The following is a 72,089-nucleotide window of genomic DNA, read 5'->3' as shown; positions in this document are numbered from 1 at the left end:
CCACCCCTCCCATCCGATTGTACTGCCCCCTGCTGTGCTGACAGACTTTGATGCATTAATTGGCACCTAGAATCAACAGGAGGAGCCTATGTACAGCCGTATGCACCGAAACCAACCGTGGCAGAGGCGACTACTTGTAATAATATCATTGGTTCTGTTCATTGCGATGGGTTGTCAGTCGTGATATATTCGCGTCCACCATTTTCGAATGAGATCCAGGATACATTATGGTGGCGTGTGCTAGTGCATACACAGACCTGTTTTCTTTGCAGCCTGCGTCCTTACCTATCAGGGCATCCATATCTAGTGATATATCTGTAGATATGCGCGTCACATGCACAGTCGCAGAGAGCCAATTACAAGTGACACCTCACATAGACGACTCTTTTATTCCAGGGTCACTTTTCTTTCTTAGTTCCCTTGGGAACAGGAGCTGCAGCGTGATATATGAGGTTCATGGCTGCCGTATTGGAACAACATTTAGCCTCCATCTGGGATTAAGTGTTGGAAAGTGCCTATTAAGTAGCATATAGTATGTGCAAGGCGCAGCTGCTTCTACATAATTTATGGCGCCTACAAGAGGACGGTGAAAGGATTCAGAGTAAACATTTATTTTTCTCTGGTTCATGGAATAAGGATCACCATCATAACGTCGTAAACTGTTTTATTCTTGTTTGATATGTTTCATGTTGTTTTGCGCTTTATTATACTGATTTTATTATATTGGTTTTATGCTGGTGAATATTTTTTTTGAAATAGGCTAAGGGAGGTGGAAAATTTAAAAAAAAAATCATTCTCACCTGTCCCTGGTGCTCTAGTGTCTTCCGTGCACGGTCCGGTCCTGCTGCTCCAGTGTCCTCCCTGCACGGTCCGGTCCAGCTGCTCCTGTGTTCTCCCTGCACGGTCCGGTCCTGCTGCTCCCATGTCCTCCCTGCATGGTGCAGTCCTGCTGCTCCAGTGTCCTCCCTGTACGGTCCGGTTCTGCTGCTCCTGCGTCCTCCATTCATGGTCCGGTCCTGCTACTCCTGTGACCTCCCTGCACAGACCGATCCTGCTGCTCCGTGTCCTCCCTGCATGGTCCAGTCCTGCTGCTCCTGTGTCCTCCCTGCACGGTCCGGTCCTGCTGCTCCGGTGTCCTCCATTCATGGTCCAGTCCTGCTGCTCCTGTGTCCTCCCTGCACGGTCCGGTCCTGCTGCTCCGGTGTCCTCCCTGCACAGTCCGATCCTGTTGCTTCGGTGTCCTCCCTGCACTGTCCGGTCCTGCTACTCCTGTGTCCTCCCTGCACGGTCTTGTCCTGCTGCTCTGGTGTTCTCCGTGCACGGTCCGGTCCTGCTGCTCCGGTGTCCTCCCTGCACAGTCCAATCCTGCTGCTCCGGTGTCCTCCCTGCATAGTCCGGTCCTGCTTTTCCAGTGTCCTCCCTGCACGATCGGGTCCTGCTGCTCCGGTGTCCTCCCTGCACGGTCTGGTCCTGCTGCTCCTGTGTCCTCCCTGCACGGTCCGGTCCTGCTGCTCCAGTGTCCTTCCTGCACGGTCCGGTCCTGCTGCTCTGGTGTCCTCCCTGCACAGTCCGTTCCTGCTGCTCCGGTGTCCTTCATTCATGGTCCGGTCTTGCTGCTCCTGTGTTCTTCCTGCACGGTCCGGTCCTGCTGCTCCGGTGTCCTCCCTGCACAGTCCAATCCTGCTGCTTCGGTGTCCTCCCTGCACGGTCCGGTCCTGCTACTCCTGTGTCCTCCCTGCACGATCGGGTCCTGCTGCTCCAGTGTCCTCCCTGCACAGTCCAATCCTGCTGCTTCGGTGTCCTCCCTGCACGGTCCGGTCCTGCTACTCCTGTGTCCTCCCTGCACGATCAGGTCCTGCTGCTCCGGTGTCCTCCCTGCACAGTCCAATCCTGCTGCTCCGGTGTCCTCCCTGCATAGTCCGGTCCTGTTTTTCCAGTGTCCTCCCTGCACGATCGGGTCCTGCTGCTCCGGTGTCCTCCCTGCACGGTCTGGTCCTGCTGCTCCTGTGTCCTCCCTGCACGGTCCGGTCCTGCTGCTCTGGTGTCCTCCCAACACAGTCCGTTCCTGCTGCTCCGGTGTCCTCCATTCATGGTCCGGTCCTGCTGCTCCTGTGTCCTCCCTGCACGGTCCGGTCCTGCTGCTCCGGTGTCCTCCTTGCACAGTCCAATCCTGCTGCTTCGGTGTCCTCCCTGCACGGTCCGGTCCTGCTACTCCTGTGTCCTCCCTGCACGGTCTGGTCCTGCTGCTCCAGTGTCCTCCCTGCACGGTCCGATCCTGCTGCTCCGGTGTCCTCCCTGCACGGTCCGGTCCTGCTGCTCCAGTGTCCTCCCTGCACGGTCCGGTCCTACTGCCCTGTGTCCTCCCTGCACGGTCCGATCCTGCTGCTCCGGTGTCCTCCCTGCACGGTCCGGTCCTGCTGCTCCAGTGTCCTCCCTGCACGGTCCGGTCCTACTGCTCCTGTGTCCTCCCTGCACGGACCGATCCTGCTGCTCCGGTGTCCTCCCTGCACGGTACGGTCCTGCTGCTCCGGTGTCCTCCCTACACGGTCCGGTCCTGCTGCTCCTGTGTCCTCCCTGCACGGTCCGATCCTACTGCTCCTGTGTCCTCCCTGCACGGACTGATCCTGCTGCTCCGTGTCCTCCCTGCATGGTCTGGTCCTGCTGCTCCTGTGTCCTCCCTGCACGGTCCGATCTTGCTGCTCCGGTGTCCTCCCTGCACAGTCCGATCCTGTTGCTTCGGTGTCCTCCCTGCACTGTCCGGTCTTGCTACTCCTGTGTCCTCCCTGCACGGTCTTGTCCTGCTGCTCTGGTGTTCTCCGTGCACGGTCCGGTCCTGCTGCTTCGGTGTCCTCCCTGCACAGTCCGATCCTGCTGCTCCGGTGTCCTCCCTGCATAGTCCGGTCCTGCTTTTCCAGTGTCCTCCCTGCACGATCGGTTCCTGCTGCTCCGGTGTCCTCCCTGCACGGTCTGGTCCTGCTGCTCCTGTGTCCTCCCTGCACGGTCCGGTCCTGCTGCTCCAGTGTCCTTCCTGCACGGTCCGGTCCTGCTGCTCTGGTGTCCTCCCTGCACAGTCCGTTCCTGCTGCTCCGGTGTCCTTCATTCATGGTCTGGTCTTGCTGCTCCTGTGTCCTCCCTGCACGGTCCGGTCCTGCTGCTCCGGTGTCCTCCCTGCACAGTCCAATCCTGCTGCTTCGGTGTCCTCCCTGCACGGTCCGGTCCTGCTACTCCTGTGTCCTCCCTGCACGGTCCGGTCCTGCTGCTCCGGTGTCCTCCCTGCACAGTCCGATCCTGCTGCTCCGGTGTCCTCCCTGCATAGTCCGGTCCTGCTTTTCCAGTGTCCTCCCTGCACGATCGGTTCCTGCTGCTCCGGTGTCCTCCCTGCACGGTCTGGTCCTGCTGCTCCTGTGTCCTCCCTGCACGGTCTGGTCCTGCTGCTCCAGTGTCCTTCCTGCACGGTCCGGTCCTGCTGCTCTGGTGTCCTCCCTGCACAGTCCGTTCCTGCTGCTCCGGTGTCCTTCATTCATGGTCCGGTCTTGCTGCTCCTGTGTTCTCCCTGCACGGTCCGGTCCTGCTGCTCCGGTGTCCTCCCTGCACAGTCCAATCCTGCTGCTTCGGTGTCCTCCCTGCACGGTCCGGTCCTGCTACTCCTGTGTCCTCCCTGCACGATCGGGTCCTGCTGCTCCGGTGTCCTCCCTGCACAGTCCAATCCTGCTGCTTCGGTGTCCTCCCTGCACGGTCCGGTCCTGCTACTCCTGTGTCCTCCCTGCACGATCGGGTCCTGCTGCTCCGGTGTCCTCCCTGCACAGTCCAATCCTGCTGCTCCGGTGTCCTCCCTGCATAGTCCGGTCCTGCTTTTCCAGTGTCCTCCCTGCACGATCGGGTCCTGCTGCTCCGGTGTCCTCCCTGCACGGTCTGGTCCTGCTGCTCCTGTGTCCTCCCTGCACGGTCCGGTCCTGCTGCTCTGGTGTCCTCCCAACACAGTCCGTTCCTGCTGCTCCGGTGTCCTCCATTCATGGTCCGGTCCTGCTGCTCCTGTGTCCTCCCTGCACGGTCTGGTCCTCCTGCTCCGGTGTCCTCCTTGCACAGTCCAATCCTGCTGCTTCGGTGTCCTCCCTGCACGGTCCGGTCCTGCTACTCCTGTGTCCTCCCTGCACGGTCTGGTCCTGCTGCTCCAGTGTCCTCCCTGCACGGTCCGATCCTGCTGCTCTGGTGTCCTCCCTGCACGGTCCGGTCCTGCTGCTCCAGTGTCCTCCCTGCACAGTCCGGTCCTACTGCCCTGTGTTCTCCTTGCACGGTCTGGTCCTGCTGCTCCTGTGTCCTCCCTGCACGGTCCGATCCTGCTGCTCCGGTGTCCTCCCTGCACGGTCCGGTCCTGCTGCTCCAGTGTCCTTCCTGCACGGTCCGGTCCTGCTGCTCTGGTGTCCTCCCTGCACAGTCCGTTCCTGCTGCTCCGGTGTCCTTCATTCATGGTCCGGTCTTGCTGCTCCTGTGTTCTCCCTGCACGGTCCGGTCCTGCTGCTCCGGTGTCCTCCCTGCACAGTCCAATCCTGCTGCTTCGGTGTCCTCCCTGCACGGTCCGGTCCTGCTACTCCTGTGTCCTCCCTGCACGATCGGGTCCTGCTGCTCCGGTGTCCTCCCTGCACAGTCCAATCCTGCTGCTTCGGTGTCCTCCCTGCACGGTCCGGTCCTGCTACTCCTGTGTCCTCCCTGCACGATCGGGTCCTGCTGCTCCGGTGTCCTCCCTGCACAGTCCAATCCTGCTGCTCCGGTGTCCTCCCTGCATAGTCCGGTCCTGCTTTTCCAGTGTCCTCCCTGCACGATCGGGTCCTGCTGCTCCGGTGTCCTCCCTGCACGGTCTGGTCCTGCTGCTCCTGTGTCCTCCCTGCACGGTCCGGTCCTGCTGCTCTGGTGTCCTCCCAACACAGTCCGTTCCTGCTGCTCCGGTGTCCTCCATTCATGGTCCGGTCCTGCTGCTCCTGTGTCCTCCCTGCACGGTCTGGTCCTCCTGCTCCGGTGTCCTCCTTGCACAGTCCAATCCTGCTGCTTCGGTGTCCTCCCTGCACGGTCCGGTCCTGCTACTCCTGTGTCCTCCCTGCACGGTCTGGTCCTGCTGCTCCAGTGTCCTCCCTGCACGGTCCGATCCTGCTGCTCTGGTGTCCTCCCTGCACGGTCCGGTCCTGCTGCTCCAGTGTCCTCCCTGCACAGTCCGGTCCTACTGCCCTGTGTTCTCCTTGCACGGTCCGATCCTGCTGCTCCGGTGTCCTCCCTGCACGGTCCGGTCCTGCTGCTCCAGTGTCCTCCCTGCACGGTCCAGTCCTACTGCTCCTGTGTCCTCCCTGCACGGACTGATCCTGCTGCTCCGTATCCTCCCTGCATGGTCTGGTCCTGCTGCTCCTGTGTCCTCCCTGCACGGTCCGATCCTGCTGCTCCGGTGTCCTCCCTGCACGGTCCGGTCCTGCTGCTCCTGTGTCCTCCCTGCACGGTCCGGTCCTGCTGCTCTGGTGTCCTCCCTGCATGGTCTGGTCGTGCTGCTCCGGGGTCCTCCCTGCACAGTCCCGTCCTGCTGCTCTGGCGTCTTCCCTAAGTGAAACTGCTCACCGGCTGTGACGTCACGGATCCCTTCCACTGAAGCCACTGATATGCCTCAAGGGTCACGTGACTGCTGAGGCCAGTTAGCGGCCTCAGGAAGAAACTCGGGGTGTCACAGCACTCTCATGCGGATACCGCTGTAAGACAGCAATGGATTGGCGGGAGGCACTGGAGCCCTGGGGAAAGGTGAGTATGACCTTTTCACCTCTTCCAGCCTGTTTAAAATATACATTTTTTACCTGGACAACCTCTTCAATTAAGCCCTTCCTGTCCTGCTGTGTAAATGGGAAAGGCTCCCGTTCTGGGGCTTCTAGACGATAGGGGGAGTTTAGCCATTGCTATTTACCCCAGCCTTTAGCCAGAGGCTGGAATAATGGATCATACCAACTTTTTTTTTGAGTGTTATGCAAAAAAAAGTAAAGACTGATGTTAAAGGGATTCTACCATATAAATAGCTGTAAGAAAGGCTATTCTTCTCCTACCTTTAGATGTCTTCTTCGCCCCGCCGTTCAGTTAAAATTCCGGTTTCCATCGGTATGCAAATGAGTTATCTTGCAGCACTAGGTAGTGGGCCCCAGCGCTCAAACAGCACTGGGGGTGTCCCCAATGGTACAAGAGAACTCTCCAGCGCTGCCTCCATCTTCTTCTGGAACGTCCTCTTCATGCGTCTTCTTCCGATGCAGGCGGTGAAACTTGTAAGCCTCGGTCCTCGGGCAGAGTGATGAACAGAGTCCAATCCATCTCTGTGCAAAAACTGTTCAAGATATGTTGCCATACAACCTAATATACCTAATATCAGGACAATGATGTTCTCTGTATTCCAATGCATGTATAAATATGACGGCATACAAGGTAGTCCTTAGTAATCTGGATATAGTAATGCACAATCCTTGGAAGCTGAACTGTATGTCTTCTGAGAATGTGAAAGCATGTTAGAATTCTGAGGTCAACCCTTTGGAATTATGAGCTGTATAGAGAATTGTTTCGCTGTGGTGTTATACATGTGTATAGTACAGTATACCCTATTACATAATAAGTCACCCTGAATCATAGGAGCCGAGTACAGGAGCGTGTCTGTGGTTACTGCGCACATTCTGAATCATGAGTTGTGGTCAGATGCCTTTCACCACAAACCGTACAGGACAAAAACATCTGTGAGATATTGTATCAGCCTATAGCAGGAAGCGTCAAAGCGTCCTTCACTTTTATTAAGCTTACCGTTATATGGAGATTGTGATGGACATGAACAGTGACATTAGCTTATAACATCCATTTATGATATATGAAAAACTCATGGGGGGAATTCATCATTCCCTCTACAGATGAGATGCACATTTGGCTCAAGGTCCTTTGGTGTTCCCCGTGATCCGTAATTCGCCCTACACATTGTACAAATGTGATTGGAGTGGGTTTGGTATGACTTTTGCCCTGCAGAGGAGGAATCCTGGAAGTGATGATACGGCCCCTACAGAGCCCTGATCTCAACATCATCCAGTCTGTCTGGGATTACATGAAGAGACAGACGGATTGGAGCAAGCCTACATCCACAGAAGATCTGTGCTTAGTTCTCCAGGATAGCGGGAACAACCTCCTTGATGAATTCCTTCAAAAACTTAGTCTTAGACTAAACTGCATAGGGTCCACCAGGGGAACTTGTTCTGGTGCCCCACTCGACAGCTTTCTGATAATATCTTTAACAGAAATCTTGCGTATTTTGCCTGTATCATCATCCCCTATAATACTGTGCAGGCCCTAATAGCTCCATTGGCCAGTTCACACAGGATTTTACTGAGGCAGCAGTGACGCAGACATAGTACACAGAACTGGCGTCATAAAATTTGGAGCTCCATACTGGCAATATTTGTGGCCCCCCTCTTCCCCAATGGATCTTTCAGTTTCCTGTCCAGTATATAAAATGTTCCTAAGTGTTCCCCCATAGTGTAATGTTCCCCAGAGCTCCCCTACATTATAATGCTCCACACAGTATACAGTCATGGCCAAAAATTTTGAGAATGATACAAATATTATATTTTCACATGATCTGCTGCCCTCTGGTTTTTATGTGTGTTTGTTCTGTTATGTGTGTTTTTTTCTGGAGAAAAGTGGCTTCTTTGCTGCCCTCCTTGAGACCAGGCCTTGCTCCAAGAGTCTCTGCCTCACAGTGCGTGCAGATGCACTCACACCTGCCTGCTGCCATTCATGAGCAAGCTCTGCACTGCTGGTAGCCCGATCCCGCAGCTGAAACACTTTTAAGAGACAGTCCTGGCGCTTGCTGGTCTTTCTTGGGTGCACTGGAGCCTTTTTGCCACCAATGGAACCTCTCTCCTTGAAGTTCTTGATGATGTGATAGATTGTTGACTGAGGTGCAATCTTTCTAGCTGCGATACTCTTCCCTGTTAGGCCATTTTTGTGCAGTGCAATGATGACTGCACGTGTTTCTTTAGAGATAACCATGGTTAACAGAAGAGAAACAATGATGCCAAGCACCAGCCTCCTTTTAAAGTGTCCAGTGGTGTCATTCTTACTTAATCATGACAGATTGATCTCCAGCCCTGTCCTCATCAACACCCACACCTGTGTTAATGGAGCAATCACAGAAACGATGTTAGCTGGTCCTTTTAAGGCAGGGCTGCAATGATGTTCAAATGTGTTTTGGGGGATAAAGTTCATTTTCTAGGCAAATATTGACTTTGCAAGTAATTGCTGTTAAGCTGATCACTCTTTATAACATTCTGGAGTTTATGCAAATTGCCATTAGGAAAACTGAAGCAGTAGACTTTGTAAAAATTTATATTTGTATCATTCTCAAAACTTTTGGCCATGACTGTATAATGCGGCCCAGAGCATACACACAGTATAATCATCCAGAGTGGCTCCACACAGTATAAAATATTGCCAAGAGCCCACCCTCCAGTATATTGCTCCACAGTGGCCCCACACAGTATAAAATGCTACTAAGAGCCGCCCCATAGTATAATGCTGTCCAGAGTATACACACAGTATGTATAATTATCCACAGTGGCTCACACAGTATAAAAAATTACCAAGAGCTCCACAGTGTCCCCACACACCATAAAATGCTCCCAAGAGCTCTCCCACACAATATAATTCTCCACAGTACCCTGATGTGTCACAGTCCCCCCCTCCCCCGCACAGAAGAATGCTCCACAATGGCCCCACACAGTATAATATGCTCCACAATGACCCCACGCAGTATATGCTCCACAATGGCCCCACACAGTATATTATGCTTCACAATGGCCACACACAGTATATTATGCTCCACAATGGCCACACACAGTATAATATGCTCCACAATGGCCCCACACAGTATATTATGCTCCACAATGGTCACACACAGTATAATATGCTCCACAATGGCCACACACAGTATAATATGCTCCACAATGGTCCCAAACAGTATAATATGCTCCACAATGGCCCCACACAGTATATTATGCTCCACAATGGCCACACACAGTATAATATGCTCCACAATGGTCCCACACAGTATAATATGCTCCACAATGGCCCCACACAGTATAATATTGCTCCACAATGACTCCACACAGTATAATGTGCTCCACAATGGCCCCACACAGTATAATATGCTCCACAATGGCCCCACACAGTATATTATGCTTCACAATGGCCACACACAGTATAATATGCTCCACAATGGCCCCAGACAGTATACTATGCTCCACAATGGCCCCACACAGTATAATATTGCTCCACAATGACCCCACACAGTATAATGTGCTCCACAATGGCCCCACACAGTATAATTTGCTCCACAATGGTCACACAGTATAATATGCTCCACAATGGCCCCACACAGTATATTATGCTTCACAATGGCCACACACAGTATAATATGCTCCACAATGGCCCCACACAGTATACTATGCTCCACAATGGCCCCACACAGTATATTATGCTCCACAATGGCCCCACACAGTATAATATGCTCCACAATGGCCCCACACAGTATAATATGCTCCACAATGGTCCCACACAGTATAATATGCTCCACAATGGGCCTACACAGTATAATATGCTCCACAATGACCCCACACAGTATAATATGCTCCACAATGGCCCCACACAGTATACTATGCTCCACAACGGTCCCACACAGCATAATATGCTCCACAATGGTCCCACACAGTATAATATGCTCCACAATTACCCCACACAGTATAATATGCTTCACAATTACCCCACACAGTATAATATGCTCCATATTGGCCCCACACTTTATAATATGCTCCACAATTACCCCACACAGTATAATATGCTCCACAATGATCCCACACAGTATAATGTGCTCCACAATTGTCTCACACAGTATAATATGCTCCACAATGGCCCCCCACACTATAAAGCTCATATAGTCCCCACACATCAACTGCATAATATGCACTAGAAGCTCAAGCTGCTTCAGGTGAACCCCACAAAAAAATTTTTTGTACTCCTCAGATCCCAGATTATAATAAGAGGAGGCAGAGGGAAGGTGAGTAAAAATAATAAACAGCCATAGTCACCTTGTCTCATCTCTCATGACGTAATGTGGCTGGGCCCACCGGAGGACGGTCTGACACTGTGCAGGTGTACCTAGGAGAACTGATGGAAGGCAAAGGGCAAAGGTCACACCAAATATTGATGGGATTAGATTTCTCTTTTCTTCATTCACTTCATTTTGTTAATTGGCAAAAATAAAATATTAACCCTTCTATGTCTGAAAGCATTAGTGAATGGTACCTCTGCACCCTCTATAGCTACGCCCCTGACTCTCGGAGCTGTCCTGATGCGTACGGTAAATGTGCACTGCGAATACAGCGTTAAAATGGATTTTCTGTTTGACCACTAGAGGGCGGCTTCTCATTGCATTTGGTTCACTGCTGTAATACACATGTGCAAAGTTAAACCTACAATATTGCAGATACATTACAGTCACTAGAGTCCCTTTTCTGTTTTTGCATTGTGTCACATGTATTATAATAAAGAATGAGGCAATGATAGTATGTACTCCCTGTACTCCCTGTCTGTACACATTATTATTTGTGTTATAGCGGCCCTGCGTGGTAACTCCAGCCTTCTTCTATACACTTCTATGGCATGAAGCTGTAATAAAATCCCTATAACAGTCACTATAAAACAGACAGCGTGTAATGTAAACCCTGAAGCGGTCACCGTGCTTGCATGTGCGCCATAGTCCCATCAAACTCCCTGCTGGTGTCTTATTGATGATACTCTATATTTACTAACTTACTGAATGTCCGATGTCCCCTCCAAAGGACACTCCAAACTGGTAAAAGCAGTCTGACACCAGAGCACAGCATATGAACCAACCCCGGCCTCTAGGTTAGGGTCATCTGAATCAAACAACAGTTTCCTCTTGTAAATCGCTGCCCCGGTCGCTGTTTCTGTCAGTATGAAAATTACTCCCTCATTGCTCCAACATATCTCCCAACCATCCTGGATTCAGTGGGACAGTCCCGGATTCCGGGTCCTGTCCTGCAGACCACTCCTGCTGCACCACTCCGCCATTAAACCGGGGGGACAGATGAAGATGGACATTAAACTGGGGGCAGATGAAGGGGGACATTAAACTGTGGGGGTTACTGGAATTGGTCTTATACTGGGGACAACTGGAAGAGGACATTGAACCGTGCGGGCGGCTGAAGGGGGACATTAATGTCTCCCTCTAGTTGATCCTAGTTTAACATCCCCCTCCAGCTACCCCCACGTTTTAATGTCCCCCTCTAGTTTCCCCCAGTTAGAACTGTGGGGGCAATATTATAATTTGGTGGCTTATAATATTAGGGTGACTATAGGCTATAGACTCCCTTTAAGGGTGCAGATGGCAGGGTTAATGATGTGGATTGCCAAACTTGGGACCAAGTAATAGTTATACAGCAATGACAACCTGAGGTTCACCAGCAGAGCGGGCTGACCGCGCACTCACAGAAGAAGGTCATGGCGTCCACTGTATGAAGGAGGAGGAAAGGAAGATGAAAAGACACACTGCAGCCTGCTGGCGTCTCAACACGTAACAATGCTGGACAGCTGGAATTGCAGCCATTCATCTACCCTGCAGAAGATAGGAAGGTTTCATCAGTAAGTCTGAGGTAAGACTGAGTTATTGGACACCATGGTGGGGCTTCAGCTGTCTGTGGTTGCCACACTGGCTGGTCATACCAAAATAGTTAGTGTAGACTTAGACTATACTGTCTAAAAATCTGCCAAATTTATCCCAGTTGGCTCAGTCTGCAGGATAAATTTGTCTGAGGCTCCACATTATGGAAACGCAGCGTTATTTTGTTGCAGATTTTGCTGCGGTTTTGTACACCAAAATCAGGACATAGTGATTACAGATGAGCGAGTAGTATTTGATCGAATACCTCGCCACCATAGGAATGCGTGTAAGCGGCCGAGCACCATGCGGTTAAGCGCATCGAATAATCGATGCGCTCAACCCCTTGGTGTTTGGCCGCTTGAACTGTGGGAAGAACCGCGACGTGTCGCTACAGCGGCTTTTCCTGCAGCTCTTTTTTGCTGCGGTCCGCTACATGTGACCTTCACCTATTGGCATTTCTTTGCCACATGGCCATTTCCCTCTTCCTGCCCCCTGTTCGCCATTTATTACAAAGGGAAAGCAATGCAGAGAGCAGGGTGGTCTGGATGGAGAGATCCTTGGCCAAAAAATTTTACTGTAACTCAAACCAGAAAGCTGGTGTGACTTATACTTGAAATGTATGCCAATAACAGATGTAGATTTCACATAAAATTCCAGCACATTGGTGCAGTGCCACCCTTGTAGGGCACGGAAGAGGAGACTCCTCTTATTTTTGCAACTCTAAATTTCTAATGAACTTTTTGAGAAAATGCACATGAAACATTTCATCACGCTGAGGCTTGGAAGGAGCAGGGCTGCAGCATTCTGGGAAGGAACATAGCATGCACTCATTTTTATCACATTTCCCAATACGTTGCGGCAAAAGGAATTGACAATTTGGAAAAGCCATTTATTTAACCCCACAAAGATATCATCAAACCATCCCAGCCTTATTCACTTTATATTGCTTTTCATAGGCGCTGCCAAAAGATCTTGTCTACTGGGTCGGAAATGGAAAAACTGCTTCGCGCGTACATATCCCACATACTGTAACCCCATGCCAGATAGCCAGGAATGTCCCACCGTACTGTTAGAGCAGGAACAAGGCTGATTTATTCAGGAATTTCACCAGTTGTCCAATGATTATTTTTACTGGAAGTGGTTTGGCCTCTGCATACATTCATCTGTGTGTAGGAGAAAGCCAAAAAGTCTCTGTACATGAGAATAACATACAAAGCACTGCTAGAAAACAATAGCGCTATACTGAAGAGGCTTGTAGTAAGCAAGAATGTTAGCGGGAAAGCGTAAGGGCGCGGTCCAAGAATTACACCATTCTCTATTGATATGACTGTTATTTGGGGAGGTAATAGTGTCATGTCACATTGCTAATATATAGAGAGAAACTCATAGATGTAGATGGTTATTTTCCCAGGACCGGATTACTAAACGATGGAGTTGAATGAAAAAGTTAACTTTGGACTGCAGAACCACGCAGCTTTTTTGTTGCAGATCTTGCTGGGAGTGGTTTAAAGGGGCTGCCCAGGCAAAAAATGGACAACTTTTTTAAAGCTAAAATAAACTGAGGGCAGTGAAATAAATAAAAAAAATTGCATACTTATCTGTCCCCGTTGCTCTGGCGCCTCCTGGTTGATCTACTCTGATGGCATCTTCTGACTTTGTGCTGAAGCCGCTGATTGGCCTCAGCAAAGGACTTGAATGTCACTTCCTGTGACATCACAGGTCCTCTTCCTGAGGTCTGCTTAGGCTACTGATTGGTATCAATGGTCATGTGACTGCAGAGGCCAATCAGCGGAAGAGACCCAAGAGAGCAGATTAACTGGGAGGCGGGGGATGATTGTGTATGATTGTGTATGATGAGTATACAGATATAGCCGATTTAAACTTTAGTAGGGTTGTCCATTTTTGCCTGGACTGCGAGGATGAAAGACGACCATTTATACCCACTCCTTTCATTGGGGAGGGAAGGAACCCAGGCGATAAATGAAATAAAGACACAAGACAACACTTTAACCTCTGTTGGGCTGGAGGTCGGCCACAGCATTTATTTCTGATTAACCTTTAACCTTTAATTTGCATAACCATAACCAATAATAACAAAACATAGGATGGAAGGATGGACGCCTGGCCCACTTTACTTCCGGGAGGCCACTCCCACTTCCCGTCTGCCCCGCACGCCAGCTGTGACTTTGCAGAAGAATCCTAGGATTAACTAGAAGAAAAATCTAAAGAAAAATTAAAATCGAACAGCAAACGGGAAAACAAAAACAACCATTCACCTTTTTTTATTTTTTTTTTTATTTTTAAACAACCATAAAAGGAACAGTGGAGAAAAAAATAAAAACAGTAGGGCCACACAGTGGCTCAGTGGTTAGCACTACAGCCTTGCAGCTCTGGAGTCCTGGTGTTCAAATCCCGCCAAGGGCAGAAAACCATCTGCAAGGAGTTTGTATGTTCTCCCCGTGTTTGCATGGATTTCCATCCCATATTCCAAAGACATACTGATAGGGAAAAAAATGTACATTGTGAGCTCTATGTGGGGGCTCACAATCTACATAAAAAAAAAATAAATAAAAACAACAACCCAAAACGGAAAGGAAGATGGCCACGCTGCCCGGGAATAAAAGGAGGACGGGCCATACCAAGTTTGTCCATGCCTCCAAAACTCCAGGGGGGACAACGGAAGAAACCAAACAGGCTGACACACGGGTGAACGTGAAGAGGAAGACGCACGAGACAACTGACACAGGTAAGGGGTTAGTGACAGACAAACCGGACAGGGAAAGCAAGTAAAACAAACAAGGGAAGGGAGATGACAAGAAATAGAAAGTGGAATGAACTCACCGTCGCAGTCCCTGGCATCCTCCTGCAGTGGGTCCGGTGCCAACATGACAACTCCTTTAAGCAGAAGGTAGAAGTATAAGAGCTATCTATGTATTTGCCATTCCTTTTGAAGTCACTCCTGACTTGGGCTCAAAAAATGCAGCAAAATCTGCAACTCCTCCTGTGTTCCGTGAACCATAATTTGCATGAGAAGAATCCAGTTTTTTTTGTGAAAACGCGGCAACATAGTTGAAATAGAAGATATGCCTATAATAGCCTTTCTAAAGGTTACATGAATATAGATTTAGTTAAAATTAAAAAATCCACACTGCTGATTGACAGTCTTCTCCCTGTTTCTGTGCATAGAGAGAAAGCTGACAACCAGCTAGGAAATGTTCATGTGACACGTCTCACGAGTAGTTCCCTATAAATAGCTAAACACGATTCATTTCCTTAGATTATTTCCCTTGGAAATTTACAGGGATGATTATTTTCTAACAAAAAGTGTTCTGAGATATTTGGTGTAGGAAATATGAGATATTGGGAAAGGGGCCATCAATGTGATTTGGACAAAGTGTGTTTTTTCCATATCACATTGCAGAGGATATAAGTCAGTGACTAGTAATGGCTGGGAATGTTTTATCAGATGTCACTTTTTAGGGTGTGTAAAAGTTAGTACATAGAGAATGGGACGTCCAGGAACAAAAAGTAATTGGCATGGGGCAACACGGTGGCTCAGTGGTTGGCACTGCAGCGCTGGAATCCTGGGTTCGAATCCCGCCAGGAACAACATCTGCAAGGAGTTTGTATGTTCTCCCCGTGTTTGCGTGGATTTCCTCCCATTCTACAAAGACATACTGATAGGGAAAAAATGTACATTGTGAGCTCTATATGGGGCTCATACTCTACATTAAAATAAATAAATTTTAAAAAAAGTCATTGGCATTAGCTATGAAGTAAATACCCGAGAAGTGCCCTGACTAGTGTCTATCAGATTATGAAAAACCTTCAGGTGAATATAAGAAACTTTGTAATATATCTTATCAAGGAGCTCTGTTTCCTTCACCGCTTACTAAGCTGTTCTCCCTTTCCTTTATCTTCAGTCTGACTGCTTTGTGTACATTATATCCATCTTCATATCCAGCCTCACACGTATAACTCTATGGAGAAGGGAGGGGTGGAGGAAGATTCTCCTGCTGGCTGGTTAATTGATTTAGTGTGTCACTCTTTGTACTAGTAATCTCTTATCTACAACCTAGCAAAAAGCAAGGAACAGCAGAGTGTAACAGCAGCACTTCTTTATTTGAGTGTCTTTTCAACTTCCCACCTTCTTATTAAACTAATATAGAGAAAGTATCCATAACAGTGCCCTCCAAGTCCCACACACTACAGTACCCCCCAGGTCCCACACTGTATAGTCTCCCCAGATCCCACACAATACAGTGTCCTCCAAGTCCCACACACTACATTACCCCCCAGGTCCCACAATGCATAGTCCCCCCAGGTCCCACACAATACAGTGTCCTCCAATTCCCACACACTACAGTACCCCCCAGGTCCCACACTGTATAGTCTCCCCAAATCCCACACAATACAGTGTCCTCCAAGTCCCACACACTACAGTACCCCCCAGGTCCCACAATGCATAGTCCCCTCAGGTCACACACACTATAGCAGCAAGAACAATCCTCAGTACTTGCCTCTCCCTGGACTCCCCACTTCTTCTCTGGTCCTGGTACCTATGCGACATCAGAGCAATGCTAACACGGAAGGGGCTGAGTCCAAGGAACTGTAAGTATTGCACATTGTACTCGCCGTTCATTCATGGGCCCTGCTGCATCCATTGAGCACTTTCATCACTACTTTTGGAGGGGCTCTTTGGCTCCCTGGTGACCACTCTACTGTATCATCATTCAAGAGCAGTGCTGGCCAGGGGCAGCAAGGGAATGGTTCTAACTGTGAAGCCGCCCTTTTGTGTAAGTCCCTGGTACCGTATGTCACAGTATCTTTTCTATGTGGCACAAGGACTTTTGGGGCCACTTCAGGTACCTGGACCCAGTAGCGACTGTTACCTCTGCACCTCTATAGCCACCCCTGGCTTTCTCTCATGTAGACATTATTCTCAGATCTGCCTGACCACAGGTGAAAGATCACAAGTTGTCTCCTGGTTCGATACCTTTGGATGTGGGTCAGTTATTGCTTTCGTCTTGGCATTCTCTCTGGGAACGTCTGGACTTCTGTTAGGGTAAAGAAGTGACCAATTCTTAAACTCCAATCATAACCTTAAGCCAAATCTGGTAGTAACCCGGGGGTCCACCACCTGCTATGTCTAAGTCAGTATGATTTATTAAGTAGCCGTCCCGTCTAGCACTTTTACAATGGGGTTGTCCTAGCGGGTCCTAGGGGATTATTGATACAACTCTGAAGGAAAAGTAGAAGAAGTCACATCTCCAGACAATACCCCAGACTTGGCGACTTACAGAAATACTTAGGAAAACATTTAGGATTATTTAGGTTTCACCTTTTACATCGAGAACCTACCAATAGTGTTCAAAGCTAGACATCCCCAATATCAAACATCCAACAATCGTACCCTCCTCTGTAAGTCACATTAGGTGAAGGACGTCGCCTTGTTCATTTATGATCTTCATAGACCTTGATTTTGAGTTACAAACATAATAATAATTCCATATTTTCAGTAGTTAATGAAAGCCATTTAGGAAAATAGTTGTCACTGTGACTATTGTGCTGGATTGGAGTAGTTAGTCCCAAGGTAATTGTTTCATGATGTTCTGATGTCTGTTTTTACTTATTGTGATGTCTTAAAATATCTGAGGAAAAACAAGTAATAATGGCCACAGAGCAAATGTCCATCATGCACGGCAGCTCGGGTTATCTCATCGAATATGACCAAGTCAACTTACCCTTTGGATTATCTTATTCGATAGCTTACAGTATACAGTAGGTAGGTGGCACATGGGAGCCAAGCAGTTGTCATCAGTCACCTTCTACTTCATTATAATTTGAGGAGGTTCAGTGCTAGTCATCTTGTACAAGCTCTAGAACATGCCCATAACTAGGGAATATCAGACGCCAGACCCCAGGGCATAAATGGAGGGCCAGTGGAGGTGCGGAGACATAATAATCACTAATACCCACTTTCCCTCACCGTTCTTGAGCTCCCTCACAGTCCGCTTTAGTCATCTTCAATCCTCCTGGGTGATATTACAGGCCCAGAGACCACCGAAGGCCAGGAATCTGGAAGAGACTGGAAGACCACCAAAGAAGACCATAAGGGAGCCTAGGAGAGGTGAGGGAAGAGGAGTATCAGTGTTTTGTATCATACCGCAGCTCCCCTGGGCCTCCGCTTATTTTATTCTTGAGTCTGAATAAACCTCAGAGTATAATTCTGATTTGTGAGTGGCAAACCTCCAAAACTTTGGTGGATCCCATAATTTTGGGAAAATGACGGTATTACCATTATTACTGTTTACAAACTAGTTTGCTCGTCTCTGCACAGAATGCAGAATTGGCCCAGAGGTTTATGGGGTACAGCAAGATTGGATAATAACAGCCTGTCCTGAGAATAGGTCATCGGTGGGGGTCCGATCAGCTCAACTTACAGAGCCGGAACCGTACAACTCTGAACACTACAGTATGTAGTTGCTGTCCTGCACTATTGCATCTTAGCCTGCATTCAGTGGTGTAACTAGGAATGGCGGGGCCCCATGGTGTACTTTTGACATGGGGTCCCCTCCGACTGATGCCGAAGACCCTGACTGACCTCCCCCCCACATTCCTGCGCACACCATTATGCCGCATAGTGGCCCCTGCACACAGTATTATGTCCCATAGTGGCCCCTACACACAGTATTATGCCCCATAGGGGCCTCTGCACACAGTATTATGCCCCATAGTGGCCCCTGCACACAGTATTATGCCCCATAGTAGCCCCTGCACATAGTATTATACCCCATAGTGGCCCCTGCACACAATATTATGCCCCATAGTGGCCCCTGCACACAGTATTATGCCCCATAGTGGCCCCTACACACAGTATTATGCCCCATAGTGGCCCCTGCACATAGTATTATACCCAATAGTGGCCCCTGCACACAGTATTATGCCCCATAGTGGCCCCTGCACACAGTATTATGCCCCATAGTGGCCCCTACACACAGTATTATCCCCCATAGTGGCCCCTGCACATAGTATTATACTCCATAGTGGCCCCTGCACACAGTATTATGCCCCATAGTGGCCCCTACACACAGTATTATGCCCCATAGTGGCCCCTGCACATAGTATTATACCCCATAGTGGCCCCTGCACACAGTATTATGCCCCATAGTGGCCCCTGCACACAGTATTATGCCCCATAGTGACCCCTACACACAGTATTATCCCCCATAGTGGCCCCTGCACATAGTATTATACTCCATAGTGGCCCCTGCACACAGTATTATGCCCCATAGTGGCCCCTACACACAGCATTATGCCTCACTGTGGACACCCATGACCAAATATTATACTCTGGGGTCTTTTCAGACCCCAGAGTATAATAATCGGAGACTGAGGGGGAATACAAACATAAAAAACACTGTTACTTACTCTCTTGGTGGTGTCAGCCATCTTCAATGACGTCCAGGACGTCACATGACCCGGGACGCAGGCCCTGGTCATGTGACGTCAGGGATGTCACACAAGTAGGTCCGAAGCCTATCTGGAGCCCGGAGAGGTAAGTAACACTGTTTTTTTATGTTCCTTACCTCTCCTAGGCCTCTGATCATTATACTTGGGGGTCTGAAAAGACCCCCGAATATAATAATAGTGTTTGTGGGGCCTGCGGCGTCACTTACCAATCCTGGCCCCTGCCAGGAGCGGTAAGTAAATAGGACCCGTTCCCGGCTGTAGTGACTCCAGCCGGTGATGGCCTATTAAAAAACAAACAAAAAAACGCAGCAGTAGCGACTGTTGCTGGGCCCCTAATGTCCCAGGCCCTGTGCAGCAGCTACCACTGCTACTCCGGTAGTTACGCCCCTACCTGCATTCACTTGCAGTCCTTTCAGCTTAGCACATTGGCATTGGACCTGTCTATGAGCACCACTGATATGACATAGGGCAGAACAGTATCTGACATGGAGACTCTTGTAAATTATTATATATATATATATATATATATATATATATATATATATATACACACACAGCACTTATTAAATGCACAACATAAAGTAAAAAATGAAAGCATTTATCAAAGTTTATTTCCAGATCAAGCACATGTCCATACTACGGTCTCTACTGTCATTTCACAAATGCAGTCGTTGATATATTTTATGATAAAATTGTATTTCTGGTTGTTTTTTTTCCTAAAGTCTGTTATATAATGATATAATAAAATGCTTATTAACAAAAAAGATCTGAGACATGTGGGTGTCCAAATGTAAGTCCAATATATAACCCAGCAGGAATACATTGTAATACTACAAAAATGTCACCAAACCAGCGGCGCATACAAATACTTATAGCTATATAACATACGGTAACCCAGAATTGTACCCGGTGGAGGAAAGAACATGGACAACCACCTACATAGCTGGTTCTGTTCTCTTATAGTAAAAATGGGATTCTCCACCTAAATCCATCACAACTATATTTACCTTTAGAAAAGAAGGCACTAAATGGTAAGTCGACTGTCTAAAAGGAACGGCAGATGGGATGTTCCTGACATTTGACTCATCCTGCCATCCCATATCATGAGAAATACAGATATTTGGCCCGACATTTTGGTCCAGGGTAATATGTTATGTATTCAGCATCTCCATGGTTGACTCCATAAGTGAAGGGAACGGAGTTTTGAGGAGTCATATACTTCGTTTTTATATATCTTTGGCATAAGACATAGTGACTGTGGGTGAAGGACTTCTGGTCCTATAGAAACATTAAAAGAGTGGAGGCCCATAAACTCAGATCCTACAGACTGAAGGGAATTATTTTTAGAAGATCCACCCGTCTTGGCATTACTTGGAGATTTCCATCACTTTAATGGTGTTTTATAAAAAAAAATATGTTTATCCAACATGGCTGCAGGGTTGGACTGGCCCACCAGAGGATCTGCCGATGGGCCCAGGGTACTATGATCTAATTCCTAGGGTTTGTTTGAGGTGGGCCACCAAAATAATCTTAACTGGTGGGTCCAGGTAACCTCAGCCCGACACTGCATGGTTGGTCTTAGGGATGTACAACCTGAGGCCTAAGCTTTCCGAGATGAGAAGGCACATTTAGGTCTACAGGACGGGCTGGTCAGACTGATGTATTTGGAATTGGACAATAAAAACCATCTGACACTCTCCAATGTCTTTGACCTCCCTTAATCTGGAGTGTCTAAGGGCTCTAGATATGATGATGGGGTTTATGGTGCTTTTTACCCCTCAATAGGGTAATATGGCATTGTCTATAATATCTTCTATGTTTAGAAAGTAAATGAACTGCACAGAGAGCTAAAGAACCATTTCTAGTCTATCGATGGCCTGAGCTTCAATTTTGGCTAGACCAGCTAGACCATCAAAACTCAGACTATTGGTTTCTAGGTACTACATAGAATAGACAGTCACCTACAACAATCCTATTACTATAACCACTTAACTTCAACTTTCTAATACTCATTCAAGGGAACCTGTCAGCAAGTTGGGGGACACTAAAGGACATGCTGGTGGCTTAGTGTCCCCAAACCTGCTGACGGCTTCCATTTGAAGCCATGTTGATATAGGCTTTGTGTGTTCTCTTATCCAGTTTACTTGATACATATGTAGAAGAGAGATGGAAACCAAGTCGCATATAATCGGGACATTGATATCATGACCCCACAGTGGTGGTCTCCTACTTTAACCAGGTTATGTTCCTTAACTTTATGATATGGCTCCATCGACATCACCTACTATTATTCCTACAAATCATATTCATCTCTCCCCGGTTCATGTTTCCAAAGTGGATAGGAGATAATATTACAAATGGACCACAATCTGGAAATCATAGTACAGAATGGAGAATCCCATACTATTGTGAATATGGTTCCTTACTGGAGAATTTTCAATAGATTCAGTGTTAAACCCTAGCGTACAGAATAAGTCCAAATCCCACAAATTTTGGTTTCATGAAATCCCAATAGACAGGTGAGAATGTAACGTCCTGTACACACACTTCTACACAGACAGTTTTACAAGAAGCTACTATAGCAAGCCATTACTACAATATCATTTCGGTAATATGCTGACTGTACACTTGGTCATTTGCTTGAAATCCGTCTTTTGGAAGTTACCACAGATAGAAAAAATGGCGCAGGACAATGAATACATCCCATCATCCCATCAGAAACGTCTTTTGTCAATGTCTTTATGAAAATTCTGCCACTGCTTGGAACAGTGACCTGAAGATACAGTAGCACGCGAAGAAGACGCAGGGGAAGTAACAGCTTGGGTGAAGACACATGGGGAAGCTTTAAGGCCCTCTATACGAGAAGGTGGAGCTTCTGGGCCAGCCAGTAGCATCGGCAATGTCCTATTTACAATATTCTTTGCGAAGTTCTGTTGGAAAAAAAAAAAAAATATATTATTGCATATTTATATTGATATAGAATTATTATTCTGGAAACAATTCCTGCATAGTATTCTGGACATTTCACTCCATTGCTGTTACTTTAGAGAAATCTTAAATATGCTGTTACTGTGAAAACTCTTTCCAAGGCTATTACACTGAGCTGTAAGCCCCGCCCCTCTGACAGTCTAGTGGCGCATACCAGCAAAGCTGACAATGTGCTGAATTCAGTGCATATATAATACCGCTGGTGTCAGAGGAGGTGAAAGGGCTAAGCCGCAATACCAGACACAGCCAATGGACAAGAGTGGCGATGTTTTTAGAAACGGAGAACTTTTTCCAGTGTCATACACTCCCTTTAAAGGGATTCTACCATTAAAATCACATTTTTTCTCGTTCACATGTAGGAATAGCCTTAAGAAAGGCTATTCTTCTCCAACCGTTAGATGTCGTCTCTGCGCCGCCATTTGGTAGAAATCCCAGTTTTCATCTGTATGCAAATAAATCCCGTTTTTCACCGGTATGCAAATGAGTTGTCTCGCAGCACTGGGGGCGGTCCCCAGCGCTCAAACAGCACTGGGGGCGTCCCCAATGCTGTGAGAGAACTCACCAGTGCCACCTCCATTCTTCTTCAGGAACAGCCTCTCTGTGCGTCTTCTTCTGGAGCTGGGTTCAAACTTCTAGGCCTCGGGCAGAGCAGGCTGCGCATGCCTGCGGCCACAAGAAAAATGGCTGCTTACACAGTAAGGGCCCCTTCACATGGAGTTTACGCTCTGTGTATTCTGTGTATGCTGCGCACATTTTGTTCATTTTACACGTGTAAAAATACACTAAAATGTAGTTAGCCATTGATTTCAATGGCTTTTCCGTATAATGCGCATCTCATTGCGCGTGTCTTCCTGCGCGTGCGTCTACGCGTGCACAAAAAGACGCGCGTTATACGAAAATGCCATTGAACTCAACGGCTAACTACATTTTACACATGTAAAATGGACAGAATACACAGCGTGTACACAGAATACACGGAGCGTAAACTCCGCGTGAAGGGGCCCTAAGTAAGCGGTCATTTTCTTGTAGCCTGTGGGCATGTGCAGTCGGCTCTGCACAAGGCCCGAGGCCTAGAAGTTTGAACCCAGCTCCGGAAGAAGATGCACAGAGAGGCCAGGCCGTTCCTGAAGAAGATGGAGGCGGCACTGGTGACTTCTCTCACAGCATTGGGGACGCCCCCAGTACTGTTTGAGCGTGGGGACCGCCCCAGTGCTGCGAGAGAACATACAGTTGAAAACCGGGATTTCTACGGAACAGCAGTGCGGAGAAGACATCTAAAGGTAGGAGAAGAATAGCCTTTCCTAAGGCTATTCCTCTGTGTGAATGAGAAAAAAATGTTATTTTAATGGTAGAATCTCTTTAAGCAAAATATAACCTTTATAAAACTTGTAAAATCACAAATTAAGGTCCAAAATCTTGTTTACAGCTGTCGTGAGATACTAAACCCTTGTTTTTCCTGCATTGTATTGTCATTAACCAAGATTGGACTCTCTTTGAAAACACCACAGACTAGAGATGAGCGAACACTAAAATGTTCGAGGTTCGAAATTCGATTCGAACAGCCGCTCACTGTTCGAGTGTTCGAATGGGTTTCGAACCCCATTATAGTCTATGGGGAACATAAACTCGTTAAGGGGGAAACCCAAATTCGTGTCTGGAGGGTCACCAAGTCCACTATGACACCCCAGGAAATGATACCAACACCCTGGAATGACACTGGGACAGCAGGGGAAGCATGTCTGGGGGCATAAAAGTCACTTTATTTCATGGAAATCCCTGTCAGTTTGCGATTTTCGCAAGCTAACTTTTCCCCATAGAAATGCATTGGCCAGTGCTGATTGGCCAGAGTACGGAACTCGACCAATCAGCGCTGGCTCTGCTGGAGGAGGCGGAGTCTAAGATAGCTCCACACCAGTCTCCATTCAGGTCCGACCTTAGACTCCGCCTCCTCCGGCAGAGCCAGCGCTGATTGGCCGAAGGCTGGCCAATGCATTCCTATGCGAATGCAGACTTAGCAGTGCTGAGTCAGTTTTGCTCAACTACACATCTGATGCACACTCGGCACTGCTACATCAGATGTAGCAATCTGATGTAGCAGAGCCGAGGGTGCACTAGAACCCCTGTGCAAACTCAGTTCACGCTAATAGAATGCATTGGCCAGCGCTGATTGGCCAATGCATTCTATTAGCCCGATGAAGTAGAGCTGAATGTGTGTGCTAAGCACACACATTCAGCACTGCTTCATCAAGCCAATACAATGCATTAGCCAGTGCTGATTGGCCAGAGTACGGAATTCGGCCAATCAGCGCTGGCCAATGCATTCTATTAGCCCGATGAAGTAGAGCTGAATGTGTGTGCTAAGCACACACATTCAGCTCTACTTCATCGGGCTAATAGAATGCATTGGCCAGCGCTGATTGGCCAGAGTACGGAACTCGACCAATCAGCGCTGGCTCTGCTGGAGGAGGCGGAGTCTAAGGTCGGACCTGAATGGAGACTGGTGTGGAGCGATCTTAGACTCCGCCTCCTCCAGCAGAGCCAGCGCTGATTGGCCGAATTCCGTACTCTGGCCAATCAGCACTGGCTAATGCATTGTATTGGCGTGATGAAGCAGTGCTGAATGTGTGTGCTTAGCACACACATTCAGCTCTACTTCATCGGGCTAATAGAATGCATTGGCCAGCGCTGATTGGCCGAATTCCGTACTCTGGCCAATCAGTGCTGGCCAATGCATTCTATTAGCTTGATGAAGCAGAGTGTGCACAAGGGTTCAAGCGCACCCTCGGCTCTGATGTAGGAGAGCCGAGGGTGCACTTGAACCCTTGTGCACCCTCAGCTCTGCTACATCAGAGCCGAGGGTGCGCTTGAACCCTTGTGCACACTCTGCTTCATCAAGCTAATAGAATGCATTGGCCAGCGCTGATTGGCCAATGTATTCTATTAGCCTGATGAAGTAGAGCTGAATGTGTGTGCTAAGCACACACATTCAGCTCTACTTCATCGGGCTAATAGAATGCATTGGCCAGCGCTGATTGGCCAGAGTACGGAACTCGACCAATCAGCGCTGGCTCTGCTGGAGGAGGCGGAGTCTAAGATCGCTCCACACCAGTCTCCATTCAGGTCCGACCTTAGACTCCGCCTCCTCCAGCAGAGCCAGCGCTGATTGGCCGAATTCCGTACTCTGGCCAATCAGCACTGGCTAATGCATTGTATTGGCTTGATGAAGCAGTGCTGAATGTGTGTGCTTAGCACACACATTCAGCTCTACTTCATCGGGCTAATAGAATGCATTGGCCAATCAGCGCTGGCCAATGCATTCTATTAGCGTGAACTGAGTTTGCACAGGGGTTCTAGTGCACCCTCGGCTCTGCTACATCAGATTGCTACATCTGATGTAGCAGTGCCGAGTGTGCATCAGATGTGTAGTTGAGCAAAACTGACTCAGCACTGCTAAGTCTCTGCATTCGCATAGGAATGCATTGGCCAGCCTTCGGCCAATCAGCGCTGGCTCTGCCGGAGGAGGCGGAGTCTAAGGTCGGACCTGAATGGAGACTGGTGTGGAGCGATCTTAGACTCCGCCTCCTCCAGCAGAGCCAGCGCTGATTGGTCGAGTTCCGTACTCTGGCCAATCAGCGCTGGCCAATGCATTCTATTAGCCCGATGAAGTAGAGCTGAATGTGTGTGCTTAGCACACACATTCAGCTCTACTTCATCAGGCTAATAGAATACATTGGCCAATCAGCGCTGGCCAATGCATTCTATTAGCTTGATGAAGCAGAGTGTGCACAAGGGTTCAAGCGCACCCTCGGCTCTGATGTAGCAGAGCTGAGGGTGCACAAGGGTTCAAGTGCACCCTCGGCTCTCCTACATCAGAGCCGAGGGTGCGCTTGAACCCTTGTGCAGCCTCGGCTCTGCTACATCAGAGCCGAGGGTGCGCTTGAACCCTTGTGCACACTCTGCTTCATCAAGCTAATAGAATGCATTGGCCAGCACTGATTGGCCAGAGTACGGAATTCGGCCAATCAGCGCTGGCCAATGCATCCCTATGGGAAAAAGTTTATCTCACAAAAATCACAATTACACACCCGATAGAGCCCCAAAAAGTTATTTTTAATAACATTCCCCCCTAAATAAAGGTTATCCCTAGCTATCCCTGCCTGTACAGCTATCCCTGTCTCATAGTCACAAAGTTCACATTCTCATATGACCCGGATTTGAAATCCACTATTCGTCTAAAATGGAGGTCACCTGATTTCGGCAGCCAATGACTTTTTCCAATTTTTTTCAATGCCCCCAGTGTCGTAGTTCCTGTCCCACCTCCCCTGCGCTGTTATTGGTGCAAAAAAGGCGCCAGGGAAGGTGGGAGGGGAATCGAATTTTGGCGCACTTTACCACGTGGTGTTCGATTCGATTCGAACATGGCGAACACCCTGATATCCGATCGAACATGTGTTCGATAGAACACTGTTCGCTCATCTCTACCACAGACCTTTACTTTCTACTTGGATCCACATTTCGGTACTACACTCTGTAATTTGAAGTGATCCTGGCCAGATTCCTGCTCTTTGTCCAATGAGGTCTGTGAATGTCTCCAGTTACTCCGGCTTGCCTTTAATGTCTCCTGCTCTGGGGTTGCTTGGTGTCCCCTGTTATAATAACTCGAGCCACCAATTAGTGGTGGGAGAAAATGACAGTGTGACCTCACTTACCAAGGTCCAAGTCAATGTTCTTTGGCGTGAAGGTCCTCTCCATGGATGCGCGTTCCTTCAGTATGTTATTTTTGTACTCTGTAAGAAAATAATGTTCCTTTCAAATATATTTCCAACCATAAAAGTTCTTCAAACAAAATAAGATAAAAATATAGTTTATGGCGCTGGTGGAGCTGGGCTCCTGGCATCAGGGACCCTGGGAGGCTTTTACTCATTGACCCGGAGTGTGCTGAGAATAGGTAAGTATGTTTTTGTTTTTGTTTTTTTTACACCCGTCCAATTCACCCCTGAGTATTCCCTGAATCCTGGACAACCCCTTTAAGTTTTTTCATCAATTCTTCTGCCAAGTACTGTTTGCTACTAGGAGGATAGCTTGCGGTGCAGTCAGCATGAGAGGCTTGGACAGCCTGAGGGGAAGAGATCTCCATAACAAGACGTCAGCCCGTTCCAGAAACCAGGGTACCCTATGTAGAAGTAACTTGTATTTGATGCATAATATTCCATTATCCATTACCAATGCAGCATACGAATATAAGCCGAGGCTGCTAATTTTACCACAAAAAACTGGGAAAACTTATTGACTCGAGTATAAGCCGAGGGGGGGAAATGCAGCAGCTACTGGAAAATTTCACAAACTAAAATGGTCGGAGTTTTTGGGTGCAGTAGATGCTGGGGAAGGGGAGGGGGTGTTTTGGTTATCTGTCTGCCCCTTCCCTGAGCTTGAGGACTGTTTTTTCTTCCCCCACTTGGAATTCAGTCTGGCTGAATATAGGGTATTTATTTACTTTATTTTTTAATTTTTTTTAAAATGTTCTTTTTTTCTTTTTTTTTTTTGCACTATTTTATGGGAGATTCTATACATCAATATTGTGGCTAATCATAGACCCACCCTCCTAAAAAAAATATATATATATTTTTTTTTTTTTTTGCTGACTCGAGTATAAGCGGAGGGGGGCTTTTTCGGCACAAAAACTGGGCTGAAAAATTCGGCTTATACTCGAGTATATACGGTATATGGAAAACCACATGGATTGGTATGTTATGGATGACCTTACATGATATATGTTTTTAAGCCTAGGTTTGAAGGTTTTTTTTCATGTATGGCCTTAACATTTAACACCCACAAAATAAAAAAATACACATTTGGCCCCATCCATTTATTGAAAGATTTATTGAAGTGAGCTTCCAGTGATGGATAAGATATTACTGCAGATCCATGTCTTAAAGGGTGTCTGTCAAGTCATTTTGCCCTAACATATTACCCCATTTTTGGTAGGCCACACACGTCAGGCTTCTTTTTTTTTTGCCATGGTAACAGCCTGATTTTTGTTCAAAAGACTTTTATGCAATATGCAAATTAACTGACAAAAGCATGCGAAACCTGCCCAACTCCTCCCGCCAAGCCTTGACTAACAGCCCTTGCTTTTTCAGAGATTTGCAGTACCAGTTCCAAAATCTTTTGCATGTGTTCATCATTTGTACATGGGCTTATGTCAGGGGTGAACCTACCCCTTTCGCCGCCTGAGGCGAACTACAGAAAGCTGCCCCCCGGGAGGAGGGGGCGGAGCAAAGGGGGCATGGTGGAGGGAAGGGGGAGTGGTGGAGCGAAGGGGGCGGGGCTTAGCGCCGTTCGCAGGCACGGAGATGACCTGCTCTCTGCCTGAGCGTGAGGGGAGGCTGCTGGAGCAGCGCTGCTCCAGTGGCCTCCCCAAACCACTGCTCGGTGCTAAGCCAGTCCAGGACAGCTTGTCCTGGACTGGCTTAGGTAATCAAAAATGCCGCCCTCCCTGGGGTCCTGGCATAGCGCCGCCTGAAGCGCTCGCTTCAGGTCGCCTCATGGGAGGTGCGGCGCTGGCTTAGGTACTGTGCATGCGCCATAGCCATGTTCCATTCTACTGTTGCTCATGTTTTTGATGTCTGGACAAGCAAGTGCAGTCAATCAATGCTTGACGGGAGGATTTGAGCAGGATTAACATGCTAGAGACAGAGCTCTGGCCAGGAATGGGGCACCCATGTTGCACTGATTTTACTTTGGTGGGGCAAATTGAAATAACAGACTAGTGTCAAGTCAAGGGGCCATCCCAGTAAATACTAAAACTATTAGGATGATCTTTCAAGATTTTTACAGATTGCTGGTAGAGAATAGGAACATCTGCTTAAACGTCTGGAAGTCAGAGCAATATTTAAGTATTACCCAATTTTTTATTTTTTTTATTTACCGATTCGAATGTCTTCCTGTTTGTATTCGACAAGGTCAGGAGGTCTCAGGCAAATTTCCTTCATGTTCACATCTTTCCTACGAAAGCAAATTGGAAAACAATTTTGCTGAGAGTAATGAAAAAGGTAATCTTTTCAAGAAACAGCGCCACTCTTGTCTGTGGGCTGTGTCTGGTATTGCAGCTCAAACCTATTCAAATATAGGACTGAGCTGCAATACCACACTAGAAATATGTACAAGGGTGACGCTATTTCTGGGAAAACAAATCAAGTGCAATTTTTAGACTTGCACAAAAAGATTTAAAATATCTAAAATCACCAGCTTACTTCTAGAAATTCTAGAATCAAGTTAATAAACTGTGTGTGGTACTTACCCTTGGGATTTGTTCAAGTGATATGCATAACCTAGAAAGAAAAGTAAGAAAAAAATGAAAAAAGTTTTTACATTTTACATTTTCTACAGTTCCACTTCCATTATTAAAGAAAGTTTGTCACTAGGACCTGCAGATAGATAAGTTAGGGTCACCTGTTGCAAATGGTGTTTAGCCCTTGTGAATTGCTGTCCCTATTACTGACATATTGCTGTTTTTGTCAATATACAAATGGAATTGCCACCTCATAGATTGTAAGCTCTTGTGAGCAGGGCCCTCAGTCTCATTGTGTGAATTTACTATTTCTCTGTAATGTCTCATTTTGTCTGTACTTGAAGCCTACACATTGTAAAGTGATGCGGAATACAGTCCTATGAAAAAGTTTGGGCACCCCTATTAATCTTAATCATTTTTTGTTCTAAATATTTTGGTGTTTGCAACAGCCATTTCAGTTTGATATATCTAATAACTGATGGACACAGTAATATTTCAGGATTGAAATGAGGTTTATTGTACTAACAGAAAATGTGCAATATGCATTAAACCAAAATTTGACTGGTGCAAAAGTATGGGCACCCTTATCATTTTATTGATTTGAATACTCCTAACTACTTTTCACTGACTTACTGAAGCACAAAATTGGTTTTGTAACCTCAGTGAGCTTTGAATTTCATAGCCAGGTGTATCCAATCATGAGAAAAGGTATTTAAGGTGGCCAATTGCAAGTTGTTCTCCTATTTGAATCTCCTCTGAAGAGTGGCATCATGGGCTACTCAAAACAACTCTCAAATGATCTGAAAACAAAGATTGTCCAACATACTTGTTCAGGGGAAGGATACAAAAAGTTGTCTCAGAGATTTAACTTGTCAGTTTCCCTCATTCGTTTCGGATCGAACAAGTTCGGATAGAACTGGAAGTGAAATTTGTTATACAATGGGGTACCTGTAGACCCCAGAGTATAATAGGTGGAGGTCTAGTGAAGGTGTATAAGTTGTATAGGTGTATGGCTGGAGGTCCACGGAATAAGAAACATTTATACTTGTGGCATCTGACACTCTCCTGGTGACATCATGCGTATGGGCTTGTGATTGGGCCTCAGTGATCACATGGGCGCGCCAAGTAACATGACGTCATGGCGCTTGGCATGCCCATGTCACCATTGTGACCCATTAGCAGTCCTCAGTGGTGGCCCCAGGCACATGATGTCAGAGGAGGCCCAAAAAGGGTAAAGTAAGGTCAGGTGAATATTAATGTTTTCTATTATTTTTTCCCTTCCCCCGGGCCTCCACCTATTATATTTTTGGGTCTGAAGGGTCTCTAGAGTATAATAATTTACCACAATGCATATTGGGGGAGGGGGGTCATTTTAGTTCATCCGACTCAAAAATTCTTTTCATCACCGTTCCCCAATATATATATAGTCCATATCTGGACTTGCCAACATTGTAAGCGTCTTTCTCATCAGATCCAGAGGAGATATTGTACAGATATTGCACGTCTTCCCCTGACATTGCACAGTTACTTGTAACACCTGCAGACACTTGGCCCCTTGAGGCTGTTTGTCTTAGGAGCTACGTGTCACATCTCGTGAGTCACATTTACCTTTCTTGCGATGTTTGCGGGTGATGAGGATCACAGCTGTGAGCAGGAGAAGGAACAGCAGAAGGGTTGCCAGGATGTATCCGAGTTGTTGGAAGAAGTGAAGTCTGTTTTCCGGAATGATTACATTGATCACTTTATTTTCCCGGATGACGGTGGGATCTGCAAATATGAGAATTAGACCATAGACGACAGTCAGAAAGAAGGGGGATATGTCATAGCTATACTTCTGTCCACTCCATATAGACCATGAGTAGTGCTAGAGGTATTTACAGAGTTGCTGAGCAATATATGTTATGAATGTATAGGCTCCAGTCCGGTGTGCCCCGGGCACTGCCATAGTGATTGTAAAAGTTGTTATACCTGGGGCATCTACATTTACTGAAGGAGAGCATATAAGGAGTTGACTTAGGATATTATCTAGAAAAGAGTCATAATAAAACTTACCAACGAACATGGTGATGCTTTAGTCTTGTGGCCATAGCAGCCCCCATTCTCTAGCACACAGGGTACACATACCCACCCCCAACTTATTGTCCACAGAAACAATGAACCGGGCAAACTGAAATCCAACATGCCCAATCTTTCTTGCCCCCAACCTTTGGTACAAGTGGCAGCATCCTACCATTTTGTGGTGACTTGGCCAACATTCATCTAATGTCTATCTGCCCTTAGTAGTGATGTTACAAGAGTGAGGTCCTATGTAACATATGCATCATATACATTACCTATGGCAGGCGATGGATCAGCTTTAGTTTTCTTGGGTTCTTCTTCTTTAGGAGGTTCTTTTGGAGGTTCTTTGGGTGGATCATAGACAGTTAAGTGAAAAATTCTGCGTTCATGAAGACCACAGTAGTGATGATGCAGATGACAAGAATAAGTCCCTTCATCCCCTTTTGTCAAATGCGATAAAAGAAGTGAGAAGTCTCCATAGGCAAAAGAATTATCTGACACATTCATTCTATTCCTCATGAAGAGGGCACCATATGTTCTCCTCTCCCCTGAAGCATACATGTCGATCAAACGATCTGCTCTGTCATGATGGATCCCAGGGGCTTGACGGTCCCAATGTACCACTTGCTGGTCTTCTTCACGATGTCGGTCAGTCCATATGTGGTTCCAGTTCTCACAGGGCAGCACAACAGTGGACCCAACTAAGGCAATAACAACGGCCTTTTCGCCATCCCAGTACATCTTCACCTTGCGTTCTAGGAGATGAAACATAAGACATCGTAAAAGTATGAATAAGATGTCTATAGTCAATTAAGTCATAATTTCTACACTTTGCTTGCACTTGCCCATAAGGATGGACCTAGTATGTCTATGATGACTGTATTCCTAAATTATTCTACCACAAATTCAGCACCTGGGGATATGGTGAACTTGTCAAGCCATTATTAAGTTGGCCATAGATATGTCATACATGGCTCTCCAAACTCCCTTAGTTTCTTGGTTTGGCCAATTTCTTACTACACAATGGCGAAGGGAATAGCTATATCTCTTGCTGAAACATCTGCCGTTGGGGGATGGACAAGAGGCCCCAAATACATTGGATGGCTGATCCTGCAGAAATCGGGATGTGTTTGTCAACTTCTAAAAAGAACTCTAGATTCTCTGGTGGATCCGTCTAACCATGTCCTTACCTGACTTTGTGATATTCAGTTGAACCCTGACCCTCTCATCGATATGGCAGTAGTGATGATGTAGATTACATGAATACAGTCCTTGATCGCTCATGGATACGTCTTGAGGAAAGCAATAAATAAAATGAAAACATAATTGTTACGATGAGTTTACAGATATTGGTAAAGGGATATCTCAAAATGAATGGGCTACACCAAGTTATCACATGTCTTGTGCCAAGCTGTGCCCAGGTATCACTGGCAGTCCCAGAAGAGATGAATGGAGTAGAATCGCTTATCTTCAGTCATATGGGGAAAATGGGACACCATTGTCAAGATCAGAAGGTTCCCCAGAAGTTATATCTTCATGTACCAGCAAGTGATCACCTAGCCCAACCTTGGTCCAAGCTTTTTAAAATTTACGCAAATACAATATCTATTATGCCAAAAGTTACTTAATAAGAATCAAAGTCAAGGATTGCTTAGGTTTTCTTGAAGATACAGCACCATTCATGTCTAAACCTAATTCCTACAATCATTGAGTTCCTTGTTCCAATGAAACATACAGCTAAATTTCTGGACTGAGTGACATAAAACCTATTTTTGGTCATGTGTCACCTTGTTTTTGCAAGTCATCAGATGGTTTGCAATGTCTATATCAAACCAAGCCCCAAGAAGAAACCATATGAGACCGATAACCAACAACATCATCATACCAACTCCATCAATCTGGGAATGGGAGATCTAAGTGGTGAAGTGCTCAACACAGTTTCAGTTTTGCCAAAATGGTTTCAGATTTTTCATACCTTTTATCACTAAAGAAAAGTTGCCATCTTTGAAGGCAGACTTTGACACCATGATTCGGCCAATGTTGTATCCACTGTAGATGCGTTGTTCTCCCGCAGAGAACATGTCCAGAAGACGTTCTCCTCGGTACACCCCTTGGCTGTTGTAGAGGTCCCAGTGTACAACTCTCTGCCTGTCATTAAGGTTGTCCTGTGTCCACACCATGCGATAGCTCTGACAAACCAAATGAGCCTGGGATCCGAATGGAGCACTGATGTTAGAGACGGATACCACCAAACTGTCCGCATTCTGTTCACTGGTGGGCACTATGGAGACAATATGGAGAGACCAGTTCATTTTTAATGGGTTAATGAATTTTGGTTATTAAAGGAGTAACGTACAGCTCCTAGATCCCAGTACATAATGTGTACTAATGCCCCCAAAAATTCCAATTGGGTTGAAATGAGTGAAGTTGCCCTTGAATGAATTGATGGAGGTCATGAAAGGTCCTCTTTAAACAAACGAGGGGCACCAATTACAGTGTATATTGTACCCCGATGAAGGGCTGCACCTCTAAAATCAATGGTTGTTTGTTGTTGACAATGGACGTTGATGAATATATGGAATGGATGTTCTTCTTACGACTTGCAGAAAAAGGAAGCCATTGAAGTCAATGGGAAGCTTTTTTTTTTTCAGCGCTGAAATTCCACACCAAATTTCTCACCATTTTCCTCCGTGTGAATGGACCCTTAGACTCTTTAGATAAGAGAGATTGACCCCAAGTGAGAGACCCCCTTTTTCACCTTATCCACCCGCCTGTATCTAATATGCCAAACTGTTGGTAAAGGCAGAAAACCCATTTTAATTCCATTTCCTGAGTTTCCATGAAGAGGTTAATCTGTTTCTAGTTCTAGTCAATCTATAAAAATATGGAATTTGCCAATGCGCATACTTTTGCTTTCTTCAGCAAATTTTATTCCTGGAGATATAAACAGAGGATTTGGAAGAGAAAAAGCTTAATATAGAAAATCCTATGGTATGTCAAATCCAAACATTGCAGGAATATGTGCAATGAAGGTGAAACAGATGGACATCTGGGACCTTCCATGACTGCTTCCAAAACTAAGTGTAGAAGTGTCCAGTCAATCTCTGGTCAATTGGTTACGTGGCCATAAAGTATTGGGAGGAAATGCTGGTAAGGACAGTATGTATACAGGGCCGCACCTCTAATGAGGAAACATGAGGCAATTGCCTCAGGCGGCGCTATGCCGGGGGGCGGCATTTTTACTGACTTAAGCCAGTCCAGGACAAGCTGCGTGCAAACTGTCCTGGACTGGCTAAGCGTTACGGCAGCCTGGGAGGGGAAGCGAGCGGGGCGGCACTGTGGACGCAGCACTGCTTTATCTCTCACCTATTAGCACCAGCGCTGCTCCAGCGGCCGCCCCTCATCCTTAGCAGAAAGCAGAATACATGTACTGTACTGTGCACACATAATACATGTACTGTACTGTGCACACATAATACATGTACTGTACTGGACACACATAATACATGTACTGTACTGTGCACACATAATACATGTACTGTACTGTGCACACATAATACATGTACTGTACTGGACACATATAATACATGTACTGTACTGTGCACACATAATACATGTACTGTACTGGACACATATAATACATGTACTGTACTGTGCACACATAATACATGTACTGTACTGGACACATATAATACATGTACTGTACTGTGCACACATAATACATGTACTGTACTGGACACACATATTACATGTATTGTACTGGACACACATAATACATGTACTGTACTAGACACACATATTACATGTACTGTACTGGACACACATAATACATGTACTGTACTGGGCACACATAATACATGTACTGTACTGGACACACATATTACATGTACTGTACTGGGCACACATAATACATGTACTGTACTGGGCACACATAATACATGTACTGTACTGGGCACACATAATACATGTACTGTACTGGACACACATAATAAATGTATTTGAAGATGAACCAGAATTTTATGGAAGGATTTTCTTACCTGAGTACAAATAAGCGACTGGACCTGAATGGGAAGAAAACAGACAAGTGTTAGAATTTCTGTGCGGAATTACCTTATCTATATTCCTAGTACTTTAAGGAGTTGTCCATTAAATATTATATTTATTTTACAGATCAAGAGATCGAGAAATGCTTGCGATTTTCAGGCTGATCCAGTGAATCGTTCTATCATTTATGTATACGGTGTGGCGCCACCCTGTGTTTGTAGTACACAGCAATGTGTATGACCACCTAATGAGCTGAGTGCTGGTGGACACACATGCTCAGTGACGCTTAATTCAGCCAGATCTCTACTTAGTGCTGATGTAAACTCCACGTCCTCTAAACTCCATGCGAGTCCCTTGAGATTTAGGGAATATCTGCCTTTTTTTTTGGAAGTGTACTACTAAGCCTCAGTCAGACAATTTGATCTAGAAGTCTTTTCACTCCTGTTGTCTTCTGGACAGTACTTTACTACTAGTAAATATCGCTTTACTGCAGTCTGTCTTATAATTCAGCATGGCTACCTGTCCATGTACAGTGACTGTGGTACAAGGCAGGATGGCATCTGAAGGACCCCCATTGTGCAGAGAGGTCTCCGAGGTGAAACTCACATCTATCAGACATACAGTATATAGCATATCGTGTGCATATGCCATGAATATTGATCACATGGGAATACTTCTTTAGGCTGAGGCCCCACGTTGTGGAAATGCAGATTTTGCTGCGTTTCTTTTGAGACAAAGACAGGAGTAGAAGGAAGAAGTATAAGAACGTCCTATATTTTCCCCACTTTTGACTTTGGCTCAAAAAAACACAGCAAAATCTGCAACAAAATAAGCTGTGTTTCCTGAATGTGGGGCCTCAGCAGATAACACAGGATCACACCATTGATAGGAGGGGATTCAGGCAGATCAGCTCCACCTCCCTCCTCCCCCTCATTGTAGGGCCTCAGCAGATAACACAGGTCACACCATTGATAGTAGGGGATTCAGGCACATCAGCTCCATCTCCCTCCTCCCCCTCATTGCACAGTGTCTACTGCACATAAATCAGAGCATGCTCACAATGCTCACTATTAGGAGATGAATTTCCTGCTTAGTGTTCAGTTTTTGTAAATCAAATCTCAATGGTTATGTTGCCATGTATTACATCTCAAGGATAAAACAATAATGACATATGCAACAGATAACACTGGATCACTCCATATGCAGGTAGATAACAGAGGATTAAACCACTGATATTGGGGAATTCAGGCAGCTCAGCTCCACCTCCCTCCTCCCCCTCATTGTAGGGCCTCAGCAGATAACACAGGATCACACCATTGATAGTAGGGGATTCAGGCAGCTCAGCTCCATCTCCCTCCTCCCCCTCATTGTGTCTGTGACTACTGTACATGATACAGAGCATGCTCACAATGCTCACCAGTAGGAGCTGAACTTTCCGTCTTATTGTCCAGATGCTCTAAATCAAATCTCAATGGTAATGATATCATGCATCGCATCTCAAGGATAAAACAATAATGACATATGCAACAGATAACACTGGATCACTCCATATGCAGGTAGATAACACAGGATTACACCACTGATAATGGGGAATTCAGGCAGCTCAGCTCCACCTCCCTCCTCCCCCTCATTGTGGGGCCTCAGCAGATAACACAGGATCACACCATTGATAGTAGGGGATTCAGACAGATCAGCTCCATCTCCCTCCTCCCCCTCATTGCTCTGTGACTACTGTACATGATACTGAGCATGCTCACAATGCTCACCAGTAGGAGCTGAACTTTCCGCCTTATTGTCCAGATGCTCTAAATCAAATCTCAATGGTAATGATATCATGCATCGCATCTCACGGATGAAATAATAATGACATATGCAACAAAGCCAACTTGTTTGGATGTGGTTGTATTTGTGTGGAAGGCATATGGGATGTATAAGGTAAGATGATGCTTTACATTAGCTATCCTATCATTATGTTTCATTACCATATTTCTGCTTATGCTGCTATAATGAAGCTCTGGGACCACCACAACGTAATAACAGAGAACTCCGTTACAGGCACAATAATGTCCCGGGTGGCGGATGACTCCTTTAACTAAATGCAATGTTATTTCAGCAGAGGGAGAATTATTTGTACATGTGTTCCCTGGGCCTGACCGCGCATCTGTGGAATTAAATCTACACGCGCCAGGATGTTATATAACGCTACTTTATAGGCAACAACGTGTCAGGTCACTGAAGTCATACGCCATAAATCTGGATTTTGTGAAATTTTATCCACTTGTTCTATTTGCTGCTTCGTGTTCTAATAGCCCAAAAATCTTAGACAAAATACCAAAGACAATTCCAAGAAGCAAAGTCAGGCAACCTGCAAATACAGCACAGAAGTGTGGAAAATAGCGGCCATTTTAGGGGATAGAGGTGGCACTAAAAGCTTCCAGGCTCCAGATCCCAAGTCAACCTATATAACCATAGATACCTATACTCTACCTATATAATATTTAAGATATTGGTGTCTTGAATCGAAACAGACCACTACCGTGCTGGCCCACTGCGGCAGCTTCCAATACACAGAGGCTGCCTGAATAGCTGATCTGTGTGGGGTCCACCATAGATCAGATACTGATGTGCATAGGTCATTAGCATGAAACATGCATTTGGGGCTGGAAAACTTCCATAGACCTGGGCCCACGTTGCCAAAACACAGCCTATTGACTGCAGTGGAAAACTCCCATCCACACATTGCTTTTTCCCCCGTTGTCTTTTTTGCAGTGGTTTGCTACGTGGGGCCTTAGCCTTAAAGCTTTTCTTTGAATTGAAGTTTGTACCACCTCAAACCACCAGTGAGGGTCTGGCTGAAGATATTTGCCGCAGTCATCTCCCCGATCCTTCTCTATGGCAGTGAGATTCCAGCCCAACAGAGACCTTCCACCTGGAGTTCTGCAAGTACCTGCTCCATGTCCTCCAACATGGCCTGCAGGGCAGAGCAGACTCCCCCTATGGCTCACCATACAGAAGAGGGCGCCATCATTCTGGACTCACATACAGGGCAGCAGTCCTGGCTCTTACCACCACCAAGCCTGGCTGAACCACAGAGCCCTGAGAAAACCTGATACCCTCCAACCAAGCATCAGCCATCTGCCAAGCCAAAACCCCCAACATGCCCTGAACAAGGCTCAAATAAATGGAGTCATTGAGAGAGACAAAGAGCGGTACATCGAGGAATGGAGAAGCGCAATAAATAACTCCAAGAAACTCACTGTGTACCAGTCACTGCAAAGGGACTACACCATGGCCACCTACCTGGAGAGAATACCCCACCCCAAACACAGACAGACCCTGAGCCGGTACAGACTGAGCACCCACAACCTGGAGATGGAGACGGGGTGACACAGGCAGACGTACAAGCCACGGGAGAACAGACTGTGCCAGCACTGTGACCAGGGGGCCCTAGAAGACGAGACCCACTTCCTGCTACACTGCACCAAATACTCAGCTGTGAGGGCCGTCTACTACCAAAGACTCTCTGCCCACATCCCAGACTTCATATCTGCAGACGAGAAGAGGAAACTCTACATCCTACTGGGAGAAGAAGAGGCCACTGTGGAGATCGCTGCCCAATACGTGTCCAGCTGTCACCAAACAAGAGGAAGATGAGACTCCACGGACTGTTATACCTCAAACCACCCGCCCCACCGCACCTCCCCATATAGTGGTCACCAACTAAGAGAAAGATGAGACTCCATGGACTGTTATCCACCAAATCAACCCCCCCCCATACCCACCACTCCCCCCCCTCCCGACTCCAACTCCCCCCCCTTCCCCCCCACACACACACTTTACTAGCTTTGGCAATGCCAAATATCTATTCGGACGTGCCAATAAATCCTGATTCGATTTGATGTGAAAGTATTTTTTGTGTATACCTGTGTGTTTTGTTGCTTTGTGCTACTTTCATATACAGTTTTGAGAACAATCGGCAGCACCTTATTATATATAGGCAGTGCCCAACAGGGCCGTACATAATACATAGAAAAAGGCCATGTAATGTAAGACAGCCGTTACAGAAATTGGGTATTTTCACTTGCTAATTTTTAGGTACGTGAATATGAAGAATAAAAAATAAAATTCTCAGCTATAATTGCCATAATGGCCGCTTTCTTCGAGTCCAGGTGACAGGCAGTAACCCTTTCCACTACATTTTTCTCGACAACCTCCCTTATTGGACTACGTACTAACTTACGGCTGCTTTTTACTTTAAGGGTTAATAATTTCCTACCAGTCTGGCAAACTGTATCATAAATCTCAATAAACAGAGCAGGAGCGAAGGATTTATGGTAGTGGCTGCCAGACATCAAAAGAGGTCGGAGTGTTGAGAGGGGAACCTGGAGGCCCCCTCCCTCCATGGGCCTCATAGCAATTGCCATAGCAATGACGTCATTGGTGCCACCGATCTACTTCTAAGAAGCAAAAATAATGAACACACCCATGGGGTGCATCAATGGGGTAGCTCAGGATCTGTTGCTGTCCATCATTAGATGGATCCATCTTTACTGTTTAACGATAAAGAAGTATGGAGTAACCCAGTGGTTCTCAAACTGTGATACGTCTATTCCAGAGGGTATGGCGGGAGGTTTAGAGGGTATGTGATGTGGCTGGAACCATTGCTGTGGATGTAGTAGATTTAGCGAGTGCCCAGTAGAAAAATATTCCTTCAGCACAAGAGGTCTATAGTAAAACTTGACTTTTATTGGAAAAATATAAAAAATAGGTACCAGACATGTATTGCCATGAGTAAGGGACGGATGTCCCGGAACGCGTAGGCTTGTCTGTCTTCAACCATACATGCATACTTGGAATTGACCATGTAAGTTTTTCTACATTTTTTTTTTCCTATGTCTGGTACCTATTTTTTATATTTTTCCAATAAAAGTCAAGTTTTACTATAGACCTCTTGTGCTGAAGGAATATTTTTCTACTGGGGTCTTGCATTGTTCCACCCCAGCCGGGGGTGTATTTTTTCGTGCACTCTTGGTCTAGCTGATTCTCCTCAAGATTTATGGTGAGCTGTGGACTGTGTTTTTTTTTTTTTTTTTTTAATGTAGATTGTGAGCCCCACATAGAGCTCACAATGTACATTTTTCCCTATCAGTATGTCTTTTTTGAAATATGGGATGGAAATCCATGCAAACACGGGGAGAACATACAAACTCCTTGCAGATGGTTTTTTTTTTTATGTCCTTGGTGGGATTTGAACACCAGGACTCAAGCGCTGCAAGGCTGCAGTGCTAACCACTGAGCCACCGTGTGGCCCCACTGTGTTTTTTCTTGTGCATAGATTTAGCGAGTGCTCAGGTTCTGCACCCAAACCAAACGCCATCTTCAAATACTGAGACACAATGGAGGCCCAGCAAAGGCACATATTAGAAGACGTCAGATCAGGATTAAAGAGGTTGTGCCAGGACAAGGGGAAAAATACAAAATCAGAAGACTCCCACCGAAACAAGCCCCCTAACGGCCTAACCCCTTTACGTGGCCTTGTTGCCCATACCAACCAATCACGGAGAAGCTTTCATGTTTCCAATGCAGTTTAAGAAATAAAAGCTAAGCTCTGATTGGTGACGAAGGCTCCGTAGGCCTCTGCCTGGTTTCTATAGCCACAAAATCAATGAATCCTCTAAGACACTGCTGATACATAAGGCCTAAGGTTTCCTCCTTGGTTTTTATTCCTTACTGTAACATTTACAAGTTGTGCGTCCTGAAACAACAACTCCCATTATGCTCCGGCAGCCGTAGACTACTACATATGGTTTCTATATACACAGGTCAGCCATATACAGTAATAAAGCCATTAATGAGTCTTATATTCAGGTCTAAGGAAAGACAAACACCTCCTACATAGCAGGTATTGGTGCCGCCGGTAGCCTGGATAGTGTGTACATACACCAAATCACATGCAGATGCTACTAAAACTGCGACTAATAAAATCTGTTTTTCCAAACGCCTTTTGGTTTCGCAATAAACCTCGAAAAATTCCTACCCTCCCTCCTTCCTCCATCATGAAGGACTTTAGGTTATTAAACTCCAGCAGTATGGACTCCATATTTCTGGGCAATATCCTGACAAGTATATACTATATGTGTTACTGTATACCCCATAGACGACAATACTATAGAAGCAGTACATACCTCCCAGCCGCCCCTGAGTTAGTGGGGCACTCACAGATTTTGGGTGCTGTCTTGGATGGCAGAAGGTATGTCCATCAGTACAGGGCAAAGTGACTATTACTTTCTTGTGTGGGGGCCATATTATGAGGACGTTATAGTGTGGGGGCCATATTATGAGGACGTTATAGTGTGGGGGCCATATTATGAGGACATTATAGTGTGGGGGCCATATTATGAGGACGTTATAGTGTGGGGGCCATATTAAGAGGACGTTATAGTATGGGGGCCATATTATGAGGACGTTATAGTGTGGGGGCCATATTAAGAGAACATTATAATGTGGGGGCCATATTATAAGGACATTATAGTGTGGGGGACATATTAAGAGGACGTGATAGTGTCAGGGTCATATTAAGAGGACATTATAATGTGGAGGCCATATTATGAGGACGTTATAGTGTGGGGGACATATTAAGAGGACGTTATAGTGTAGGAGACATATTAAGAGGACGTTATAGTGGGGGACATATTAAGAGGACGTTATAGTGTCGGGGCCATTTTATGAGGGTGCATTATAGAGCGAAGACCATATTAAGGGTGGCATTATACTGTGGGGTTCATATTAATGGCAGCATAATATTGTGGGGGTCATAGTACAGGGGACATTATACTGTGAGGGAGCAGAGCGTTGTACTGTAGGGCCATATTAAAAGCAATGTCACTACATTGTACCTTCTGCGCCCAAGTTGTTGGCAGCAGAGACCCGAGAGAACTCTGGGAGAAGTATTTTTTTCTTGGGTGCTTTATAGTGTGGGGCAACAGGAAGGCACATTATATATACTGTGGGTGCCACATCATTTGCATCGTGTTGTGGGGGGCATTGTATTTTAGGGTCTACATTAAGGGTGACATTACATTGTGGGGGCCATATTAAGTGCTGTCTCATATTTTGGGAGCCATACTTAAGGCTAGTAGTGTGGGAGCCATAATAAGGGAGACTTTATATTGGGGAGCCATATTAAGGGAGCCATTATTTTGGGAGAATTATACTATGTGGTCACAGTGGTGGGGAATTATACAGTCGGGGAACAAGGAGCTTGATTCCATGTCTGGCTCAATAGGGGGGCATTATAATAAATGGGGACACATAGGGACATGGTTGGGAATGGGCAGAGCCAAAGTAGACATCGACAGGACTACAACTTTTAGATTTGCCACCCTGCACTGTGCATATCACATACTTGGCCCTTCTTTCAGTCCTTTGAAAACTGGGAATTCTATAAGCTCCATAGCATCTTCTCATATGTCTACAATATAAGGCTTTAGAAAACCAACTAGTTATTCTTGCCTATTAGTACATATGAACATTATAGTTAGGGAAATTTTCCTGTCGGACAATCCTCTTCATAACTTTGGTGCATCTCCCCCCGCCACTACTGTTGATTAAATTGGCCCCATCATGCATGTGATTCCAATGGGAAATATCCGACATAATAGGACATCTCTGGCAGTGGCTCATGTCTTGTGGTCTAGCAAAGCATTAGCTATGTTGGAATCCACGTCAATACCTATTTCCATCATCATGTATCAAGTCAGAATTGGCCAATCCTGCCAAATTTTTTGGCAATAAATAAGGAATTGTTTCCAATTAGAAAGTTATTTTTATCATTCTTACTAAATCAATTGAAAAACAGGACAATAAAGCGGATTGACTTACAACCATATCATAGCTGTATACAACATCTGGCGAGGGGTCTAATACTTTGCTCATATATGTCTGGGGGTCCTACAGTATCTCCTTATGCTTACAGCTTCTACAATGGTTTCTTCCGGTTTTATTTCATAATCTGGCCCCTTTGCCATGCCACATGCCATGAGAGTGGGGAGGGTGGCACAAAAGTGGAAAAATAAATTTGTGCAAAAATTGGCAATTTTTTAGGCCCTGTATGCCAGAAAACTGGTGCACACAGCATGATAGATCTCCCCAATAATTCCACATCTAGTGGGCTATATTACAGCAGTTCCATAGGCGAATTGCGTAACTCAGTGATAGACATGTTGAATTGTTGTTTTTTGTCAGATTTTTTGTCGCCCGCCCTCTTATTACATGACACTACACTGATATTTTCCTGTCATTCACATTTCCTTTATCTCTTCTTTCTACGTTCCGCCAGTTATTCTAGTCTAGACAAGTGTGGACGTGAGTGGATCCGCGCCCTGCGCTGTGATATTTCGTATTTCCACGCTATTTTACTTATTTTCTCCTCTGATAAACACAATTCTGTCTGGTCAAACACATCCATGCCCAATCCCATTATCCTAATTTCTCTCTGACAGCTATCTCTGCCATTCATGCATTCAATCCATTTACAACTTGCCAGATCTCTGCCCACGGGGAAGTGAAGACAGATCCGGCCCTTATTCTTCATCTAGAACAAATGATGCCATTTACAATGACTAGATATCATAGGAATGGACAACCCCACCCAGCAGTTCCTAGCCAGGCACCTGACATAGAATGAAACTGGATAGGACAGCTCTGTAATTCCCCTAAAGCAGATGGGAAACAATATTTTGTGGGCTTTTAAAATCGACTACAAATAAACTAAAATTTAATGGAGTCTTTGGATAATTACTAGTTATTCCTGTCATGACATAGGGGGATAAATCTTTCATTGCTGCAAAGAGGTAAGCAGCAAAGCCCTTATAGCTGCAATGAGCTCATTTGCTATCTCCGAAGTGGATGGACTGATTCACAAAGGGAAAACACTGCTTGATTCAAGAGATCCTAACCTATCTATCTGCAGGGCTGGGGTGATATGCTGTTCTGGTGACAGTAACCTATCTATCTGCAGGGCTGGGTCTTTCTCTACTGCGAGGTCTCAGTACATTTTTTGGTGGGCGCAGGCTATCCCAGTTTGACACTGAGCACGTTTCTGATTTATTAGGACTCTTCCAAAGCTAAAAAGTTATTTCATACAAAATAATATAGTAGAATATTTCTATTTGAACCCTGTTATAGACACTTAGTTGGCTCATATTAGTATTTTTTGCAATGATTTCAGCAGAACAAATTTAATAAAAAAAAAAAAAATTAAAATAGTGGAAATTTATATACTGCCTTAAGGACGTATATGTAAAAGGTGAGGAATAATAACATGATGACTAACATGCAGCATCAGCATAAAGCCACCTGTGAAGGCTCCACGACTAAGATGTCCTGACACTTGTGCAACAGTCTGCAGGTACAGACCTGGCTATTGGCCTCCAGACATATTACACCGGCACAGAGGAATATGTTATAATTACATGCAATTGACGGGTTCACAAAGCCAGACTAAGTACGGATTACTGATGTTTACTTTTGAGGCGTAATGGGGAAGAACTGGGTTATTGTCTCACAATGACAAGTGAGATTTAGTAGAAGGAAGACATTTAAATAAGGATGTAAATGCTTAGAAAACATAATGTAACAGAAAAATCTCCTAGTGATGGTTAGTGTCAGTAAGATGCCACAAAAGCTATTTAAAGGTGCTCGAGACAGAAATCCTAACTTAGATCTCACGTTAATGTTTAGACATTTAGTCTTCATGTTCTCGGTTTCCACATTATTCCATGCAAGTCAACTTAGACCCCTGAAAACGAGTGTTCATCGAAAATATCCTGTCTTCTTTCTGAATTCTAGGCTTCTCTTGTCTTAGACATCTTGAGAAGATGATTGCTTATAGAAACAGAGGTCAACTTGAGACAGAGATTTTGGACGCTTAGACACTTGTGAAGGGATCCCTCCTCTTAGCCAGGATACTGCTCTCAGTTCTACATACCAAGTAAGAAGATGGGATCTTTGATGTGCTGTTCAACGCCATGGCCTGCAGACTGGTGAACTGGGGTTAACTTACAACTGTTGTTTAAAGACGTTTGTGGGCTCCAACACTGTTTTAAAAAGAGCATTTCATGGCGTAATAATGTCCCCTATAAGCCCTCTACTTACCTACTATACAAAATTTCCAATATTACAATCCCCCGTTGGTTCTCTTCAAACTTCCAGAAGTGCCATCCAGTATTTTCTTACTATGATTCCCACGTTTTCATATGTGGCTCAAAAACCAACACAAGGAGAGGTTAAAACCTTTCCCTCCCCATTTTGTGCCCTCCCATTTCCCCTCCAATTTAATGTGACATTGCCTGCTTTAAAGCATTTTGCCAGAACACCTCCCAGCAGAGTCTTCACCAGTCTCTGCTGTAGCCAGAAGTAAGGCTAGAGTGAGGAACTGAGTGAGAGTGGCACCTCACCAGAAGTGAAGAACTTATCTCCACTCTGGCCAGAGAAAGTGGAGAAATTATCTCCAGTTTGGCCACCAGAAGTGGAGAAATTATCTCCAGACCAGTCACCAGAAGTGGAGAAATTATCTCCAGACTGGTCAACGAAGTGGAGAAATTATCTCCAGACTGGTCAACGAAGTGGAGAAATTATCTCCAGACCAGTCACAAAAAGTGGAGAAATTATCTCCAGATTGGCCACCAGAAGTGGAGAAATTATCTCCAGACTGGTCAACAAAATGGAGAAATTATCTCCAGACTGGCCACCAGGTGTGAAGACATTATTTCCAGACCAGTTACCAAAAGTAGAGAAATTATCTCCAGGATGGTTACGTGACCACCACAATGTAGAGGGGAACTACACTTCAAAGGTTATAAGTCCCAATAGCAAACATGGTTATCATGGGAAGATGTTTGTAGGGGACTAATAACATGAGGTCCCAGAAAACCCCATTAACTCCTGTCTTGGGTCACTGTAAGGCACTGAGCAGTTCCAGTTTTGTATTTGTAAAATCTAGGTCAGCAAAATGGACTTCAGTCAAGAGCAAAGTGCCCGTATGTTCCCTCCATTCTGGTGGGTGGCTTGGGTAAGTCATAGGTGTTGGTGTCTGTGTGGTTGCTCAAAAGAAGACAGGCTGGTCACAATGTCACATTGGCCATGGAAGAGTATGGTGTTGGCTGCAGCAGAACAGCCATATTGCCAATGTCCCTGTGTTAGTATCTGTCAGTGACTTTGACACTAACACCAAGATTCTGAGGCATCTATACTTTTCCTGACCATCTTCTTGCTCTCACATCCCTAAGGAGACATTGGAACATGAACCTTTGCATGTTCTTCTGAACAACTTTCCTGTGTATTTCCCAAAAAACTACGTTTTCAACAGCGCCATACAATGTCACCTTTAGCCTTGTACTTTCTTGTTAACATCTGGGCAATAATTTAAGGGATCAGCTCCATTTTACATTCCTCTTAGGTTGTTAAGAGTGTTAGTACATTTAGGAGCATCTGTCCCTGCTTTATGAGCTGGAATCTATACTGGCTTATACTAGTTGAGCCAATGATTCAGTTCCTCGAGGCCACTTATTTTTTAAGAGTCCTCTTCTGACATTTTTTGGGGGAATTGTAATTAGGTGTAAATAAGTCTAAGGTGTTATTCTGTATGTGAACACTCTAAGGGGTGTTGCTTGTGGACTTGTGTGAAGAAGAATCTGACCAACCTTGTCTTGACAGTGAAGATAAAGTCATTCTGATAGACCAGTCAGCTGTCATCTTGTAGACATTACAGCTTCTCAGTCTTAAGGGAAGCCTGTCCAGAGACCTCAGCATATTAACGCAGCCCTGAAGATAGATAGGTTAGGGTCTACCAGACCACAGCATATCAACCCAGCCCTGAAGATCGATAGGCTAGGGTCTACCAGACCATAGCATATCAACCCATATCTGCAGATAGATAGGCTAGTGTCAACAGAACCCAGCATATCAACCCAAACCTGTAGATAGATAGGTTAGGGTCATCAGTCCACAGCATATCAAGTCAGACCTGCAGATAGATAGGTTAGGGTCATCAGACCACTAGATATCTACTCAAACCTGCAGATAGCTAGGTTAGGGTCTACCAGACCACAGCATATCAACCCAGCCCTGCAGATAGATAGGCTAGTGTCAACACAACCCAGCATATCACCCCAAACCTGTAGAGAGATAGGTTAGGGTCATCAGTCCACAGTATATCAAGTCCGACCTGCAGATAGATAGGTTAGGGTCATCTGACCACAGCATATCAACCCAGCCCTGCAGATAGATAGGCTAGTGTCAACACAACCCAGCATATCACCCCAAACCTGTAGATAGATAGGTTAGGGTCATCAGTCCACAGTATATCAAGTCCGACCTGCAGATAGATAGGTTAGTGTCATCAGACCCCAGCATATCAACTCAGGTCCGTAGATAAACAAGACTAGGGTCAGCTGAATCAACCCTCCTGTTTTTTCTGATATTGATGTTTTTGTCAATTTGCAAATAAGCTTTTTGGACCAACTATGGGATTGCCACTTACCTTTTTAGAGCAATGACAACGCCCTCGTTGCTCCAAAACAACTCATTTGCATATTGACCAAACAGTGATATCTCAGCAGTAGAGGCAGCAATTCTCAAGGGGAAAAGACCCATGGATTCAGGTGAATGTAACCTATCTATCTGCGGGGCTGGGTTGATATTCTGGTGACAGCCTCCCTCCTATTTCAGAAGATTGTGCAACCCATTAGAGACCGAACTATTCCCTAATAGACTGTGCTGTTATATTGCCAGACTACAATAAAGTCGCCTGTTCTGTTTCACCCCGCTGTGTCCGCGCCATTAACTCGTGCCTCGTCTTATACAAGGACATCTATATCATTCCGCTGTACTGCATTTTGTTGCCTCCGCACTTCCATATTTTCACTCTTTTCTGCCATATGTTCCCTTGTGGTTGTAAGATTTTTCCATTGGCTCCCGAAGTCTTGTGTATGGCTCCAGAATTTAATGTGATAATATTCAGCTTCGGCGCTTTGTGGATAGAGTTTTTTTTGTGGTGTTTATAGCTGTGTACCGTAACCTATGGTTTATGTTTGCCTATAAACAAGAGTCAGACAAGCTGCATGTCCTCAATTTGGACGTCTTGCAAGATTCTGTTTACATGAACCTGAAGTGTCCTTCTACGCTTGGGTAAATGTCAGGAGCAGTGGAGCTTATTTTTCCATTAAAAAAGTTAAAAACACTTAAAAGTATAAACGCACATCTGTATTCACAAGCAGTGGCCTACATGACCCAGGATTCCTGGCCATTGGGGGGCGCTGTGTGCACTAGAGTCAGCTATTACTTGCAAAGCACTATTATACAGCAGGACTTTGTTGGGGCTTTAGGAGTTATTTGGCTCCCTAAAAACATCCCTATTGCTTAGTATTCGTAAAAGAATAGCTTGTGTTTCAGGATGGAATTTTGTAGTCGTAACATTGTACCGAGTGCACGAAGGGAACGACGCCTGCCAAATGCTCAAGGCTGCGCTAACACATCATACAACCTACAGGAAAATGATACAAGCTGGACCAAAAACGACATGTCTCTCTACAGCAGCCACAGAGAAAACGCGTCGCCAGCCAATGACGGCAATTATATTAATAGCGAGGGGCTCAGCTCCAAAACCGAGCATCAGCATACACAATCCTACAAGTATATATATAGTATATAGATGGGAGTGGGAAAGGCTACGCAATAAGAATGCTTTCAGTAATAGAAGGGTTAATTGTTCATTTTTGTCAATTAACTAAATGCGCACAAAGAAAGAAAAGACAAATCTAAACCCCATTAATATTTGGTGTGACCTTTACTTGCAGGCAGTTTTTGAAGGAACTTGGCAGGGAGGTTGTTCCCGCCATCTTGGAGAACTAAGATCTGTGGATGTAGGCTTGCTCCAATCCGTCTGTCTCCTCATGTCATCCTACACAGACTGGATGATGATGAGAACAGGGCTCTGTGGGGGCCATATCATCCCTTCCAGGACTCCTCCTCCAAAGGGCAAAGGTCACCCCAAATATTGATAGGATTTAGATTTATCTTAATTTTTGTCAATTAACAAAGAAGAAAAGACAAATGTAAATCCTATCAATATTTGGTATGACCTTTGCTCTTTGGAGGAGTCCTGGAAGTGATTATATGGCCCCCACAGAGATAGCCCTGATCTCATCATCATCCAGTCCGTCTGGGATTACAGGAAGAGACAGAAGGATTGGAGAAAGCCGACATCCACAGAAGATCTGTGCTTAGTTTTCCAAGATGGCGGCGGGAACAACCTCCCTGCCAAGATCCTTCAAAAACTGCCTGCAAGTACTGAGAAGAACTGATGAAATGCAAAGGGCGAAAACCACCAAATATTGGATTTATTGGATTATTTATTATTATTTATTGGAATATTGGAATATAAGGATTCACTTAATTTGTTGATTAACAAAAATAAACTATTAACCTTTCTATTTCTGAAAGCCTTCTTACTTTGATGTATTTTTCCCACACCTGACTAAAACATTTGCACAGTACTCTCTGTCTGTACACTAGTATATATGGTGAGCACACTTCCTACTACATGCTTGCCATAATCCTTCTGGTCAAACATGTTTATGCCCTATACAGCTATATTTGTACCTATATAGGGCTCAATCTTATAGGTCACCCCTCACCATTGCTCCTAAACAGATGCTTTTTAACAAATATTAATGTCAGCTACAGAGCCCTGATAACAGTCTCCGCCATATTACCTCCATAACAGTCTCAGCCATATTACCTCCATAACAGTCTCCGCCATATTACCTCCATAACAGTCTCCGCCATATTACCTCCATAACAGTCTCCGCCATATTACCTCCATAACAGTCTCAGCCATATTACCTCCATAACAGTCTCCGCCATATTACCTCCATAACAGTCCCCACCATATTACCTTCCATAACAGTCTCAGCCATATTACCTCCATAACAGTCTCCGCCATATTACCTCCATAACAGTCTCCGCCATATTACCTCCATAACAGTCTCCGCCATATTACCTCCATAACAGTCTCCATCATATTACCTCCATAACAGTCTCAGCCATATTACCTCCATAACAGTCTCAGCCATATTACCTCCATAACAGTCTCAGCCATATTACCTCCATAACAGTCTCAGCCATATTACCTCCATAACAGTCTCCACCATATTACCTCCATAACAGTCTCCACCATATTACCTCCATAACAGTCTCCGCCATATTACCTTCCATAACAGTCTCAGCCATATTACCTCCATAACAGTCCCCACCATATTACCTCCATAACAGTCTCAGCCATATTACCTCCATAACAGTCTCCACCATATTACCTCCATAACAGTCTCCACCATATTACCTCCATAACAGTCTCCGCCATATTACCTTCCATAACAGTCTCAGCCATATTACCTCCATAACAGTCTCCACCATATTACCTCCATAACAATCTCGGCCATATTACCTCCATAACAGTCTCAGCCATATTACCTCCATAACAGTCTCCGCCATATTACCTCCATAACAGTCCCCACCATATTACCTTCCATAACAGTCTCAGCCATATTACCTCCATAACAGTCCCCACCATATTACCTTCCATAACAGTCTCAGCCATATTACCTCCATAACAGTCTCCACCATATTACCTCCATAACAATCTCGGCCATATTACCTCCATAACAGTCTCAGCCATATTACCTCCATAACAGTCTCCGCCATATTACCTCCATAACAGTCCCCACCATATTACCTTCCATAACAGTCTCAGCCATATTACCTTCCATTACAGTCTCCGCCATATTACCTCCATAACAGTCTCCGCCATATTACCTCCATAACAGTCTCCGCCATATTACCTCCATAACAGTCTCCATCATATTACCTTCATAACAGTCTCCATCATATTACCTCCATAACAGTCTCAGCCATATTACCTCCATAACAGTCCCCACCATATTACCTTCCATAACAGTCTCAGCCATATTACCTCCATAACAGTCTCCACCATATTACCTCCATAACAATCTCGGCCATATTACCTCCATAACAGTCTCAGCCATATTACCTCCATAACAGTCTCCGCCATATTACCTCCATAACAGTCCCCACCATATTACCTTCCATAACAGTCTCAGCCATATTACCTTCCATTACAGTCTCCGCCATATTACCTCCATAACAGTCTCCGCCATATTACCTCCATAACAGTCTCCGCCATATTACCTCCATAACAGTCTCCATCATATTACCTTCATAACAGTCTCCATCATATTACCTCCATAACAGTCTCAGCCATATTACCTCCATAACAGTCTCCGCCATATTACCTCCATAACAGTCTCCGCCATATTACCTTCCATAACAGTCTCAGCCATATTACCTCCATAACAGTCTCCGCCATATTACCTCCATAACAGTCTCCATCATATTACCTCCATAACAGTCTCCATCATATTACCTCCATAACAGTCTCAGCCATATTACCTCCATAACAGTCTCCGCCATATTACCTCCATAACAGTCTCCGCCATATTACCTCCATAACAGTCTCCATCATATTACCTCCATAACAGTCTCAGCCATATTACCTCCATAACAGTCTCAGCCATATTACCTCCATAACAGTCTCAGCCATATTACCTCCATAACAGTCTCCACCATATTACCTCCATAACAGTCTCCACCATATTACCTCCATAACAGTCTCCGCCATATTACCTTCCATAACAGTCTCAGCCATATTACCTCCATAACAGTCTCAGCCATATTACCTCCATAACAGTCTCCACCATATTACCTCCATAACAATCTCGGCCATATTACCTCCATAACAGTCTCAGCCATATTACCTCCATAACAGTCTCCGCCATATTACCTCCATAACAGTCCCCACCATATTACCTTCCATAACAGTCTCAGCCATATTACCTCCATAACAGTCTCAGCCATATTACCTCCATAACAGTCTCCACCATATTACCTCCATAACAATCTCGGCCATATTACCTCCATAACAATCTCGGCCATATTACCTCCATAACAGTCTCAGCCATATTACCTCCATAACAGTCTCAGCCATATTACTTCCATAACAGTCTCAGCATATTACCTTCCATAATAGTCTCAGCCATATTACCTTCCATAACAGTCTCTGCCATATTACCTCCATAACAGTCTCAGCCATATTAGCTCCATAACAGTCTCAGCCATATTACCTCCATAACAGTCTCAGCAATATACCATTGTTATTCCAGTCATGGTTGTAAGGACTGGTGCATGTCCCTGCATGCTAGTGGTTACCTACTAGTGCATGCATGTGAGCTCACCCATTAAACCCAGCATAAGCCTGGCATAATAGTAAATCTTCCAGTAAATCTGTGATCTCCCCCCTTGTGGGGCAAGTATACTGTAGGTTCTAGTCTGCTTCATTAATGCAGAGCTGACATTATAATTCCACCATACGTGTTAAGATCGCCTGCAATGGATATAACGGTATCCCATGATATTAAGGAATTGTTACTTAAGCAGTAAATAGATTCACCAAGACCTATCCTTTAAGACCCCTCCAAGCAAATATCCTGAATATAAAATATGATGCTACCACTGTAACCTGCTGATGAACTACAACTCCCAGCATCCACTTCTGTAACCGATGGAAAGTTACAAGTTGCCTACAGCTTATACAGAAGTTCATGAGATAATCACAAGTGAGCAAACCCTCGTCATCATCCACAAAAATTTGTGTAATTTTGGAACATCTTACTGTGAAGAATAAGCAGCTGGCACAGCAGCAGCAGCTTGTGGATGAGCCCCATGTCTTCTGCGTAGCCTTGAAGTTGTCCACAATCACCTGCGCTTGTCTCTAGCCGTGTTTCGCTCTCCGATAGGAATGGCTCTCCTCACTGGATACACAACATCTGCTTAAGAAAACTGTTTTGGTATTTTGCTCCCCCCCTAATAACTCACAGCCCTTTTTTTTTGTCCCCTCTGCCCTATCCTATCCCAGCAACTCTGTGTCTTGCAGCCTCTTTGTGACTTGCACACAGACCCAGAAACAACTGTGAACTCTAAAACCTCCTCTTTTCTTTCCCTCCACCCTTCTCGGTCTTGATCTTAGCATGGAATTCATATTCTTGAAGTCTGTACAAGTCCCAGCTGTAGAAGGCAGCTCCTGACACAACTCCAGCCCTTCCACTTCTTTTTGATGTCCCATTTATCTGCTTTACTTGCATTTCATTTTATTCACACCCAGTGCTGAGCAATGATGTCGCCGCCAGACACCAGTCGTGACAGATTTGTGGCCCATCCAAGATTAGACAAGGACTAAAACGTATAAAAGAAGAGTCAGAATTTCTTTTGTAGAGGTGACTCTGAGTTATAAGAAAAAGATAGAATATTCCGTTAACCTTTGTAGCATGTGAGTAATCTCCAGATACAATGGCTGATGTTAAAGGGGTTGTCCACTTTCTTGCTCCTTTGAACTAACACGTATGTAAGACGAATATGTGATGCTAATACGGCCTTTGTTACTGTCCAGCGCCGTCTACTACATCTCCTAACCATACCCCCATTGCTGTCCAGATGGAGGTCCCATCTAGAGATTGGATTGGATCAAACCAGATTCGACACAGATTTTCTAAAAGTTTTGGGCTCGACCTGCTATTAAAGGGATCCTATCATTAAAACACAATTTTTTATGGTTGACATGTAGGAATAAGCACACTTTGGATCAAGCGTTACCTATTATATACTGTAAACAACGAAAAGGTTCACCCCCACACAGTGGGGGTGCCCCTTTTCGTTGTTGACACGTAGGAATAGCCTTAAGAAAGGCTATTCGTCTCCTACCTTTAAATGTCTTCTCCGCGCCGCCGTTCTGTAGAAATCCCTTTTTTGTTCGTATGCAAAAGTTCTTCCACAGCACTGGGGGCGGTCCCCAGCACTCAAACAGCACTGGGGGCGTCCCAATTGCTCCGGAAGAACTCTCCAGAGCCGCCTCCATCATCTGCAGGAACATCCTCTTCACGCATCTTCTTCTGGCGCAGGCGATTAAACTTGTAGGCCTCGGGCAGAGCCAATTACGCATGCCCGTGGCCACAAGAAAAATGGCTGCAGCCCCTTATAGACATGTTACTGGTAGACCTCTATGGACTTATATTAAGCCATGCTTTTCCTTTTTCTTTAGATCACACCCTCGCTATGTGCATACGTCTCATATGAGTGAGCCCTGGAATGAGGCCTGTAGTATTCCATAAGAATTCAATTATTAAAATTGCAACACATTCACATTTTTGCATGTCAATAACTTTTTATAGAAATTTTTGAAAGGATACAAAGCGTGAATAGCAACATGGATAACACATGAACAGGGCAAACAAGGCCATGAAATCCAAGTTGTGAAGGAGCGTTCCTCCCCCGCCCACAACCCCTAAAACAGTGTAAATCGCTGGAAGGATAAGAAATATTTTTTGCTAGAATGCAACTGGCATGAGACTTGGGATCTTTTCAGACACACCATAGGTGTCACCTGTAGATAAGGGCGACCAATGTTACCTTGAAGGAACAAAGCAGCATCCTTCTTCCTATTAAACTGCATCAGACTGATGGTTGATTTTATGCTGTACCCATCATTTTTGGGGGCACTTTTACGATGAAGCAAGGTGCAAGGAGTCCAACTTTGAATTCTGCCCTACGTAGTTTGAGTCCAAAAATGTTGGGGTTAGATCTGATAAGACGATCTAGGGGCTCCATAGAGGTGGAAAAGAGTGGACGCCACTGCCTAGTACCACAAACTATTTATCCAGTCCATGAGGACAACTGGGAGTGTTGACGGTGAGTCCTGGCTGGCTTAGCAGAGTTAACCCTGATACTGTGAGATATGCCATATCTGCACATATCCTTCTCTACTTGTCAATCGCAATGAAGAAGAGTGAAGTCTGGGGGTTCTAGTGAATGAACCCAAATACACAACACGAACCTGCCAGTATTGTGTGAGCAGTCTCTATTACATATAGTCATACTGCTCGGGAACCTCACAAATACAAAGCAGAGATGAAGGGGAAGGTTAGGGGTATATGTTTTACTATGGATTCATGAAAAAGTTTAAAGTTGACCAGGAATTTTTATTTCTGTGGGAGGCCGACATATGGCCCCCACATGGATCAGCTTTTGTGAACAGCACAAAGATGAAAGCAGTTGTCTACAGTCCCTGTATAGCAACCAAGCACCAGTACTGCAGCTCAGCTCCCATTGATTTCAATGGCCCCTGGTCACTATACAAGGCGCAAGGATATCTTCATCTGGCCTGGTACAATCATTATCCCAGGTGCTGGAAGTGGTCCCAAATAGCTGATCCGTGTGGGGGCCATGATCAAGTGTTTATGGTCTGTTGTAAGGATAAACCATAAATAAAAATCCAATCCATTTGGAACCTCTCAACTGGGGATTGACTGGTGAGAATTCCAATGGCAGAAGCCCCATAAAACTTTTTAGGATATTTTACTAATCCTGAGTTACAGCTTATTTTATACTCCAGAGCAGCATTCATAATTCTGCCGGTGTAGGAGAGAAAGTAAAACATACTCACCTGTCCCCAGCACGGTGTCCACCACTATAGCCTGTTCAATCACACTTCATGCCTTGGTCCTCGGAAGCCCTGGACTCCACATGACCACTGAGGACTATCAGCGGCCACAGTAGTCGCAGAAGGACCAGTGACATATTTGAGCGACATTTCATGTTTTTAATGTTACACCGGCCTCGGCCTCTCCAGAGTTTGTCCAATTCCTGGACGACTCTTTTAAGAATATTGTCCCATAGTAGTCTCTTCACACAGTATAATGTCACAGTGGCTTCCATACAGTACAACGTCTCACAGTAGCCCCTACACAAAGTATAGTATCCCATAGTGGCCCCCACAGTTTTTGTTACAAATTTTTGGGGTTCACCATTATTATATTCTGGGATCTAAAGAGAAACCAGAGTGTAATGATCAGAGGCATAAGAAGATGATTAACCCTAACAAACAATGTTACTCACCTCACCTGGGATCCAGCGTAGTTTTTCAGGCCTTTTCTGGTGTCTCAGAGATGTCATGAATGGCGTCAGAGACTACTGAGGCCTGTTATTGGGCCTCTGTGATCACATAGGTTACATCTGTGTTATTATGCATTATGATGTCCAGTCACAGGCCTCAGTAGTCTCTGATGTCAATAATGGCTGAGGAGACCTGCATTGTAGCCCACTGTTAGTTATGTTTTCTCACCTTCCCTGGGCCTTCACTCATTATACTCTGGGTTCTGAAGAGACGATACAGTATAATAATAACAGTTCGATTAAGGATGTGTTTTGCGAAACAAATCTTACGAGGTTTGTCCAAAAAGTATTCTCATTGTCCAGTGTCCTCTGGAACCTGGAAATCTGCTGCCTGAGGCAAGTTACTCATCTTGCCTCATGGCAGATTCAGCCCTGGTCTTTGCCACTGATGTGACAGGCAAGTGTAGGGACCACTAAGAGGGCAGTATACAGTGCATACTATATACTGAGAAGGCATGTGGGGGCAATATTAGAGAGGCATGATTTTGTTTGGGGTTCCAGAAATGCCAAATCTGTCTTTGAAAATAGTAGCAGCACACACGTGTAACCTCTGCTTCATGTGACTCCTCTAGGCCAGGAGATGCATGACCCTGTCCCGGCAGGAGGTCAGTGTCCCAATGATATACAAGTTAGCCCATATCTAATGAATAGGATATTACCAGAACACTCTGGGGTCCCGGTATGAAATCTCTAACAGCCCCCCACCACCCACCACGTGCCATTTATAATACAGGAATCTTTCCTGTGGCTCCGGGGCCCCCATGCTTCTGCTGCTTCTGCACCCACTATAGCTACTCCCTTGTTTTCGTCTAGAAATCAGAATCTGCATTGTGATGTGAGGATGAAATGAGGCGAATGTGTTTTGCAGCATCTCCTTAAAGTAAATCAGGTGCAGATTAGAAAACTATTTCCTGTGAAATAACATCCAGATCCAGAAATTCATGAAAAATGAGCCGAGGAGGGTTGTGCAATAGTCATTTATTACTGCAGATAAAAATGGCCACTCTGATACGGCTGCGTTCACACTAGCGCGCACACAGTGGAGAACTGATGTATTTATGTAAATTGGCCAATCCATCATCCACTGTCCAATCTAAATTTTTTCAGCAAAGCATAGCGCCACATTGTGGTACAGTTTTATTCATCTTAGTTAAAAGTTATACTCACACATATTCCATAATACATTATACGCCATATACAGATTTAGCCCAAACCCCTGCAATTGGTTACACAGAAAACAACCAAAACCAGAGAAAAGTTATTGGACAAACATTTTTCAATTATTTTTATTGGTCTTTGTTGTCTTCTGTGATAAGATATCCCGCTGCAGCAATTTAACCTATTGCAGGGGTTCGGGGTAACTCGGCCACATCTGCATATTAGTGAAGTAACCAGATTTGCTGTGTTTTTGTAGCCCTATTGGTTGTCTGCTTTATATATAGGGGTTTTCCAGGCTAAATAATTGATGACCTATGCTTAAGATAGGTAATCAGTTAAAGATCGGCGGGGAACGACACCTGGGCACCTGGCGGATCAGCTGTTTGCTCATGTGAGCACTGCAACCTCTTCATTACTTAAAGGGATCCTATCATTCAAAGGGAGGGTTGACACGGAGTTACGTGCCACGTGATGCCGCAAAATCACGGCCGCAAAATAGCGAAATCAATGGGAGCGTGAACGGCCCCCAAAAGCTCACGCGGCGTCTACATGCCACATCACGCGGCACGTAACTCCGTGTGAACCCTCCCAAACACATTTTTTTTTATGACTTAAGAAAGGCTATTCTTCTCCTACCTTTCATTGTCTTCTCCGTGCTGCTGTTCTCCCGTTTTTTGTCGGTATGCAAAGGAGTTCTCTCACAGCACTGGGGGCGGGCCCCAGCACTCAAACAGAACTAGGGGCGTCCCCAATACTTTGAGAGAACTCTCTCCAGCGCCGCCTCCATCTTCTTCAGCAACGGCCTCTTCATCTTCTTCTTCCGGCACGCGGTGAATCAAAATTCAGTTTCTTCTTACTCGACTCACGGGTTCCAACCTTGAGCCATGAGATTGGAACCAACCCCTGACCCCCAGGTCAATCTGCCCCCTCCCTCCTCTCCTGATTTCACAGGTATGGGGGCTGGCCAGGGGTGAACCTGCCCCTTTTGCCGCCCGAGGCGAACGACAGAAAGCTGCCCCCCCCGAAGGAGGGGTCAGAGGGGGCGTGGCACATCGAAGTGGGCAAGGCTTAGCGAAGGGGCGGGGCTTAGCGCCGTTCGCAGGCAGAGAGCAGGCACAGAGAGGACCTGCTCTCTGTCTGAGCGTGAGGGGAGGCCGCTGGAGCAGCGCTGCTCCAGTGGCCTCCCCAATCCACAGCTTGTCCTGGACTGGCTTAGGTAAGCAAAAATGCCGCCCTCCCTGGGGCCCTGGCATAGCGCCGCCTGAAGCGGTCGCTTCAGGTCGCCTCAAGGGAGGTGTGGTGCTGGGGCTGGCCTTGCTATAATCAGTAGCCCCCATAATACTGGTAATTACTTGTGAGGGATCAGGAGAGGAGGGAGGGGGCTGAGTGATCCATTGGTTGGTTCTGAACTCATGACTCAAGACTGGAACCAGTCCCGGACCCTCGAGATTACTATGAAGAATTGACCAGAATAAGCCAAGCAAGTTTAACTCCTTGGACAATCCCTTTAAAAACTCCCTGTCATAAGAGTTTTCCCTGTTACTTTCATACCCCTGCATCTACATACTACATACATGCACCCCCCCTACCCCCAGAGACCCTTCTCCAATGTTGCCCCAGTATGTCACCACAAACCCCAATCCTTCCGAGGACATCCATGGATCTGGGGGACTTTATATGATACTTTCCTGCTGATAAGGGAGTTTTGGACTTTCCCTTTAATTCTGTCAGAGTGTTTATTTTTATAACAAATATTCTGCTTACTTGGACGAAAAACAGGATTTTTTCCCCAACATTGAATCCATAGCGAGTATGAGCGATATAAGAACAGCTGCAGCGTATACACCATGTGACTGCGGCATCTGGTTCTGCACAGGTACATCTGCCGAGAATCTACGGGGGATCAGCGCACATTTTTCTTGGAATCAGACACATATGAGAGATAAAAGCAGCTCCAAACATGACCTCCTCTTACATGGGACCCCCGTCCTACAGCAACGTTAACTCTTTCAGTTCTTTCCTGTAGGGATTATAGAAATCGGGAGCAAAACAGATGTTATTAGTAAATATAAGCCAGACATTGGGGTGGGGGATGGTGAGGTTTCTCGGTTGTATGGAGCTAGAATGGCAGGAAGTGATGACATCGGCAAAACTTTTAGTAAATAAACATAGGAGTGGTCACATGACCGAGTGGACGCGATCTGCTCCAGTGGAAAAAAAAAATGAACATGCAAGCAGGACATTTCTCTCTGCATGTTTCAGGGGAAAACTGGGCGCACACCTGGCAGATGCCATTGCAGTCTATGGGTAACCACTTTGGAAGTGGATTGGGTTTCCGTTTTTTGGGTGCCCAAGTGGACCGGAAGAACAGAAACCTGAGCGCAAGGGTGAACCTAGAATAACCTGGCATGGACCTCTTTTTGGGGGCCTAAAGTCACACGGTCTACCCTTACAGTACATACAAATGAATGCATAGAATCCCTGTGTCCTTGTCTCCATTTTTCTGGTCTGTCATTGGACCAGAAAATCGGAAAAAATGACCATAAAGGACCCCGCTAACTATAATAGGGTCAGTTATTTTTGTCCTAACATACCCAGATGCAAAAAATTCTGCTTGCAGGACATTTTTGTTTGTGATTTATGACGGACTCTGCGCCAAAGGCTCTGAGGAGACGGGTGAGATATCTAATGTCTGGGCAACACTGGATAAAAAAGTTGAGTTTTCAGGCGTTTTCTTCTGAAATTGGACATCCAGCGCAAATGTGAATGTAGCCCCAAAGGGGCGCCCATAGCGCTATGATACATTTGGGTTATTATCCGGCTCACCACTTGTACTCACCCCAGGGTGCTCCTACTGCCATAGTAGTCATGGAGGCCTGCAGCCGCCCTCGGAGCGTGGTCTATAATCTACAATGAATTGTAAACTATGGCAGGGCAGAGAGATATTGGCTCCATACCCTCCATTCATACTTGAAGGTCACAAGCTGGTTTACGCCTCCGGCCTACAGTTAGTGAGAGCCTGCCGATGACATCAGTAGCCTGGCACAGACATCACGGTGACATCAATGCCGCCTGTACCAGGCTGCTGACAGCACAGAAGGGAGAAGTCCCAAATCATCACGGGAACTCGGCTGGGCAAAGTGGACACTTAATGGGTGGGCGCTACAAAACCATAGACATTACTTTGGTAGGAGCTCAGAGGGGAACATCACTACCCTGTAGATGGCATATTACTGGATGGGGCATAAAGGGGCACACTGTCATTGTCTGAGTGCATGAAAGGAGGCTGTGTTATTGAGCTTGGGTATAAAAGGGGCATTATTACTGAATGTGGGCACGACAAATATCATTACTATCTCAGGAGAGATGGACAGTGAGTTTATGTAGCAGTGGGTGTGCTGCAAAAGCATGGGGTCAAAGATGTATTTGTGTCAAGTCATGGACCAGAGAAGTCGTCATGGCGGTCTTGGCTGGATAAAGAAGAAAACAACATGTGAATGCCCCGTCACCAGTGAGCGGATGTAACCGTACTGTATTCACAGACAGTCTGTAGACATGGTAGCTCTACCTTTATATTATCACTAGTCTGTATTTTTTTTCTGTGGTAATATTGAGTCGCTATGTGGCGGTAATATGTGACTTTTATATGGTGTTGCTGATAGCAATTGGTCTTGCTATAGTGAGTAAGAGTATGATGGTAGTCTGCGTTTTGTACTGTAGTCTGGGGTCTTATCATTTGGGGGCCTAGTCTGGAGTCTGAATAAATTTAGGGTTCTGGGCTGGTCCATTCTTGATTATATGTTGTTGGCAAACTGCTATGTTTTTGCCCATAAAGGGTTAGTATTCTCTTTTCTGACAGGGTAAGGCTGTGTATCAGAAATCTTCTCCTGATTCACTCCAGCTCACCAGAGAGCAGGGGCAATACATTTACCAGCCATCAAAGAAAATAAGAAAGGAGATCTAAAGGTCTCCCTGGTATGTTGCGGGTCAGCTATGACCCCCCGTAAACCCTATTGGCCAGGTGAGAGCCCATTTTAAAGCTGGGGGGCAATAATGTTTCTTTGCGTGCCACTACCCACAGCTTTACTGTGATGGTACCATCCAAATACATAAGTTCTGCATGGGCTCCAGGACCTGGAGTATGGAGACTGTTTTTGGGACTTTCACCAGTTGTGTGCTGAGGACAATACATAACCAAATGTGTTACCGTACCTGCAATGTTTTATGCGTTTCAGAAAAATACTGCAAAAAGTGTCCTGTAGGGGAAGACATCAAACATGAAGAGTCCTACAAAAAAAATATAACCAGACGCAATACCCTGACATCTGTCCCCTACCTGCACCCCCGCCTACCGTACACTAGAAATGATATATACTGCTATTGTGGGTTATCAGATAGGACCTATATATCCTAATATCGTAGGTCATTGGTGGGTCAGTGGCTGATACGGAGGTGACGCAGTGCTCTTGTGTAGCCTCCAGACCACAGCAGTGCTCGATCCCGCTCTCACATGGGGCCGTGTACAGTCACCATGCGTCACTCCTGCTCCTCTGCCAGCTTCAATGAGTCAAGTGCATCTGTTACACTTCACAGCAGAGACAAGAAGGTGGTGACGGATCTATAAATTGATTTGTCTTGCAGATGCTCAGGCTTCTCAGTATGATATAAGCCTTGTAATGGCGGAGATTATATCATATACAGTATATCACATATATAGGTTTGAATACAGACATAGGGGCTGATAGCACAGTGTTATATACTGTACAATGCTGTGTGCACAGATGTACAGAGAATACTGGGCATCTGCATCTCTGAACTCTGAACCTACAGAACATTTAGAGGGATTGTCCACTATGAAATCACATTCATGGTATATAGAAAATGAACAGTGTTTGCCATTTTCATGCACTTAAAGTTATCATTTCTTTACATAGTAAGACACCACCTAGTGTTCAAAGTGTATAACAATGTGCACGTCCACCTAATGAGCCGAGTGCTGGTGTACGCACATGCTCAGTCTCTTTCCCCACTGTCAGTTCTCTCAGAGCATTGATAGAAATAGTCAGGTAAGAAGCAGTAGCATGGCAATATAGTTAAGAAGACTCCTTGTACAGAGGAAGTCAGAAGGAACTATACTGTCCACTGCCAGGAGGAAAAGGAGACTGATTCTGTCTATCACCTGTGATGTCCCAGCAGCACCCAGGGGACACAGTGAAGCAAAAAATATGGAAAATAAATAAATGAAATTGCTAAAGAACATTCCAAATTACTAAAAGGAATTTATCGCCATTTTTTTATTTCTTAAAATCTGCGAGTGAAAGCTATCACTTTTTTCTAATTTGTCTTTATTTTCGGATCGTAGACTGTAAATTCTATGTTCTGCGCATGATCATGAGGGCGGCCATATTGCCTGAGCTTCTCCTCTGCTCTATTAACAGCACTTAGTGATCTGCTTTACAGCACAGTCATGGTTATGGGCAGCAATAGACTAGAGCCGACTCATTGAAGTCTATGGGAGAGTTTTCGAGGCATGTTCTGTGCAGGGAAGGGAGCGGATACAATGAGGGGTCAGTATGGGTTTAAGGGTAGGTTCACACAACTGATATTAATATCCGTTACTCTCAACAATAGAAGTGGACACAGAGGGGCTCTAGTGAATCAGTCTCTCCATCAATGTAAATGTGCATTGCTCTCAAACTATGGCAGGTGAGAGCAACAAGTGTTCACAACCGTAGTGTGAGTGTCCCTTCATCTGTAGAGGTGTTATCTTCCAATGTGATACTTTTAGTGCTGTAAATGAGGTGACTGCTGAAATTAAAAGTGTCAGTCTATTGTTAGGCTTAGTGGCCAGAGTGAAAATTGCAGGTCTTATTTAATTATTAATTATTTATATATATCTTAGCTTCAAACATTTTTGGTGTCATACTCCCTTAAAGTCATTAACATGGTGCTTTGGTGTGACATGATTTATGGGCTAAACCTTTTAATGTACGACTACGAGCCCATAACACATAGTTCCGATATTCCCCATATACAGTGATGTTGCTTGAATTTTTACCAATAACAGTAAAAACCTTTCTAGAATAATCTGTGTCCCGTCTTCCCGGGGTGTATATGAACAAGCAGTAACTCATATCCAGTATATGCCAAGAATGTATCTGTGCCGTCTAATGATGTCCCGGAGGGCACTACCGGTGAATGAGTGGATTACACTCGGGCCAAGCTTTAAGTGCCAGTGACCAATGCTGAGCGTGGCAGCCAAGTGCAAATTGAACACTCAGAGTGATTCATTCAGACATTCATATACTTCATTCAATGCAGGAATCAGAGACGGACTGGAAAAAACCCACAAGAGCCTAAAGGGGTCCAATAAATAGGTTTACAAAGGAATATCTTTCAGGCTGCACAACATGTTGTTTTACTCTAATGCATTAAAGGGGCTTTCTGGGCAAATAAAACTGATGATCTATCCTTAGGATCGGTCATCAATATCAGATTGGTGACCCAGGACCCTGCCAATCTGTTAGCAGAATCGGAAGAAGCTAGCTCTATACTCCATGTAGTGGCCGTGCTGCGTTACTGCAGCTAGTATACATGTGATTTATAGGGTTGAGCGATCGTGTTCGGAAAAGATCGGATTCCGATCAGCAATTGAGAAAATTTCACGATCGCGATCAGAATTCCAAACACAATCTTTTTAGGTGGGATGGAGATCGGTACTATTTCCCACAATACTTGGCTTAGCCTTCACACTGAGTATACGCTCCGCTCATTCTGAGTGGAGTGTATACTCAGCGTGAAGGCTCCGCTGCGGTTCCATAGGAATGAACGGAAGCAGCCGGCACACAGCTTTAACCCCCTGCGCGCCGGCTGCCTCCATCCATTCTAATAGAGACTAAACTAACATCTCTAGTAGCTACTTACCTGCAGAGATGGCTGCTCCGCTGCCTGGTGTTCTTCTTCGCCTCGCTGCCGCTCCACGCTGCAGTCTTCTCGCCTCGCTGCCGCCGCCTCCCAGGTTAGTGTTTAAAGAGCTAGGAAGGCGGGGCTTGTGGCTTAGGAAAGTGTGGACAGGTACAGGGCGGGGAGACGTGACGTCTCCCCTCTCATTACCCGCCCACACTCTCCTAACCTGGGAGGCAGGGGGCAGCGAGGCAAAGAAGAACACCGGGCACCGGAGCAGCCATCTCTGCAGGTAAGTGGACACCAGGGGGCACTAAGTAGCCAGAGGATTAAAAAAAAATCCTCTGGCTACTTAGTGATTCACTACACAGCTTGGATTCTAACAATTAAAGCGTTCAATTGTTAGATTCCATGCTGTATAGTGAATAGGATTGCTTTTAAAATCCGATCTCCGATTAATAAAAAAATCCCATTGACTTGCATTGGGATTGGAATTGGGATCAAGATCGGGTTCGAATGAAAAATGATCGGAAATCGGATTTTAAAATCAATCCTGAAAAGTCAAGATCGGCTCAACCCCAGTGATTTAGAGCGGAGCTGCAGTAACTCAGAACGGCCACTACACAAAGAACAGAGTTATCTCCTTCCGACTATGTTCTCCGTCCCTGATGTTGGACCCCACCAATCTGATCAGAGGCGTAACCTGTGCCTCAATATAAAATCTGTGATGGGGCCCCTATTTACCGTGTGCTATCTATAATACTGGTGGTAGAGAGGCTTTTGGGCCCCCCTGAGGCTCCTGGGCCCGGTAGCAATTGCTACATCTGTAACCCTGCATCTGATATTGATGACCTATCCTAAGAATCAGTTATTAATATCATTTGCTCAAAAACCCCTTTAAGAAAAAAAAAAGTGTCTTATGGGGGTGTGGCCTGTAGTTGTGGGTGGGGTTTACATTAAACATGTTTGAGCTGCAATACCAGACACAGTCAATGGGCAGGAGTGGCGCTGATTTCGAAAATAAAACAGACCTTTTTTGTTTTCTTATCCTGGACATCCCCTTTAAGCTGTGAGTCCAGAGGAGGATGGTATAATATTCTGCTGAATGACTCCTTCGGGGGCTGCTGGAGCAGGCTGCTTCCGACTAAAGGAAAAAGTGTCCTTTTCTGAAGAATCTTGGATACTTGACATTTGGAGAGGATTTTCGTCAATGTCTCTACCATCTCCAGTAGGAGAGATCTGGGCGGCAGCCATATACAGGGTGAAAATCTCCATATACACCAGATAGAGGCGAGAGAAGTCGTTCTCAAAAGTATAGCCAAAAAAAACAGACAAGCTGACTACAAAAGGGGTAAAGTTTAGGAATGAGCGAGGGAGAGGCGTAGGAAAACACCGACAACCCGGGAAGGAAGAGCAGACCAGATAAGAGAATCCTTGGAGGGTTTAATCATACACATGACATTCTTAAAGGGGCAGCAAAAAATAAATCCTTGAATTACTTAAAGGGATTGTGCCGCTACCAACACTTATTGTGCTATCCACTGGATAGGGAATAAGCGTCAGATTGCTGAGGGTCTGACTGCTGGGACCCCTCAGTGGTCAGGAGAATGGGGGGCTGGAAACCCCCTAAATCCTCCTTATACATGAAGCACCATTGGGCATTCATGGCCAGTGCTCCATTCACCTCTGTGCCATCTCTGGTGCCCCCATAGCAGTGAATGGCGCACTGGTCGCACAAGTGTACTGGGACGTCATTCACATGGAGAATTCAGAGGGCGTTTTGGCCCCCGTTCTCCTGATCACTGGAGGTATAAGGGTCTGTACTGGTATAACCAGGTGGGAGAACCATCTGAGACCACCATCTTGTACAGTAGGATAAAACAGCATCTTCATATAAGTTCTCAAAGCAAGTGTATAGAACAGACCCCACTAAATAGTGGGCTGCAGATGGGGCTATTGGTGATAATGGGGTCGTACATCTCACCAAGAACGAGGCACAGAGAATAAGACTAGAGATGGGTGAATCCTCCCAAGGTATGTTTAGTTTTGGGTGGCTCGGGTCCCTGACTTGTTTCGTGTCAAACCACAAGTGACATTATTATAATCTTCAGACCTTCAGGATATAATAGGTGGAGGCCAGGGGGGGTGCAAAAATTAAAAAACATTTATACTCACCATTCCCGACCTCTTTTCCAGTGCTCTCCTGGTGACATTATGTGCTCGGGGTCACAGCTGAGGCCTGATATTAGCATACCTCCCAACTTTTCAAGAACTGAAAGAGGGATGAAGTGTGCGGCGCGCATAGCGTGCTGCAAATTTAGCCCCACCCACTTTTATGTTGACTCCGCCCATTCTCATTCATTTTTCATGTGCCCCCACACAGTATAATCCTCCTACAGTCACCCATAAATTATATGTCCCCTCTCTATCTCTCCCCCAGTTTCATGTCCCCCATCTCTGCCCCCAGTTTCATGCCCCCCCTCCATCTCTGCCCCCAGATTCATGTCCCCCCATCTCTGCCCCCAGAATCATGTCCCCCCATCTCTGCCTCCAGATTCATGTCCCCACATTTCTGCCCCCAGATTCATGTCCTCTCCATCTCTGCCCCCAGATTCATGTCCCCCCATCTCTGCCCCCAGAATCATGTCCCCACATTTCTGCCCCCAGATTCATGTCCTCTCCATCTCTGCCCCCAGATTCATGTCCCCCCATCTCTGCCCCCAGATTCATGTCCCCCCATCTTTGCCCCCAGATTCATGTTTCCCCCATCTCTGCCCCCAGATTCATGTCCCCCATCTCTGCCCCCAGATTCATGCCGTTCCCCCCCCCCCCTTTCATCTGCCTCCCCCCCCCTTTCACCTGTCCTCTGGACGCAGATCTGAGTTGAAATCGGGACATACCTCCCTCCAACCGGGACCGTGGGACAGGACACCGAAATCGTGAATGTCCTGCTGAAATTGGGACGGTTGGGAAGTATGTATTGGGCCTCAGTGGGTACATGGGCACACCAACCGTTATGACATCATGATGCTCGGCATACCCATGTGACCACTGAGGTCCAATCACAGGCATCAGCTGTTACCCCAGACACATGATGTCACCAGGAGATCGCGGGATGCCGTGAGGGTTCAAACCCAAGACAAGTTGTGGTGGCCATTAAATACTGAACAATTTGGAATATTTGGGCAGACCCCGGCTCGGAAAGAATCAGGTCACCCATCTCTAAGTCAGACCAGTGAGGAAATCTTCTGGTCTTGATAAATCTCCCTCCTTGTGTCACATAACATGGCGTGTGATGGAGAGGACTTTCACAGGAGAGAAGTGATATTAATCCTATAAGGCTATTGTTTTAGTGGGCAGAGACATTTTCCAGCTTGGGTCAACTCAAAGTGGGGTTGTCTTCTTCTAGACCTTTGTGGTCATCTCTATTTGGTCTACCACTGTCTCAGACTGTACTCAGCAGGCTCGGCGTCTGGACAGCGACAGCTGTGTCCTCCATGGGAACGCAGATGGTTTACTTTTCCTTCTCTTTTATGGAGAAAGTGTGTGGGAAGATTTGGAGAGACCTGTGGGCTGAATGGTCAGGAATATATTATGATATGGTCTTCGTCCTCCACTAAGGTTATGTGTGCCAGGAATGAGAAGAGGGCACGGTCAACTTGTTGTATCGGACCAAGTACGTGGAGATATTATCTGCTATTACTTGTATGTTTGCCGCAAGTTAAAGGGAAGGTTTAGTTTTCAAGACAATATTTCATAGAACTTCTTTGGAAGTTCTGAGTTCTAGAGCAGGTCCACTTTTCAGGGTCTTCTTATTTTAGTCAGAGTGAGGACCAGAACCAAAGAGTTTCTGAGAGACCTGTTTGTCCTGCATTAGATAGACAACCCATTGATATGAATGGGCACTGTGTAAAACTCCATTTTTACCTGTGGTGGCGCTGCTGGAAAGCTGAACTAGTTGCCCCGGAGATTACAGCAGATCATGAGGAACACATTGTCACCAGCGTGTATCCAAGGGAGTCTTCTAAGAAGTCCAAAACGGAGGACCCTCCTAGGGATAGTTCACACAACCATTACTAAAGTCCGTTGCTGTCTTCCATCATAGGATGAGAGCAATGGACTTCAGCTGTCACAGAGAATGGTCACAGACTGATACTGTGTCTGTTCCTATAGACACTAATGTAAGCAACATGATGGAACTGTAGTAACAGTAGTGTGAACTCCTCCTTAAGGAGAACCTGTAACCCTGATAGGCGCTGTCACCGGATCAGATCGCTGTCACCCTGATAGGAGCTGTCACCCTGATAGGCGCTGTCACCGGACGGATCGGATCGCTGTCACCCTGATAGACGCTGTCATTAGATCGGATCACTGTCACCCTGATAGACGCTGTCACCCTGATAGGAGCTGTCACCCTGATAGGTGCTGTCATTAGATCAGATCGGCGATGTCACCCTGATAGGCGCTGTCACCGGATCGGATCGCTGTCACCCTGATAGGCGCTGTCACTAGATCGGATCACTGTCACCCTGATAGACGCTGTCACCCTGATAGGAGCTGTCACCCTGATAGGTGCTGTCATTAGATCAGATCGGCGATGTCACCCTGATAGGCGCTGTCACCGGATCGGATCGCTGTCACCCTGATAGGCGCTGTCACTAGATCGGATCGGCACTGTCACCCTGATAGGCGCTGTCACCGGATCGGATCGCTGTCACCCTGATAGGAGCTGTCACCGGATCGGATCGCTGTCACCCTAATAGGCGCTGTCATTAGATCGGATCAGCACTGTCACCCTAAGTCTTTTGGTATTTTGCTTATCCAAACTTGTTCAGATATTCCAAAGATATAAGCCCTTTTAGTGTTGATGCAAATTAGAGTATACTAGCCAAGTGGGCGGTTACACGGTAATGACATACAGTATACACAGACCCCACCCCCCAGAGAAATTAGGGCTTGCTAGCTATATGAGCAGTAAAATTTCGGTGTGTTACCACTCATATGGCTAGTATACCCTAATTTACATCAATACTAACAGGGCTTATATCTTTGGAATGGCCGAACGGATTTACAAACAAAACACTAAATTTCTCAGGGTGACAGTGCCGATCAGATGATGTCATTGGGCTTTTCAGACCCGGTGAGAGGTCCTTTTTAAGATGGTCAAGGTCTGATATGTTTTTGTTCCCTTGTCTTGCTTTTTTAGGTCTTCAAGATGAGTCCTGGGCCAGGTGACGACAGACTCGCTGTATTTTTAGTATATAGCTGGTGCCCATGTTCCCATCGTCCTGACCTGGACTGGAGTTTATGACAATTATGGTAGAGATAGCTGTAAAACTAAACCTAGATCTGTCCCCGGTGGGGTCAGTACATGCAATGGAGGAATGTCTGGAAACAGAGTGAGCAGACCAGATGTGTGCGGGACACTGCCATACATAACACTGGCTCTGACTGGTTACTCTTCACAGTACCTGGCAGTTACAAGCCATGTAACCATACACAGAGACAGGCCTGGAAACCACAGTGTCAGCCTATCGTGCCGTTATGTTATCTGAGCCGAGTGCACGTTACGTCGCTTGTTTTTGTAGCCATGCTTTCCAGACCTCTCCAGTACACAGAGGTGCAGATGGTTTACACATCAGCAACCATATGCAATAATATCCGGGGGCCCACAGATTCTTTGGCGTGTCCAGCCAGTCTTTTATAAGCTTGTCCTAAACCCTCATTATATTGATGGATCAGCCCTGTTTTATGTGTCCGTCTTCCTCCATATTTCTTGTCCCTGCTGTAAAGCCTTGTCTTGGCCTCAGATGCTTCAGATTTTTGCTGTGCTTTGGATCTAGAGCTGCAACTGCATGAGCAAAGCAGAGCAGGATCAACAGCCCTGTGTCACATGGAGGACACTATCGACACCATGATGGGTAAGGGTTTACGATTTCACTAGCAAATTGCATTAAATCAGTAATGGAAGCCACTAAAGAAGTCTTCGCCGATATTGTGAACATAATGGAAAAGGACACGCCGTGGACCTAAAGCTGCAACCACTTCATGAGCAGAACAGAGCGGGATCAGCAAAGTGTGTAATGGAATCCACATCCCTGCACCGGATCGGCTGTATGGCGGCTACCACCGACGCCCTGATGGGTCCCACTGACTTTTAGGCCCCACGTTGCGGAAACACAACTTTTTTTGTTGCAGATTTTGCTGTGTTTTTTTTTTTAAAGCCAAAGCCAGGAGTGGATACAAAAGGAATGGGAAATATCTAGGAAGTTCTTCTACTTCTCCCTTCTGCTCAATCCACTCCTGGCCTGTCGCAAAAAAAACGCAACAAAATCTGCAACAAAAAAAGCTGCGTTTCCGCAACGTGGGGCCTAAACCTTAAAAGGGTCTATGGAGAGAAGTGTTTTCAACTTGATCAGCAAATTTCAATAAACCTATGACGGAAGTTTAACTAAAGGAGTCTCCAACCCTGATGTGAATATAGCCGTAGTGGAATGATGACAAGACATAGATCCATCAAACTCACCTAGGAGAATCAAGAAGGCAAAGAACTCCATAAGACATGAGGCAACCTACCCTAAAAGGGACATACATTGTTCATGACCTCATGGGGCGATCGGATTGGATTGATACTAAAACAAGGACCCTATATAGTTACATAAGGCTTGATGATCTTCTCAGTATCTCACTTGTTAGCGCAGTAGTATGTGCTTCAGAGCTGCTCTTCCTACTTCAGTTTGGAAGCAGACAATGCGACTATATTCCTGGATATATAACGCTATTCCACATATGATGTCACACGTCACTCTCTGGATGTGACACAAGGCTTTGCTCTACTTCATCTATGTTATACAATTTCCTGATTTTTTTTACATGACCCTATTTTTTAAAATGTGTTAATGTCCCTTTAAGCATAAAATGTGCGCAGTATATATACAGTATATAATCCTACAAACCCATGTCAGTCATATGTCACCCAGCCAAGGGGATTGTGTACTTACAACGCCAACATGATGTGCGAGCGCTTCCTTTAAGTATACAAAGTAGAAATAAGGAAGACAATAGTGAGCAGGACACGGCCATGGAAGAAACTGCATCACTTGTCTCCAGCTGGAAAGTTACTGAGAAATATGTGCACAAAAACTGGGCAGAGCTGTGTAATGTCTAGGATTTCTAACATACCGGGCTACTCTAAATCTATCTCATATTGGTTTTTTCCTTGACGTGGGGCAATTGGCATCAGTCTCCTAAAGGTTTTTTACCTCCCTCTGGATTCACTTTAGGGCCCATGCGCACGATGTAACG

The 72,089-nt window shown here is 45.7% G+C and overlaps 1 protein-coding gene across 1 annotated transcript; it reads right to left on the bottom strand.

Annotated features, from left to right (window-relative positions):
* Nucleotides 1-19,804: 19,804 nt before the first annotated feature.
* On the bottom strand, nucleotides 19,805-53,651 carry MXRA8 (matrix remodeling associated 8). The gene is made up of 10 exons (XM_075279565.1): nucleotides 53,392-53,651; nucleotides 35,579-35,602; nucleotides 33,517-33,822; nucleotides 32,732-32,833; nucleotides 31,817-32,296; nucleotides 31,092-31,250; nucleotides 29,493-29,523; nucleotides 29,121-29,197; nucleotides 26,902-26,979; nucleotides 19,805-22,134 (listed from the first exon to the last, which is right to left on the bottom strand). Exons 1-10 carry the CDS (start codon nucleotides 53,441-53,443, stop codon nucleotides 22,109-22,111), a joined length of 1,335 nt encoding a protein of 444 aa, XP_075135666.1. The 5' UTR covers nucleotides 53,444-53,651; the 3' UTR covers nucleotides 19,805-22,108.
* Nucleotides 53,652-72,089: the final 18,438 nt, after the last annotated feature.

The sequence above is a fragment of the Leptodactylus fuscus genome, chromosome 6 (assembly GCF_031893055.1).
Source record: "Leptodactylus fuscus isolate aLepFus1 chromosome 6, aLepFus1.hap2, whole genome shotgun sequence".
NCBI classification, from domain to species: Eukaryota; Metazoa; Chordata; class Amphibia; order Anura; family Leptodactylidae; genus Leptodactylus; species Leptodactylus fuscus.
This window is presented reverse-complemented; position numbering and strand designations above follow the sequence as displayed.

Excerpts from the sequence above, each read along its gene's own strand:
- MXRA8 (XM_075279565.1), bottom strand. The coding sequence starts at position 53,443 with ATGGGGCTCATCCACAAGCTGCTGCTGCTGTGCCAGCTGCTTATTCTT. Across the intron at positions 35,603-53,391 it reads CCAGCTGCTTATTCTTCACA|GTCCAGTCGCTTATTTGTAC; the intron begins GTAAGATGTTCC and ends CTTCCCATTCAG. Across the intron at positions 33,823-35,578 it reads AGTCGCTTATTTGTACTCAG|TGCCCACCAGTGAACAGAAT; the intron begins GTAAGAAAATCC and ends TTGTCTCCATAG.